We start from the raw sequence: 72,089 nt of genomic DNA, 5'->3' as shown, positions 1-72,089 counted from the left end.
CCCCCTCGGCCAAAGTTGTAAAGTTCGTTTTTCGACATAGCATCTTTTACATCTCATTGTTGCAATGGGTCCACTTGTATCCCTATTTAAACAATTTGTTTTTTCCCTTTCCCTCCACAAATTATATGAACATCAAATGCAGTGAAAACAGGGATTATACTGTGGGGGAGGGACATACAAACCCACAAAATATCACCTTATAAGTACGTTAGGAACAATAGCAAGAAAGGAAAAAAACACATAATGCTCTCTTTTTAAATAAAAGTAGCATTCAGTAATAGTTTTAGACATTAATCATTATTGACAATAGATTGGAGTTGCCAAAGGTAATCATAAGGCTTTGTCATTTGCCAAAAAGAATACTGTTGTAGTTCTGAAAGGCCATTTCCTAGAATCCCCGTGGTCATTTCCCCTCCCTCATTAGTTCCTTCTCCCTCTCCAGATTCCCCCCTTCCCAGCCCTCCCTAAAAAGAACAACAAGATCCCTGCAAGGCTTCTGTGCCTATTCCTTTACCCCAGAGACTGCATCTGTGCGATTTATGTGCCTCTAAAATTTTACCAAGTGCTTTATAATCTATTCATTGAATATTTTATTACTCCATAAAATCTGCAAACATCTCTACTAAGAAAACTCCAGGCCTAGCTTTAGCAAGAGAAAATGGCCTTATAACATTGAAAAATGTTGGTGACCACAGCTAAGTCTGACTCTATATATTTTTGTAGACAAAATATAAAATGAATATCCCAATTCATTTTCATTTTAATTAGCCATTATGATAAATCATAGATTTCTTTAGCTTGTCATATTATTTTTTGTTCTTGTTGTGAGCTTTTATTATATATATATATATATATATATATACATATGTAATTTATCTATTCATTGATTCACTCATTCATTCATTTCAATTATGGTACCAGAAGGACACCAAAGCAGATAAAGAAGTATGGCACTACTGTGTTTTCATTGTCTTTGCAAGAAACAATATCACATGTGTGCTTTTTTTCTATTTAAATAAAATTTAGGTAGCTTTTAAAGGCATAGCCATAAAATGGAATATATGAAATAGTGATTAGCTGAAGCCTCTTTGTGAGGGAAAAATCAGTTTATATTGTACATGTCTTGGCTCTGAGTTAGGAGACAGTATTTTTAAATAAACTGAATTTTCATGACATAAAGTATATTCAATGGCTGTTCTGCTCCCAAAGATGTAGAAACCTAACAGACAGAAGCTTCATTTGACACTAAAACTAGCTATTCTGCACAATTTTTATTTAATACTGAGGTATTTTTCATACAAGCCTAAGAAATTGTATAATGTAAACATGTGGTTCCATCTCTTTAGAGACTACCTTTACACTCCAAGATTTGACTGTTATTAAATATGCTGCCCCCTCACACATTTGTGGATATCTTGCTACAACACTGTTGACTAATTAGGCTTTTCTCAAAGGACTTTTATTTCCAATTGTGTAATTATCTTTATTGCTTTTCTCTGGAAAAGTCTACATCTCAGCCAATATACAGAATGTGAATTAAAAAGATCCTAATGATGCTGTTATTTATTATGTTTTTATTTGTTAAGTTATTTGTTATGCTGTTGCTGTTAAGTTGTGGTCTATTTTGAAGTCCTCACATCTTTGTTTCAGAGAATGTATTCAAGTCATTTATTGAGACATTGCTTGTGAGTGTTTAGTTTTGTTTGTTTCTTTCAGTTCACTTTTACAAGAAAGTGAAAATTGGTGCATAAAAGAGAACTCAGAATGTTTAACTTTCATAAACATGAAATCCAATAAACATTAACTGAAGCATTATGAAAAGACACAAAAAGAGCAATTCCATTTTCCTGAAGGAATTTACAAAGATTTCAGGCAGTGTTAATTAATTTCATCTCAAAACAAATATTGCCATTCAAGGGTGGCTAACTCCTACAATTCGAGCTACTCAGGAGGCTGAGATCTGAGTATCTGAGATCTGAGATCTGAGTTTAAAACCAGCCCAGGCAGTAAAGTCCAAGAGATTCTTAGATTATCTCCAACTAAACAACACAAACACAGAAGTGGAGCTGTGGTAAGTTGCAAAACACCAGCCTTGAGTGAAAACGCTGAAGGCTAGTGCTCAGGCCCTGAATACAATCTTCATATGGGCATGCACATACACACACACACACACATACACACACACACACACACACACACACAATTTAAAGTTCATTGTAAGAAGTATTAAATAAAAAACCAACCTATTTGAAAGGAATATTAGTGAACTTTAAAAGGCGTTTCATCTTTGTGTGAATGCAATTCTCCAAAAATAAAAGTGCTGGGCTGGGAAGATGGCCCAGTGGTAGAGTGCTTGCCTTGCATGCATGCCCTGGGTTCGATTCCTCATCACCACACAACCAGAAAAACAGAAGTGGCACTGTGGTTCAAGTGGTAGAGTACTAGCCTTGAGCTGAAGAGCTGAGGGACAGTACCCAGGCCCAGAGTTCAGGCCTCATTATCTAAATAAATAAATAAATAGATAGATAAATAAATAAATAAAAGTCTTGGTAGGTGCTAGTTGCTTACTTCTGTAATCTTAACTATGCGGGAGCCTGAGGACTTGGGATTTTGTGGTTCAAAGCCAGTCTGAACAGGAAAGTTTAGTCAGGAAATGGTCAGAAGTAGAGTTGTGGACCAAGCAGAAGAGCATCAGTTTTAAGTGAAAAATCTAAGGAATAGACTTGAGATTCAAGCCCAGTGCTGGCATTAAAAAAGTCCTAAATTTTGGTGTTTATGGTGTGCATATGTTTATGTATGTGTATATATATAATATATATATATATATATCAACAACAAGAAGTAATGATTCTATACTGGCAATCAAAGTTAAGTTACATTTTTTTCTTTAGAAACTTTAAGTGGCAGTTTTTTAATCAGTATGATAAGAACAATTATTCTAGAGTAAATTGTTGTCATAATCTTTTATACTCTTAAATAAATAATCAAAAAATTGGTTGTCTAAATAAAAATTGGACAGCAACACTTAATAATTCACCATTCTGCATAAGTCACACTGCTAACTACTTCATTTTGATGTCTTCAAAATTACTAAAAATATATTTCCTCATGCATATCAAGAAAGAAAACCTGAAAATTTTAGATGTTTTTTAATTGAGTGAATTAGATTCATTCAATGCTAGATGAATTATATGGTTTTTATATAAATAAATGTTTCAGTATGTAAAGACAGACAAGTGCCTATATTTAAAAATTGAATAAGCTAGTGCTGGCTCACACCTTTAATCTTTGGTACTCCAGAGCCTGAGATCTGAAGATCAAGGTTCCAAGCCAGCATAGGTAGATAAACCTGAGAAACTTTTATATCCAATTAACCCACAAAAAGTCAGAAGCAGAAGTGTTTCTCGAGTGGTATTCCACCAGCCTTGAGCACAAAAAAGAACAAAGAAAAAGAAAAGGAGAGGAAGACAGGAAAGGGAAAGCAGGAAGAAATACTTGTCAGTATAAATATAGTAGCCTGTAAAAAGCTTGGCTTCCTACTTTGTGTACCCCTTTATGTTCATTACATTGGTTTCCTATAATTCTCTTTTAGAAGTCAACATAACAGTGAACTTCACTTGAATGAGAGCAGAGTCTAGAAAGAAAGTGTGGATCTAATACTATCACAAATGAGTCATTTTCATTATGATATAATGATTCAGTGTTTTCTCCTAAACATGATTGTCTAAATTCAGAAGGAGCGTATCCCCTAATATTCAATGCCTAAATTGTTTTTTTAAAAGAAATTATATTGCTTCCAGTCCCCATTCTTCTAATGGTGATATGTTTTATTCCTACATTTCATGTCATTAAAAATTATGCATGCCTGAACCACCAACATATCCCAATTGAGTCATATCAATGTAAATAAAAATGCAAGGAGACAAAGTCGATAATATTACCAAAAAATTGGTGTTTAGGGTATAATAGGAGGATTCATACTGCACAGATGTTCGTCAGAAATGAGCTTTGTACCTCTATCTAATAGGAGTATTACCTGCTTTATTGCTGTGCCAATGTACAGCAGGGAGGGACAGAGATGGTGACCTTGAGTATATCACAGAGCAAGCCACATTAGAGAAAAGAAATAGGAAATCACTCTCCAAATGCAGGGATGTGCCAAGACCTGTTTAACAGTAATATTGTTTATAAACTGAAATGTGCATGACAATACCAGTGTATAGATCTTTGGTGAAATTTGTGACTGCACAGTTTTGTTCAAGATAAAAAAAGGGACATCTTTAGAAAACTAGGCTTTCACAGTAAATCAACTGCTATGTTATCTGCATCAAGAAGATGTAAAAACCAGTTACTCTTTGCAATGTGATGATTGATGTTGTACATTTCACCTAGGTGACTCCGAAGGAATCTGACTTCCAACAGTGAACCAACAACTTGTTTTATCCTAAAAACATGTGTGGGTGTATGCATGGTTGTATATAATTATATATTTCTTTACTTTGTTTTTTCCTATTGTTAATGCTTGGAAAATAAGAGCAACATAGGAGTGGTGGGGTGGTTTAAGTAGTAGAGTAACAAAGAGGCCAAGCAATAGCACAGGGCCCTGAGTTCAAGCCTGGTACTGGCAGAAAGAAAGAAAGAAAAAAAGAAGGAAGGAAGGAAGGAAGGAAGGAAGGAAGGAAGGAAGGAAGGAAGGAAGGAAGGAAGGAAGGAAGGAAGGAAGGAAGGAAGGAAGACAACACAGAAGAAAGAGAGAGAGAGAGAGAAAGAAAGAAAGAAAGAAAGAAAGAAAGAAAGAAAGAAGAAAAGAAAGAGGAAAGAAGAAGGGAGGGAAGAAACATGGAGGGAGAGAGAAAGAAAGGAGGGAGAGGAGAAGGAGGGTGGGAAAGAAGGAAGAAAGAAAGGAAGGAAGTTGAGAGAGAAAGGAAAGAAATAGAGAAGAAATTCACCTTCTCCTCTTCTATAGAGTCTTCCTATTATCTCCGAGAGCCCTCTAGATCACATCTGACCGCATTTTCCACCCAGCCCATTTTTTATTTCTGTTATTTTTTTAGATAGAGTCTCTTGTTGCCTGGGACTACCCACAGACTAGAATCATAACTATGACTGTACAGCTTACATTAAAGGAATGAAATGAAACGTTCATTTTACTGCTTAAGCAGTGTCTCACTAAATTTTTGCTGGGGCTGACCTTGAACCATGACCTGATGTTTGTTTCCTGAATAAATGAGATTACAGTCATATGTCATTATGCCTGGAATATATTTTTCAAATTAAAAATTCTGCACATGGCTAGGAGTAATTCATTTTCACAGAAATATACTTACAGAATATTTTTCTGACTTTCCTATAACTTTCTATTGGCTTATTTTAACTTTGTCTCCAACATAGCATTCTATTTAATCATATTTCCTAGGACCCTTCTATCAATTCTCTACAGGACAGGGGAGGGCTTGGGCTACTCTATGTGTAGACATTGAACTCACATTTAAGTTTTAACCCCTTCTATAAGTGCATCCTACTGCTTAAAGCCTGCTATAGTCTATTTCTGTACAATTTCCACAGTATGGTAGAGATAGTTTTATTTATAGAGGAAAATGCTGAGACTAGATGCATGCCTGTAACATCAGCCCTTAGGAGACTGAGATAGGAGGATTGTGAATTCAAAAACAACCTGGGCCACATAGTGAAATTGTCTCATACAAAGAAAGAAAATTGCTTATTTAGCGTCTTTTGATCAAAATTAAGGACAAAGATAAAATTATTTCATACAAGGAAATGGCAGGGGCATATAACAGGAAAGGTCATGTCTTTTCACAAATTACTTTAAAACACCTCTTTACTCAGAACTGAGCTTTCAAAGTATGTGATGAATAAACTGTTGTCCACACTTTGAGGAAAACATTGATTTTGCTCTTCCCAAGAAGAGGAGTGCTGAGTGAAAGAGAAGGATGTGTGATTGGACTCACCTCCTGGAATGAGTGTGAATGAAGAAGCTAGAAGGTTTTTAAATTGCACGACTTGAGATGTCATGGTAAACTACTTTTTGTGAAAACATGGTAAGTTTCCTCTAGTTATGGTTGATCACCAATATAGGAAATAACCAGGACTTTAAAAATATTCTGTTGTACCCTTAGGGTCTTTAAGATAACTTTTGAATGGAACTAAAAATCATATGAGTTCCAGCTTTTTACTCTGGAAATAAAAGATTATTGACATGCTTTTAAGTAGTAGAAATGAAAATGTTGGTTATGCCTATTACTGTTAAATTCCAGGAAATGTTTCTCTTTAAGAAACAATCAGTGTCACACTTCTCTGGAGACTAGATTCCTGTGTAAAGTTCTGGCTGAAAGAAGAAAAGAGGGAGGATTTTGAATGACATATACAAGGACATATTTGAGGTAATTTTGATTGGCTTTTGCCTTTCATTCATTGTGATGGTCAAAACTTATTTGAAATAAATTTTCTTCTTTTTGGCATGTTTACTACCCATGAGATGGTCCTGTTATTAGGCACTCTTATACTAATGAGGAAATAGTTGTAGGTACTAAAAGTGGAACACAAACTAAGGATGCCCATTCAAAACCATTTATCCATCTTTGATCATTCCTATCACAGAAACAAAATCCCCCAATGTCTCTATCTTTACATCCAAGATATGTAAAGCTAACAATTTATCTGGAAAACCTGATGGTTAATAGTTCAAACTGTGATGTCTTGGAGAGCATATAGAGATGAAAAAAAAAGAAGTAAGAATACATAATATACTGGCAGGCAGTGGAGGCTTGTGCCTGTAATCCTAGCTACTCAGGATGCTTGGATCTAAGTACTCATGTTTGAAGCTACCTGGGGCAGGAAAGTCCATGTAAATTTCATCTTCCATTAACCACCCAAAAGTTGGAAATTGAGTTGTGGCTCAAGTAGTAAAATGACAGCCTTGATCTAAAACATTAAGGGACAGTGCCCAGGCCCTGAGCTCAAACCTTAATAGCACCCCCCACCCCGGAACAGAATATAAAATATAAAGCACTGGATAATGTGTATGCGTGTGTGTATGTGTGTATGTTGTATAGTGTATCCCAAGCAATGCAAATAGAAGTGTGAGTACTTTATGTTTTAGGCCAAGGTGAACCAAGAATAGATTTGTTCTATTACTTGAAACAACACCAATGTTCGGGCAACAATGATTTCCAACTTCAAGCTACAAAACTTAGCTTGTTGAACAAACTATCTTATGGCTTTTAGTGGTACCATATTACTTCCTTTCAAACACATTTGCAAGATGAATCCAATTAGAGCCCAGTGAAATCTGGAACACAGACTCTCCAGAGCTGTGTAACTCACAGGAACTGGAAGCAAGACACAACACACAGAGACTAGCAGGAGACTAAAAGGACTCTGAAGAAACAGAGATGATCCCGAGTGTTTATCAGGGTCCTGACAGTTACAGCCACAAAAGCAATCTGCTCAAGGCTAGAGGAAAAAAATTATTACCACATTTCAAGGAAAGGTAATTCTCTTTTATCAAAATGAATACAATTTTGCAATAGTTATAACTAAACAAAATATCTACAGCTTGAATGTAAAACTAAATGTAAAACTATCAGTATAAACACATTCAATGAAAAAAGACCAACGTGTTCTTAAACAGATACTTTGTGAAAGAGTTAGATCTCAAAATCTTTTGTCATTGAAGAAATAGAAATTACAGCTAACAGGAGAAAATTCTGAAGCCTATTTGAATGGTTAATATCAGAATGGCTGATAATCACTTCCTGTGATTAAATCATATAGCCGCCCCTTGCCTTCCAATGTAGTTACATGCCAATAAACCCCATTGTCATTTGGAAATACCTTAATTTGAATGAGCCTTTAATACTTGCAACCTACAGATTGTCACAGTTAAGTACCACAGCAAACTGTGTGTAGAACACAAGTTATTCATTAGAAAGTGGCTCCTGGCAAGTACTCAGTACCTGGAGAGAAAATCATATTGAATATCACTGGCCATGAGAAGAGGAGACTCCCAAATGTGAAATACAGAGTCTACTGTATTTGGGACATCTTGCACATCACTTTTGCAAGGATATAAAGCCTAACACTGTAAATCAAACCATCATAATCCAGAGATTGTAGGCATTTCACTCTGGAGCATAAGTTAGTTCATCTCACTTGAATAAAAATGAGGCTGATTATCATCATTTTGTCTATTTTTTATGATTGATCCATTTTCATTCTATCTCTATAACCTCTTCTTATTATACCTCATTGTTATCTCTAGGTTCCAGGAACATTGCTTGCTTTCCAATCTTCAAATCCCCTTTGTTCCTTATAACCTTTGTATGGGTTCATACTGCTACCATTGATAACCACTGTCTTTGCCTTCCTGGTATCCCTTCTTTTAATTCTTGTCACCACCCATCCTAATCTAGTCTGAATGTGAACTACTCAAAAAAGCATGTAGTGTAATATGCCATTTACCTAGACACATTCTAGTATATCAGTCCTTATATTTACAGTAATCATAGTAATCATCACTGATATTTTGCTGTTCCTCCCTCCCTGTCTTCCTTCCTTCCCATTTTCTTCCTTCCTTCCTTCCTTCCTTGCTTTCTTCTCCATTCTTCTCCCCATCTCTGCTTCTCCCCTCCTTCCCTCCCTCCCTCCCTCCCTCCCTCCCTCCCTCCCTCCCTCCCTCCCCCCCTCCCTTCTTCCCTTCCTTCCTTTCTTCCTCCCTTCCTTCCTTCTCTCCTTCCTTCCTTCCTCTCTGTCTCTCTCTCTGTCTTTGTCTCTTACTCTACAATGTTTTTGTCTTTAATACATGGTATAGAATTCAGAATATTTGAGACAAAACTCAAGTTGTTCTGATGGAAGCAGAGAATTCCATTATATATATATATATATATATATATATACATATATATATACACATATACATATACATATACATATATATCATCCAAAAAATATAAGTCTCATGTTTTCCCTCATTTGCTGTAATTAGTATATGCCTAGGATAATTTTATCAGATGAGCAAAAAACTCAAAAGCTATGTACATATAACGATATAAGATGATGCTAAGAAAAATGAACTCCAAGATGTGAACATAAGAGGTCTTTCTTTGTTGTTGTTTTTAATGTGCTATGCAGTTTTTGTCTACTTTTTGTATATTCTTCCCCCTATGGTATATCCTCTTTCGTAACTGTACTTGATTTTGGTAGCCTGCATCTTGTATATACATTTATCTAATTTGGGGAGGGGGAGAAGAGTAACAAAACACTGAAACAAGGACACGGGATGATCCATTGCAACAATGATACTCATAAGACACTAAGTCAGAAATGAACTTGACAACTGCAGTAGGGAGGGGTAAAGGAGGTAGGGGAGGGAAGGGATAGTAGGAGAAAATTGAAGGAGAGGATAACAATGCCCAACAAGAAATGTACTCATGACTTTACGCATGTAACTGTAACCCCTCTGTACAGCATCTTTACAATAAAATAAAAATTTAAAAAACCCTCAATTTGTAACAGCTGTTGCAGTTTGGTTTCATTAATTGCCTTATTTATTTATCCTTTTATCTATATCCCTTTAGTCTTCAGTTTAATTGTTTATATGAATGAGACAGAGTCTAGTTCCTGTACTTGGGTTTAGGCCTACCTCTAATCTCTAGGGTATGATTAAATATAGTGGAAATAAATGTGCCAGGTGGCATGATACTGGATGAATTTTTGATTGATTGTCTTAAAATAATCTAGCTTTGCCACAATTTTATGCCTAGGATAAATGATCAATGAATGAAGCCTCTGGAGCAGACACGTATTATCCCAGTTACCCGAGCTGAGGCCATTATAGATCAACAAGGAGTTGGTTACCTCACAAAGAAGAAACCCCAGCCAAGAGCAAAGGAGCATGATGCATAAATTACATAATTTAGGTAAATAAATTACTTTAGGTCCATAAATTATTTTGATCAGCCCTATGAGGTCCTGTAAGTCAATCCATAGAGAGACAAACTGAATAAAATACTGTTTGAAGCCCATAAGGTTTGAGTGATATGCTAGATATAATTAATGCAAGGGAAGATAATTCATATGCCACATACATAATATCTCACTGCCACAGAATCTGAGTAAGTGTTGGATAACATGTGTTTGCTTACTTAAATCTAGGCTGAACTTCTTTGTTCAACTAAAATTCTGCATGATTAACCATCTGATAAGTAACTAATCTGAGAGGAACATTTTCACCAAGATGATCCTTTCTGTCTCCATTTTCCTTTTTCTTGTTGGAAACTCCATTGCCCTTGTATAAGGTTCCAAACTCCTCATTCCAACACTGACTGCTTTTTATTTACCTTTCCATTTAATGTCATTATGATTTAGTGACCATAGGAAAACTCTCCAACCAGTACCTCTTGTTTACTCTAATTGATACTATGCAAGTACAGATCCTCTAGATGTATAACACAAATATGAGTAAAAACTTACATTGAATATATTTTATAATGCTCAAAAAATTCTCATCCATTATTTCATTTAGTCATTTCCACCACTTATTTTTTTTCAGTGCTAGGGATTAAAATCAGGGCTTCATATATAGGAGTAAACACTACTATACACGAGCTACTCTGTAAGTTCTAACCCCTACTTATGGGACATTTTACATAGACCTTCTCTTTTCATTCAAATGGTGATGAAGCATGCTGTAAAACGATATATTTTGAAGTTCTAACTCAGATTCATTTCAGATACACGATACTACATCTCCCCAAATTCAATGGCCTGCTAGCTATCTATTCTCAATCATGTCTCCTGTCACCTACAAAATAGTCTCAGATAATTAAAGCATTGTTTATTGTATCAAGCTCATGTTTCAACCAAACTTTTCATACTTGTTTTTGAATTTTTCTGGTGTGAGCATATGCAAATATACCTTCTATTTTAATAAGGTATACTTTACTAATTGCCTATATGCCCAGTATTAGTCTCTTTTCCCGGGCTATTTCATTTTAGCAGTCTGGGAATGCATTCTGGAATTAACCGTAAAGTGTAATGCCTTTCCTCAGCTGGATGTGTTTAGCTGCAATCTTCTATCTTCCCTTATAGAGAACTGCCTTCCTATTTAAATAAATAAAATCAGACATTAAGGTATTATCTCAATATTCTACATCATAGTTAGCATTTTCGTATTCTTCCTACTTGTCATCACTTTTCCTTTCAGCGAAGTGAAATCTCTCCACTGCTTGTGCCTATGAAGTGAGAAGTCTGGGGAGAAACTATGCAATCACAGATAATGTCAATTCAGTCAGACTTTCTCCTGAGCTAGATGTATATCTATTACAAGGGAGACAATCACTGTCTCATTCTCGTTGAAAGAGGGTCAGTGTAATCTTTGTGACATCAGATCACTTGCTTGTCCTTTCAATCCTCCCAAAAAATCATGTCAAACAAGCCCATGCTGAGCACTTGCCAGGTATTAAAGCCCAGATTAGCTATAATAATGGGAAGTACACATGTCTGCATGCGTTTCTATTGTTATGGCCGTTCTGTATATAATTCTTTTAATCAACCAGTGTGTTGATTGAAGAAAAAAACAATGATTGACATCTGGAAACTGCAGCAGCCTGCTCACTGACAGTTCCTTCTGCATTAGATGACCTCTAGCGCACAGTCACATTGGCTCAGATAGGCTCACTCTGTGTCTCTTACAAGAGGTCTACATTGCTGTCACCTAGAAAATCTTATCACCAAGTCTGCAAATCTTGTTCATTCAAAATCCCAGAAAGCATCAGTTAGAGAAGCTCAGGTCGTGTCCTCCACAGCAGCTGGCTTTCACAGGCCTATGTAAGAAGAGATAGAATAGACTGAAGGACAGATGTGTGGAGGCGGCTGGGGAATTTTAAATGAGAGTTATCATAACAGCAGGTGATTGCTTTTTTTCCCTACCCTGAGGCTAACCTCCACTGCTGCTTAGTCCTGTCTGTCCTAAATTACATTACAGGAAATCTAATAGGGTGGAAAATCAGCCAAGTTGATCTCCCTCAGTAGATTTTTTGTTGTTGTTGTTGTTACTTTTAACAATTGCTTTCATGTAAGAAACTCCTGAGTAACTTCACATCAGAAAAATTTAGATATTTATCCATCTATTACATTTATTCATAATGGCCCATGCTATTATCTCAGATCCATCACACTACTTGTGGTGAGTAATATTTTATGCTTTCTGGAAAAGAAACTTGGGAAAGAATATTTTAAGTTAATCTGCATTTCACGAAGTGAAAAAATTGTGTTGCTTTCCCTGAAGTCATCAGTCTTATCTGCATCTACTAATTTTTTTCTAAGAATAGCAAAGAAATGAGGCCATTTCTGTTTTCTTTTTTTACAAAGATATAAATTCACTCATGTCACTGCAGAAAGCTTTTCAAGTAAATGTCTACTTCTCAGACCTTGACCGCTGAAAAGAGAGATTCTCTTGTTGTATCCAAAAAGACATTGATAGTTTAAAGAAAAAATGTATATTTATCTGATAAGGAATAGCTTGAAAATAGAATCAGGGTCAGTATTTTCATTAGCTCCTTTGGCTATTTTGTATTTGAAAAATAATTGATTCACTTAAAACTTGCATAACTCTTATGATAGTTTTTCAATACAAAAATAATTTTGTATCCATATATATATATATACATATATACATATATATATATATATATATATTTGGCTAGTTCAGAGACCTACTCCGTACATGTAGATTGGATCAATGAGTCTATTTACATGACCACTGTTGAAAAATAATGTGTGCTCAGAAATGGTGGGACATAGGCTAAACCAATTCAGCAGTAAAACCAACTTGACACTATGCTGGAAATGAACTATACAACTTGGAGGGGAAGGAAGTCAAGAGGGAAAAAACTGGGAGAGAATGAGGGAAGAGGTGACACTGTTCACATAGAAATGTACTCATTATCTGACTACTGTAACCCCTCTGTATATCACCTTTATAATAAAATTAATTTTTAAAGAAAAATAATCTCCCAAAACTATCCTTTTGCCCTGATAAGCTTTATTTTTATACTTTTATATAATTTCTTAAATAATCCAATTTTTTCAGACTATATTCAATAATCTATTTATTAGATGAAAAGTTTGAGGTCTGCATACTTGTGTTCCAAAGTGATTTTTATTTAAACTACAACATTTAGATGTATTTAAACACCAACTGTATATTGTCATGTCAACACTGATAAATGTTGTCCTCTGTAATTAGAAAATCTCAGTTTGGTGTTTGTCCTCAATTGAAAATAAGTTCCTATCCTCCCACACAATTGGAAAATAAAGATGAGCTTAAACTTTTTAAATGTAAAGTGTAGTTCTGAAGTTTTTTGTTTTCATTTCTTTCTAGAGACATTTTCTGTGTTGTAATATTGCCCTGAGTCTGGGAGAAGATATAGATAGATAGACAGACAGATAGATAGATAGATAGATAGATAGATAGATAGATAGATAGATAGATAGATAGATAGATAGATAGATAGATAGATAGATAGATGTATATATATATTTCATAGAGACAAAGGGAAACCTGTCTCTGTGTTTTCTGCAGTAAATGATCAAAGATGTAATTAGTAAGGAACCTGTCTAAAATTTAGTCACCCTAAGTTGACTAAATACAGTGGTTTGAATGTCCATGTTCCACCCAAAACTCGTATGTTGGAACTTAACACCCAGTGTGGTAGTGTTAAAAAGACACCAGCTATGATTTGGGAAAAGCTGAAGTCCCAGAGAACAAAGGTTTAAGGAAGAGCTCTTGGGAAGATCCTTGTACTGTGGGAGGGTGAGGTAAGGAGCTATCTTGTGTGAAGCAGAGAACAAGCTGTTCCAAACTGTGGAACCTGAAGACAATTCTACCTTGGACTTCCTGACATCTAAAGGTATAAGCAATACATACTTGTTTCTAAACTATTTTCTTATACCAAGAAAGTGTTAAAGTGTTTTTGGCCATTTGCTATTCTCCAGTCGACACAGCAGGAAATAGCACTTGTATATGATGATCCATTCATCATCATCTTTGGATAGATTCTCTCTAATTTTGATAGTTAAAAGACAATTGGAGGAGGTCAGGGGGCTAGTGATATGTCTATGAAGTGTGTACTAGGAGAAATAAGCAAGCATCTTACATACACAGCTATATTAGATATACTAAAATGCATAAAACAGGTCGGTCTAAGAAGATTAAAAATTTTTAAGAGTGCAATAATATTTCCACTAACCATTTCAGTTAACTTATGGTTTGCATTGTTTGTGTTGTCTCATTTTTGTGAGTAAAATTTAAAGTTCCTTACTTTTTAATAATTAATGTCAGCATTTACGCAGGAGAAGAAATATTTCTGTCTCTCTCTTCCACTCTTTCTTCATTTTTAAGAAATTGCCGTGACCCAGAAATATGCATTCAAAAATTGCTTGTTGAATTGAACTGACAGAATATAAAATTAGTTTGGATAATATATGTATATTTTATTATGGAAAAGGGAGATAGTCTCATAAAATAGCCCCAAGGACTTGTCATGTATTAAAAAATTAAAATACAAGCCTAAAGGCTCCTTTTATGATATGGAACTGAAAATGAGAATGAGCCCAATATAGCAACAATCAACTCGTATTTGGTTAAAATATAGAAGCTATGGTATTGCTGTCTCTAAAGATGAATCATTTTTTTCATACTCAATCAAATTGCCCCCATGCTACATGCCATTTATAAGTTATTTTCAATTAAAAAGTATAAGTATAAAGCCCAAGTGTCAATAAATGGTAGTCTAAAATTACAGCAAAGGAAGTAAGTGTAAATAAGATGATCAGACATGGGGAACAAGAACTCTAAGAGACTGCCTTAGTGCTCCCCAAAACTCATCATGCAAATTTAATATAAACTCCCGAGATGACTGCGAAATAAATCATTCATTTTTGCCATTTCTGTCATGACATTGTGAGCTAAATGTGGTTGCTAATGAAGAAAAAGAATGAAAAGAATTCAAATGAAAAAGTAAAGGAAGAACAGGATAGATGGGAGGAAGGAACAAGGGAAGGGAGGGAGAGGGAGAGAACTAGGGAAACCACAGAACATAAAGAACGAAAGAAAAGCAATTAAAATTAGAAGGGAATAATAATTAAATAACCATACAGGATTGCCAGGAATATAACTGAACTTGATCAGTGCAGATTATGACACTGTGGCACTATTTCATCATAGCAATTTCCTATGATCATTTGAGGAAGTACCAATGCAGTGTCCAAAGGAGTCAACCCATTTTTCAACTATATGACTACAGATGGCTTTTCACCAGTGCCTTTGGGGCTTACATCAGAACACGCTGTTACAAAGCCTGCGTTTGTAAACAGGTGATGCAAGATCCATGTCAGTCCTTCATAAATGCAAACTCTCTCCCTGACCTACTTTTTTTCACCACAGTCACAACCCCAACCAGTGTATACTGCTTAGCTCAAGCCCTTTGATGCCCTCTCTCCTCAGAGTCCTTAGTTATATAAAAGATAAAGTTTTGAGCTCTCATAGTGTATATGCTGTAAAAGCCTGCCCTGTCTTTATCAAATGCAGCTAGAGAACCATCAACTCTATAGATGATTAGGGTGACTATAGATGACATGGACACTAATTAATATACAATCTCCATAACAGAACATTTGCAAAATGAAGCTTTACATTCATATTTTATAATAAAAAGGAAATGAAGCCACGTTCCAGGGAAAACCTGTTGGGTCACTTATTACATCTGAAATACTGTACTAAGAACTAAAAGCCTATCATCTAATTTAATTCTTGCAAGTGTTCTTTATGAAGATGTTACTTTCATTTTCTGATGAAAACATAGTACTCTAAACAAATTTAAAATCTGCACAAATCAATACTACTTTTTTGATAGGGAACTCCTTTGTACAACTACTTAAAGATAAAAATAAACTCAAAGAAAATTTGCCCAAATATTCCAAGATCAGATACTCACCAAATTCACCCAGAATTAGCAACTGGACTTGGACTTTGATTCTTAACTTAATTCCTCATAGTTTAATATCTCTATTAAATATCTATTTAATATCTCTATTGCTTCATCAAGATCAATAAATATAGGTAATTCCATCAAAACCTAGCCACTGAAAATGGTGACTCAAGCCTATTATTCTAACCACTTGAGAGACAGCGATCAGGGAATTGACGATAGAGGTCAGCTGTGTATAAAAGTTTGTAAGACCATCTCAACCAATCGCTGGGCGCAATAGCAAAGACTGTCATCTTAGCTAGGTATGAAACAGAATGTCTGGGCACAGTGACAAATGTCTTCAGCCATGTGGGGAAGAATAAGCAGGAAGATTGCATCTGGGTTTGGCCAGGGTGTACAAGACTTAATTTTTTAAAAAAAAGTCAACACAGAAGAGTCTGGAGACTCCTCAAGTAGTGGAGTGCCTGCTTAGCCAGCGTAAGGCTAACTAAAATAACTTTAGCAATACAGAGTTGGAAGAGAATTTGGGGGAACAAAGGTCCATATAAAAATTAATCATTACCCCAGATTCATTAAAGTCTAAATGTACTTTTTAATTACAATTGTGTAACTGAAATAGTTGGAGAAGCAAAATTCATGAAACGGAAAGAGAAAGCTTGTTTCTCTTGTATCTGCCTTTTGTTCCCGTGCTGGTGCATAAACTGAGAGCCTCAAACTCTTGCTTAGCTTTAGCTTTTTCCCTTATAACTGGTCCTTTACCATTTCAGTCATGTCTCCAGTTTTGACGTTTTGCTGGTTAATTGGAAATAAATGTCTCATGGACTTTCCTGCGTGGACTGGCTTTGAACCTCAGACCTTATCTCAGTCTCATAAGTAGCTATGATCAAATGAACCTGGAGATCCTCAGGTTAAAAAGTAATTAATGAATTATCTACTTAATTATTTAAAAGGTCCACCAAATGGAAATAACTTTTTTCATTTGATCATTCTAATTATTTGCCTCTAGCTCAGCCACCGTGCAAATTCATATGCAGCAATATAATTTTAGTGGATGAAATGATCAGGAATATACACTTAATATACATACCTAATGGAATTCTTCTCTTCCATCAGAAAGAATGATGTTGTATCATTCATAAGGAAATAGAAAGACTTGGGAAAAATTATATTAAGCAAAGTAAGCCAGACTCAAAGAAACAAGAGTTACATGGTTTCCCTCACTTGTGGTAACTAGACTGTGCCTATAAATCTACAAGTAAACCACATTTTGGGAGGGTTAGGAGGCACAGAAAAAGTGGTACAAAGAGTGAACAAATAAAGCAGTGATACTCAATAGAATGTATGTGAAAAATGAACTATAAAACTTGTAGGTAGGGACAAGAGGGAAAAACAGAGAGAGCAAGGGAAGGAGTTACATTATCCAAAAAGAAATGAACTCTTTACCTGAATGATATAAATATAACCTTGCTGTATATCACCTCCACAATAACAATAACATACATTTTTAAAAATTTAGTTAACCTAAAAAGGAAATGAATTAATAAATCAATGTGTAGGCATAAGAATATTCAGCAAGCTCTTTTATAAGCTGAAAAACTAGACTTTACCTATGGGAGAATGACTTTCGTTTATAATGTGTATTTGCTTCAAGGTCTTTTGATATGTTGTAATAGTGTTGAATTTAAGTCAAGTGTTGATGGTTTATTCAGGTAATCCTAGAGGCCCAGGAGACTGAAATATTGGGATCCTTGTTCTAAGCCCTCCTGGGCCAGAAATGTCCTTAATATTCTTATCTCCAACTGACCAGTCAAAAGCCAGAAATAGAGGTGTGACTCAAGGGGTAGAATGCTAGCCTTGAGCAAAATCTAAGGGAGAGACACCTGGCCCTGAGTACAAGTCCCAGTGCCAGCCAGCACAAAAATTAAAATGCGGGGTTTATGAGTAATATTATATGGTAACTTCATTTACACAGGCAAGTCATTCTTGTACATTATTTGATAGATAGAATTATCTTGCAGTATTTTACACATATTTGAAACAGAATCCAAAAATATTTTTTCAGCTTTACTGGGCTTTATCACCAGTTGTATTTAAGTGCATACATATGATCATTTTATCACACATGTCCTTCAATATAAGGAAATCAGATGTCAAAGTTGATTGTCAAGTGAGAATTATAGCAAGCTCACAAAATCTGCACCTGTGCTGAATTGTGATCTAATTGTTTCTTGTTACAGCATTGGTCATTTTGTTTAGTCAATTACCAAACTCCACACTTTCTTGCGCATCACCTGTAGGTACAGTGATCTTTGACTCTGACTTACATTTACAGAGTATGTTCCTTTGATGTGCCTTTGCATAGAAAGAACACAATTTTTCAACTCAGGCAGAAATTAAATTCAGCAAGCACATCTGTGACTACACATTTTAAAAGCTTTATTAGACATTTGAAAACATACTTTCCTTTGGCTCAAAAAAACTAGAAGTGGAGAATTCATTATTTTAAACAAATGGAAGACTTGGTTATTAGGTAACAGAAAATTTATAGAAATAATATAATCTCAATCTGTTTTCAAGAATGCACCACAACCTGTGTTATGGAGTATTAAATTAGTCATGGTTTTGCTTCAGGGTTAATAGGAATAGCAAAATTAAAACAAGCTTCAACACAGCATAAGTAAGTCAGTATTTTCCCTTTTGTTTTAAAGAAACAGCATATCAACTTCAAAAGAATTCATAAATTAACTGGCCACCTGTGCCTCATGCCTGTAATCCTAGCTACTCAGGAGGCTGAGATCTGAGGATCACGGTTCAAAGCCAGCCCCTGAAGGAAAGTCTGTGAGACTTTTATCTCCAATAAACCACTAGAAAAACTGGAAGTGGCACTGTGGCTCAAGTAGTATATATATATATATATATATATATATATATATATATATATATATATATATATATATATTAAGTGAAGTAACCCAGGCCCAAAGAAACATAGGTCCCATGGTTTCCCTTATTTGCAATAACTAGTATATGTCTGAGACAAGCAGAAAAGGTCAGATAAGTTGATATTAGGTGAAATGAATCCCAAGATAAGGACACAAGTGTTTTTTTTACTTTCTGTGATTGTTTCTAACATATTTATAAGATGATTTCTTTATTGCTTTGTATGTCCCTCCCCCACGATATAACCCCTGCTATCATTGTATTTGATGTTGGTATAATTTGTGCAGGGAAAGGGAAAAAAACAAATAGTTTATATAGGGATACATGCGGACCCATTGCAACAATGAGATGTACAAGTCATTATGTCAAAAAACAAACTTTACAACTTTGGCGGTGGGAGGGCGAAGATGGGAAGGGATGCGAAGGGGAAACAAAGGAGGAGGCAACAATGCTTGATAAGAAATGTTCTCATTACCTTGCCCATGTAATTGTAACCCCTCTGTATGGTATTTTCACAATAAAAAAAGAATCCCCCCCCCACAAAAAAAGAATTCATAAATTTTATTCATTGAACTAGTTATAGCTAAAATGTGCACAAGTTATAAATTTGTCTACCTGGATTATTTTATGAATTAAGACATATGTAAGCTTCATTATATGTGTTTTCATAAGTGTGATTTCATAAGTGTGATTCAACACCTATTTAGGTCTGTGTTTTTGTGTTTGGGGGTATGAATTTAATCCTCTTTGTGTCTGTGTATGTGCTTGGATGCATTTGTCTGTGTGTGTATTTGTACATGTATTTCTGTTCATTTGTGTTTGTGCATGTGTAAGCTTGTGAATGTGCTTGTATGTGTGATTCTGTGCTTTACTTTTGTTGCTTTTTCTTTGCCATGCTTTTGTGACAATTCAAATCAGGGCTTGAAGTGACCTAAACCTTGATTCACAAACCCCCAGTCTTGTAGGTTTGTGTGTTTGTATGTGTTTCCAAATAGCATTTCCCAATGTTGTTCAGGTTGGAGTTGCCTAAGCTCTACCTAAATTTTTTACTGGAGAATCTAGGATCACAGGCAGTTATCTATAAGTCGTTGTTGTTGTTGTTTGTTTGTTTTAATTCAGTGTCTTGGGTGACTTTTTTGTTTGCCTGAGTTACTTTCAACCCATGATCCTCTTGTCTCCAACTCACAAGTACCTGTGGATGAAGGAATGCACATTGCAGGGTCCATATTTTTATATGTGTATGTGTGCATCACAAATAAATAGGATACAAGCATTCCAGCAAATACAACATCCACTCCGTTCTTTCTCATTTCAGAAATTGCAGATGATAAAACCCCTAATTAGCTTTTTTTTCTTTTTCTTTTTGGTAGTGGGCCTTAAAATCTGGACCTGGTCTCTCTCCCTCAGTTTTTCAGCTCAAGGTGAGTGCTTTACCACTTCAGCTACAGTGTCATTTCGGGTTTTCTGGTGGTTAATTGGAGATAAGAATCTCATGGACTCCTGCCCTGGCTGGCTTTGAACTGCAATCCTCAGATCTCAGCCTCCTAAGTAGCTAGGATTACAGGTGTGAACCATCAGCACCCGGCTTGTTGTATATATGTTGATGACACAATTAACACGTAATTTCTCATCAGAAGCAATGGAGGTAAACACAAAACAAAACAACAGCAAAGAACATTGAAATGACATAGATAAACTACTGAAGGAGAAAAACATATCTTTCTCCTTACATGAGTGATTAGTGCATCTTCCATTATTTATGAATTATTGTTGAAGGAAGTTTTTTTATTGTGAAAATACCATACAGAGAGGTTACAATTACATGAGCAAGGTAATGAATGTATTTCTTATTAAGCATGGGGGCCCCCTTCTTTGTTTCCCCTTCCCATCCCTTCTCATCTATCCCACCCACCCCCCTCACCAAAGTTGTAAAGTTCGATTTTCGACATAACAACGTGTACATCTCATTGTTGCCATGAGTCCACCTTTATCCCTATTTAAATGATTTGTTTTTGCCCTTCCCCTCCACAAATTATACCAACATCAAATACAGTGAAAGCAGGAATTATACTGTGGGGGAGGGACATACAAAGCAACAAAGAAATTATCTTATAAATATGTTAAAAACAATCGCAAAAAAAGAAAAAAAACATTTGAATCCTTATCTTGGGGTTTATCTCACTTAACATCAACTTATTTGATCTTTTCTGCTTGTCTCAGATATATACTACTTATTGCAGATAAGGGAAACCAAGGAACCAACCCAGATGCCCCTCAGTAGATGAATGGATCAAGAAAATGTGGTATATATACACAATAGAATTCTATGCCTCCATCAGAAAGAATGACATTGCCCCATTTGTTAGGAAATAGAAAGACTTGGAAAATTATATTAAGCAAAATTTTCTTAAAAGAGACTTAGAAACACAACAAATCAAAGAAAGGTTGGACAAATGGGATTGCATGAAATTGCAGAGCTTCTGCATGGCAAAGGACATAGCTAGCAAGAGCAATAGAAAGCCCACAGATTGGGAGAAGATCTTCACTAGCCATACAGCAGACAAGGGTCTCATATCTAAAATATACCTGGAACTCAAAAAATTAAATCTCCCAACAATAAATCATCAAAGAAACAACTGCCCAATGAATAAGTGGGCTAAATACTTACAGAGAAACTTCTCTGAAGAGGACAGAAGGATGGCCAATAGACACATGAAGAAATGCTCAACCTCTCTAGCCATAAAAGAAATCCAAATCAAAACAACATTGAGATACCACCTCATCCCAGTTAGAATGGCTATAATCAAGAACTCTAATAACAACAGATGGTGGACGAAAGGGAACTCTACTGCATTGTTGGTGGGAGTGTAAACTTGTTCAACCACTTTGGAAAGCAGTATAGAGGTTCCTCAAAAGACTCCACATAGAGCTCCCCTATGACCCAGCCATCCCACTTTTTGGCATTTATCCAAATGATTCCAAACAAGATCATCTTAAAGCTACAGCACAACTATGTTTATTGCAGCATTATTTACCATAGCTAAGGTATGAAGGAAGTTTTTACTTCACACACATAATTGGCACAATTTTTTGACTTTTAGGTACCAGTGAAAAACATGAGCACTATTTACTTCTAAATACATAATACCTGAGTACTTGTGTAATCTGAGAATCTCTCAACAAGCAAGCATTATGGAATGGAACGACAGCAAATCACTTAGTTGGGAGTGATTTTGGATTTTCTTCTCTTATGCTGCATTGCTATTTGTCTTTGGATAACTAATTGGTATTCAAAACCAAAGTTAACACTTCAATTTCCTTTATAAAATATGTCTTAAGTTCATTTCAGTTTTCAGTATTCCACTTACACTGTTTCTATTTCTTGGTATCATAACTTCCCATCTTACTGGACAGTGAGCTTCACCTTCTTGTGTTCTATGACCTGAAAGCACCTGACTCACACCAGTGTCACAATGGATTGTTTGTGTCCTATTCTCACACAGGTGCTTTGTTCCATTACATCAACACCACACAGTCTGAATTCCTGAAGAAGTTTCATTGATCAAGTGGCAGTATTTGTAACATACAAGTGGTCTATGCATAGAGCATCTAGTATAAAACAATACTAATAAGAGAAGGTCATAAATGGAAGAAATTATTTCTTTCATAAAAGTTTACTACTAGTGACAAAACCCAAGGATGAATATTGAGGAGACAGGTGTAATAATGTGACATGAAATGTTCAGACTCTCTTTGAAATATTTCTAGGATTTATATGAAGAATTTAAACTCATTGAACATTTTTATGCTGCCCACTTAAGCAACCAGGTATAATCTCCTTTGATTTTTCACAGTCAAAATGAGTAAGAGAATATCAAAGTTAAGTGACTTAGAACTTTTAAAATATTTTGCAGGAGTACCTAGCTGGGGTCAGCTCTTCATTAGAACAGAATCTGCAGATGTTCACAGTGAGCCCTGAGGCTTGTTTCTTCAGAACACTGGTGTTGCCTGCAAACTCACCTCTACTCGCCAGTATTTGTACCAACCAATATATTATTCAAATAATATACTACTTAGCAACTTGAAAAGATAAAGTCAAACATACTATACCATTTAACTATGTCATCCACCTGAAATATTAATTAATGACTAACATAAATAGATCAGAAACAAAATTCAAAAAGTAAGAATTAAAAAATGTCCCTATGGGTGGGCTGGGAAGGTGGCTAAGTGGTAGAGCGCTTGCATGCATGAGGCCCTGGGGTCGATTCCTCAGCACCACATAAACAGGAAAAAAAGCCAGAATTGGCACTGTGGCTCAAGTGGTAGAGCACTTGCCTTGAGCTGAAGAGGGGCAGTGCCCAGGCCCAGAGTTCAGGCCCCACAACCGGACCCTCCCCCCAAAAAATGACACTATGCACTGAATAGCAATCTGATAAAATTTCTGAATAATGATATCATTTTCCATATTTATAATACTTTATTGATATGAATCATAGCCAGGAAAATCAGCAAATATTTCAGAAATGGTTCTGTGACAGAAATTAAGTATGTAATGAAAATAAATATAGTTTTTCTGCTATAAAATAAGGAGAAGCTGGATAATTTTGAAGGAAATAGAATATAAATTAACATATTTTATCAATAAAGATTTTGATGATTTTCAGTAACCAAATGATTTTACATTTGAAATATCTTTCTAAATAACCCTTGAGTTTTCAAGTACTGGAAGTAAATTTTATAATCCAAAGTGCTAAATGTTTACTTCATCATGCTAAATTTGATTCAAAATTTAGAAATTTTTATGATTTTTACTTGTTATTTAAATAATTTTTAGTTGTTATATGCTAAGATAGGATTATCATTTCTATGACCATCACTGATAATCTGATTATGCCAGATTCTTTACTAGTTGCCTAAATGTCTCTTAATTAATTACTTTGGAAAATAAACCCTTTACTTTATAAACACAACATCATATAATCTTATTTTATAAACAATTTGAATTGGCAGAATTTTGAATGTTTCACATCCCCTAAAACCTTCATGATTATGTATGAACAATATCCTTTGGAAATTCAAAAAATAATATATTGTTTGAAATAATAATTTATTTAAAATGTATTCAAATAATACATTACTCAAATTACCAAATGTGCTCTTTTTAAAAAAGTTATTGTGACTATACCATACACAAGGGTTACAATTACATGGGCAAGATAGTAAGTACATTTCTTATCAAGCATTGTTGCCTTCTCCTTTGTTTCCCCATACCATCCCTTCCCCTCTCTACCCCACCACCCCCACACCCTCCCTGATACCACCCCCCATCTTCCCCCCTACCCCGCCAAAGTTGTAAAGTTCGTTTTTCCACATAACGACTTGTACATCTCATTGGTGCAATGGATCCATCTGTATCCCTATTTAAACAGTTTGTTTTTTCCTTCCCCTCCACAAATTATATCAACATCAAATACAGTGAAAGCAGGGGTTATACCCTGGGGGAGGTACATACAAAGCAACAAAGAAATCATCTTATAAATATGTTGGAAACAATCACGAGAAAGAAAAAAAACATTTGAATACTTATCTTGGGGTTCATTTCACCTAACATCAACTTGTCTGACAGTTTCTATTTGTCTCAGACATATATTAGTTATTGCAAATAAGGAAACCATGGGACTTATATTTCTTTGGGCCTGCCTTAATTCACTTAATATAATTTTTCCAAGTCTTTCCATTTCCTAACAAATCCTCTTTTAAGACTAAGTATTTTTGATATCTCTCAAACATAGGCTCCTAAAGATGGATATCCAAATACAGATCTGCATTTCTATTTGTCTTCTCTTTTATGTTTAACATAATATTTGCCCTCTGGATAAGATACAAGGTCTCCGTTCCTATTATTGTCTCCATCCAAATAATTTTTCTTTATTGCACCTTTGTTAAGTACTAGTAAATAACCTGAATATTATCTCAGCTCTGTTTATATTTAGTTGTTTTTATTTTGTATTTGTCAGTGTGGGGTTTGAACTTGGGGCCTTGGGCACTGTCCATGAGCTCTTTTGCTCAAGGCTACTGCTCTACCATTTTGAGCCACAGTGCCACTTCCAGTTTTCTAGTGGTTAATTGGAGATATGAGTCTCATGGACTTTCCTGCCCCATGCTGGTTTTGAATAGTGATCCTCAGATTTCAGCCTCCTGAATTGCTAGGATTACAAGAGTGATCCACTATACCCCACACATGCTTAGATTTTTGCTGACTTGCAAAGACTCACTCAAATTCCCTTTTCATGTACTCTCAAGGCACAAAGCAACTACCTGGGTCTGTCATTACATATTTTATTATTTATAAATAGTTTCACTTCCGTTCCATGAAAGCATGTCACTATAGTTGATACTCCATATCTATACAAATAAATGGCCCTGGCTAGGAAAAGATAATGAAGTTGATATCTTTTCTCCAGTTGTAAGTTCTTTTAAACTTTTAAGGTTAGCCACGGAGATAATTACACCTTTCTTTGTCCTCTGTCAATATGCTAACACAGGTAATGCTCTGCCTCCTTAAACACTGCTGAATTCTCTAGAGGATAATTTATTCCTGCTCAGCCAGCCAAAATACAGATTCTATGACCTTCTCTCTCCCCTCATGGTTTGGACATTTTATTTAGTCATTTATGGTTATTTAAGGGTCAGATTATATTATTCTCTTTATTTGCCCCCTAAAATAGTACCAAAGATACTTTAGGATTACATGTCCAAAACAAAAATAAGAACATTTCCAAAATCATAAGAAATATGAATGGAAAGCACATTATGAGAATCTCCTTTCCACTATTTTTATTATAAAACCATTGCTAACATGGAACAAAATGGCCTCCGGAATTAGATATCTGCTTAGCAAAAAATAGACTTTTATTTAAGCACAACGAGGCACCTGATTTTTTAAGAAATACAGCAAAGGTTAATACACTATTATACAGTAGTATATTTTATGTTCTTTTCATGTGGTTATTGAAAATATTTATTATGCAACATAAAAATAATATATAAAGCAGTAGGAAATCCTAGTAAAATCTATTAAAAATGTGTTTATACATCTTGGCCCTATCAGATAGTCAGAATATTCAAGTTGTATTAACAACTTGAATAGGAAGTAGCAAACATGAAATGAATCTGTGGAAAGGGAAAATATGATTGAGGAAACTGATAAAGAAAAGAGGACTCTGATCAAGAATACTGGACATATGTCCATGTTAAATGATAACCCCTTGTACAACCATTTGAAGTTTACAAAGTAAAAGTAAATTTTATGATGCATGATGATTCTCAGTCACACTTACATGTAATTCTTGTTGTAATAAATTATAATAGATCAGCATAATGTGGCAATAAACCTGAGCTAAAGTTGTATGTCCACTTATCACTCTATAGTAATAATAGCTAATAATTTTCTTTTTATGGGGGATATACTTTAGGAAATGTTACATGTGAAAATAAGTACAGCTGATAAATGTTTCCTAGAAACTAGCAAGACCTTAAAGAGAGCTTTCCAGTCACCTTGTCCACCTCTATCATGTTACAAATGCAAAAGGAGCTGTTTAGAGTTTAAGAGGTCACAGTCCTCACTCAGGGGTCTCTACTGCAGCTGAGAGGATGGATGGACACTTGGTACAGCAATTAGAGCAGCACCGCCTGGCCTCTGCTCTGGTTTTTATGAATCCAGTAGCGGAGAGAATGAAAACTAGTCAGGGCTCACTTCTCATGTTATCTCAGTTTTGTATTTATCTCTACCGAAATGGAAAAAATAAAAATCAGAGGACTTTAAAATCCTCCATTTCGGAAGTGGCGCTGTAGCTCAAGTGGTAGAGCGCTCGCCTTGAGCTGAAGAGCTGAGGGACAGCGCCCAGGCCCAGAGTTCAAGCCCCACGACCGACAAAAAAAAAAAAAAATCCTCCATTTCTCTGTACTTGCTTATAAGGTTTCAGTTATGTGATGAATTTAAAAAAAAAAAACAACCTGTAACTATTATTCACAAGTTGGCAGAAATGCTAGTCCAATAGAAAAGTTTATGATTTCTTTAATAATTAACAAATGTGAGTAATTTCTAACAGTCAAGGTGTGTGATATATTTTAATAAAGGTAGACAAAACTCATACTAAGTGTGAGGACACCCAGAAAAAAATAGTATCACTATCACTTTTGTGATTTGATCAGATCTTATTATGTAAATTTTCAGAGAGGGAATGAAGCTTCCATCATTAAATAATCTATCAAAATATTAAGTGTGCCCACTGCCAGAAAGCTGCATAAAATAGGAAAACTCAGAATGTCCTGAATAAGGTATGATTTGTATTGTGTTTAAGAACATCATCAAACTACACAAGAGATTCCACAATATCTCTTGGAGCTGAATGAAATGTGTCAGAAACATCAACTTGGCCCTCAATAACCCCAAGCTCTGGATATTCACACCTGTGCTATCCTTGCCCTTTGCAGGTGAGATAAGCATTCTTATTGCTTCTTTTATAACCCAACAGAAGTAATAACATGCCACCAAAGGGACAAAGTTGCGATGGTGTCGTGGCTCAGTCCTAAATTTTCCTTCCATAGTCACTCTCTTCTTACTTACCTTTATAAAAGCAAGCAGCTAAGGTGAGAGATAGTCTGTGAAGGTGTTAACATAGCTCAGTGTGGTTGAGAGAGGCTCTTGCTAGTGATCCATGAAGCCTTGAAGGACTAGCTCCAATAACTGGCAACCTGCTAATTCAGTAGAAGTTTCTCCCCCAACTCAGCTACAGAGTGTAGTGAGAAGCAACAATGAAGCTGAATCCACATTCTGGTGTTGAAATAATAGAATAATTGTGTGAAGAAGATGATTGGGGGTGAATTATGTACAAATAAAAACTACTATGAGGTCGATTTGACTTTATACAAATTGAACAGTCATGGGTAGTTACATTACAGATTGTATTTCTACTCTATTTTCCAGGTATACTATTTAGAATAATTTTGCTTGCATCTTCAAAGGTTATCAAAAACAAGATAGTTTTTCCAAGTCTTTCCATTTCCTAACAAATGGGGCAGTGTCATTCTTTCTGATGGAGGCATAGTATTCCATTGTGTGTGTGTGTGTGTGTGTGTGTGTGTGTGTGTGTGTGTGTGTGTGTGTGTGTGTGTGTGTCACATTCTCATGAGGGGCATCTGGGGGCTGATTCCATAACGTGGTTATGGTAAATAATGCTTTAGTGAACATGATTGTGCTGGTAACTTTAGTATGGCCTGTTTTGTGGTCTATTGGATAAATGCCCAGGAAAAATTGCTGGGTCATAGAGGAGCTCTATGTTTAGTCTTTTGAGGAACTTCCATACTGATTTCCAGAGTGGTTAAAGAAGTTTATACCCCCACTAATAGTGTAGTAGCATTTCCTTTGGCCACATCTCTGCCAGCATTTGCTATTGTTAGTTTTCTTGATAATAGCCATCCTAACTAGGGTAAGGTAGAATCTCAAGATTGCTTTGATTTGCATTTTCTGTGTCAGTCTTGGGCTTGAACTCTGGACCTAAGCACTGTCCCTCAGCTCTTCAGCTCAATGCTAGCACTCTACTACTTGAGCCACAGTACCACTTCCGGTTTTCTGGTAGTTTATTGGATATAAGAGTCAGACTTTCCTGCCTGGGCTGGCTTTGAACTGAAATCCTCAGATCTCAGCCTCCTGAGTAGCTATGATTACAGGTGTGAGTCACCAGCGAGCGGCTCTGATTTGCATTTTTTAATGAGCAGAGATGTTCAAGATTTCTTCATGTGTCTATTGGCCAGTTTTATCTCTTCTTCTGAGAAGTCTCTCTTTAAGTCTTTAGCTCAATTATTAACTATGCTAAGCAAAGTAAACCAAACTGAAAAGAAGCCAAGGTTTCACGGTTTCCTTCATTTTTGATTATTAGAATATGCCTGTAAATCTAAAGTAAACACAGTGGATGATAAAAGAAAAAAATACACAGGAATATGATAAATTATACAGGTCTGTAGGAAGTCACACAGTGAGACTGAGAGGATATTTTTAGAGAGGATCACAAAGCCTCAATACCTATGGTGGTATGATCAGATAAACTATTTATCAAAATGAACTCCAAAAAATGGAAACAAGAGGTTTTTTTTTATTGTTGCTGCTTTTCTTTCTTTTCCTTTTGCCTTGTTTGTTAGTTTATCTGTCTTCGGGAAGTTAAAAGGAGGACACAGAAAGGGTGGAACAAAGGGTGAACAAATGCAGCATTGATACTCAATGGACACTGTACTACAAATGAACAATCCAACTTGTGGGTTGGTATAAGAAGGAAAAACTGGAAGACAGCAAAGGAAAGGATGACATTGTTTAAAAAGAAATGTACTCATTACCTGACCTATGTATGTAACCCCTCTGTACATACTTTACTATAGCTATAACTATAACCATATGTATATAGAGAGACAGAGACAGACAGAGAGACAGAGAGAGAGCAAGAGGGGGCAGAATATTGCTCATGTGTGAGTGTGTGTGAGTGTGTGTGTGTGTGTGTGTTCTCATTAAAACTCACACATGTTGGAAGGTTGATCTGAAAGAACTTAAGTCTTTCAGCATTTCAAAATGTTTTTCACTAACAGTGACTTATTTCATGACCTAATGTCAATATATTATCAGCTAAAAAGGTTAGCCATTCTCTTTCACATTAAAATGCATCTTTTTAAAAAAGGAGAAAAATTCGCATATTCTTACAAAAGTATAAATGTTCACAAGATAAGAAACCATCAATTACAGAAATCCTGAAAACCAAATGTGTAGTCTAATGGGAATTTTGAAAGCTATATTCCTTCAAAATAAGAAAATATAAAAAAAATTGCTTGTTCTAGGAACAAGTGACCATTTTCAGGGTCCTATGTTGAGCAAAAATTGATGCCCCAATTTTCAGCATTTCATTGAAATTGTGATCTCTGAAATCATCCCAATAGAGAGAAACACCTATGCAGTTTTGCAATGAGGTGTTATAGTGAGGTGTTACGGGATCACAGGCAGGAACTGCGGCCACATTGGCAGGAGAGTTGTGTTCAGTAATCAGCCAAGGATAATACATAAGAAACTATTATATATACATATATATATACATATAATTTTATTTTCTGTACAAGTCCTAGAGCTTCAACTTAGGATTTGGATGCTGTCCTGAGAAATTTTGCTCAAGGCTATGGGAAATAGAGCAAAACCTGGTGAGTATTGTTGTAGTAGGCTGGTTATTTTTAATAATAATTAACTCCATATTACCTAGGACTGGTAGATACAGGATGCTGGAACATGGGTTACTGCATGCAAATGTACTACAGACTGGCTGGGTTGAACGCATTATGTAAAAGAGTGGGTTGCACTCAGGAGCCAGAAGAAGGGAATGGCTCTCTGGTAGGAAAGGATAAGCAGAAACTGGCACAAGGACATTGTATAAGTAGGTAGCTCCAATACCAGCATTCCATTTCTAGTTACATGAAGGACATGTCTACATATTAGAAATTGGGACTTTGAAGCCATTATAAGGAAGGAATTCTTATTAAATTTGGAAGAAGAAAAAGTTTAATAGTTTCAGGAAGCCTGGCACAAGTGTGTTCTTCCATTACTCTGAAGGCAGAATGGGTGTCAGCGTATGGTTATCTAGCTAAGATTTCCAAACAAAGCATTGCTTGGCATCTTTTCATTTCATTGTAAAAATATGAAAAAATATACATTGGGAGATCTTTTAAATAAAACAAAAAATGGAGCAAAGTTTTGACCAATTTAGAAATTGCCAGCCTCTGAACAGAATCAAAGATACAAAAGCTAAGAAATCATTGCCAGGTATTAATAGAAACAAAAAGTAGAACAGTGGTAAGTCCTGGTCTAAAGGAACTATTGAGAAAACATGACTACACACTTTGTGAAAACCTTACAAAGATCCAAAGGTGAGAGTTCCATTAGAGAGATAAAAGTGTGACTCTTGGAATGTGTCAAAGCAACAATAGTAAAGATCCCTAGGAAATATGTCCTGTTGTCCCTTAACTCTCCCATCCAGAGTCCAAAAGAAAAGGGGCTTTTCTCAAAGAGCTCTCTACACGTGGCTCTTATCTTGTAGAATGAACTCCTGGCAGAAAATTCCACAAAGTAGTTCAGGAGAAGGGGAAAATACTGTAAATGTGGATTACAAAAGCCAGAAAAGCACAGAGAGAGAGAGAGAGAGAGAGAGAGAGAGAGAGAGAGAGAGAGAGAGAGAGAGAGAGAGAGAGAGAGAGAGAGAGAGAGAGAGAGAGAGAGAGAGAGAGAGAGAGAGAGAGAGAGAGAGAGAGAGAGAGAGAGAGAGAGAGAGAATACAAAATGAAATGAGGCTACAAGACTCATAAAATTGTACAGTGAAAAAGGCTTACCAAACTGCTCAGTTCTGAACACATGGTATCCTTCATGAAAAGGAAAGAATACTGAGAGGACAGAACCAAGAGACAAGGAGATTTATTCCAAGGCCCCCAAAACCTAATCAAGAAGCAACTAAACCTGGCTCAGCTGGACTTCATAGTTGCTTCAGACACACGACTCCATTTTAGCCCCAAAGTCCTCCATTTCTCAACAAGTACACATGGTTCTGCTTTAGAATTTGACCACCCGCCCCCATCCCCAACAGCACATCCAGGGCAAAAGGAAAAGGATATTTCCTGCTCTATAATAAGGATAATTTTTTAAGTTAAAATTTATTTTATTTAGTGTCAACACTAGGGCTTGAAATTAGGGCCTGGGTGCTGTTCCATATCTTTTTGACTCAAGGCTGGTGCTCTATCATGTAAGCCACACTTTCTGGTCAAGATTTTTGCTGGTTAACTGAAGATAAGAGTTTTTACATTTATTTTCCCCCTACCATCCCTTTCCTCCACAAAGGAGGGGGTAACAATGCTTGATAGGAAATGGACTCATTACATTGCTCATGTAACTGTAACCCCTCTGTACAATATCTTTAAATAATATATATATGTATATTAAGAAAAATAAAAAAGTTTTACAGTTTTCCTACTGGGACTGATTTTGAACCTTAATGTTCAGATCTCAGCCTCCAGAACAGCTAGGATTACAAGTGGGAGTCACTGACACCATGTTGTATTCTTATCTCTCAAATTGTACTTATGCATTTGTTGTTTTATTTCACTTTATTTAAGTTATTGAGGTGCTAAGGATGAAACTCAGGGCAACTAAGGACATGTTTCAGGCATAAACATCACTTGTGGAGACGAGCAGTATTCTGTGATAGAATAGCTGTTGTATTTCATGTACACCAGGCAGAAATATTACTTCAATACTTGGCTGTTATCTAATAAACCTTTTGTGGAAAAGGAGACTACATTTTTTTCTAGTTTTCTAAAGTGTTGTAAGTAGAGAAAAATCTTGCAGGACTCTGAAGGGGCTATGATAGCCAAGACATAAGAGAACTTCCATGAATTATTGAGGAAAGATTGTTATGTTTGCACTAACAACATATGTGACAACCCTTGACAGATATGAAAGGTGGAATGTATATTTCTCAATCATATGAAAAAGCTGGAGGGGGCGGAGCTAACAACAATGCACACACATGACCACAGACAGCATTTTATCAAGGGTTTGCTTGTAAAGAAGTTGAGCTGCTTAAAACCTCTTTCAGGACTCAATGAACTTTACAACTTTTCGGGGGGAGGATTTGGTGGGGAGGTGGGGGAGGCTGGGAAGGGATGGGAAGGGGAAACAAAGGAGGAGTCTACAATGCTTGATAAGAAATGTACTCATTATCTTGCCCATGTAATTGTAACCCCTCTGTACAGTATTTTCACAATAAAAAATAAATAAATATTAAAAAAAAAACTCTTTCAGGACTCATTGCCAATCATCCCAGATAAACAATCCAAATAAAAATAAAGGCATCTTCTCTTTTCCCCAATGTACTTTATTGTTGTTTTAGAGGTGATACACAGTGGGATTACCCTTGCATACATCTGGAAATACGCACATTTCCTTTGGCCCAGTGCCGTCTGTTCCCTCATTGTCTCCCATTCTCTCTCCCATTTCCACCCACAAGTTGCATAGTTCACATTCATCAATGCCCAGTGCAGCCAGTGTACCCCATTGCTGCACTTTTTTGACACTTTTTTTCCTCTGATTCTCTGCCTTGCCCCCACCCTCCCACAGATGTGAATGTGAATACACTGTACATAAGGTAAAGAATAGAGTCAACAAAAAACATCAAGAAAAATGTCCTTTGTTCCATATCTTTGGAGTTTATTTCAGTATGTATATGATTTTATATGCATATGAGGAGGCACTTAGTATTGCAACCTTAACACAAGCCTAATCATACTTCTTTCTAGCTCTCTTGTGATAAATATCTCCCGTATAAAAGATTGTTTATGCTACTTTATTTCCATGTGGGGACTGTTTTTTAACCCCTACACCAAGCCACTTGCCCATATTGCAGTGTCTTCTTCTGGACTCAGGGTTCTGACCAATGATACTGGTGTTGATTAGACTCACCCATACAAAAGGCATTTATGAATTAACATTGATTGTGTATGTACCTCAGATAGACATTCACTTGATATTGATCAGAATTCATAAGTACTTCAGACAATTAAGGAGAAAATAGCTGTAGACTTAATGAGGAATCAGCTACTAGAAAGCCAAGGAAGTAATAGTTAGAAAGATTGTACTTTAGAAAATGAAGATGAATAGGTAGAAATCTCACAAGGTATCATTATTTCATTAGAGGCTGTCATCTCCTGTGATATTTTATTCTATGAATATTGAATTATCAATTATTTAATGAACTCCATTTGATAAATCTTACCACAGAAAATTTCATCTAAGAGTAGAACCCTTCCCCCATTTCATGAATATAAAGCACACAATTACTCTAATAACTATCACTGGGACAAAGTTATATACTAAAATAATAATGAACAAGCCATAATACTACAAAATGTTTTGTCCATCTCCATAGAGATTTCTGCTTCTTTAAAATACTTTTTCATACTGTCATTTTATGCATTTGTTCCCTTTTTGTCTTATTCATTGGAGGTTACATGCGACGTATTTGGCCACTTTATATTGTCAGGGAGGTCACTAACCTTCTTCCCATATGCCTGAGCAGAGATTACAAGAAAGCATTGCATAGGTCAAAAGGAAAATCTACAACCAATAAGACACAGGAAAAAGCTACTGAACCCTGAGGTCTCAAGTCATTAGCTACATAACACATTTATAGATAACCTAGTGAAAGAGCTGCCAAGTGTTTCTAAAAAGGGGAGGGGAAATAATTTTAAAACTAGGAATATCACAAGGAGTAAAAGAGGAATGCTATTTTAAGACACTGATCACATTCCCAGCCTGTGCTATTTTTCAGTATGTGATCAGATTAAATAACAATTCAGTTTCCTGAGGGAGAAACCTAAATGACTTGCCACTGCTCCTGTTCTTCTTGCTTATATCACCTATATCTTCACATGTGTTACAATTGCAATATAATAGCTACGGTGAGCAGAAATGAATAGTAATTAATGCTTAGTGGTCCTAACGGAATATGTGCATGAGAATCATTTTGTCATTGGATCACATTGATTTCTCCATTGGATAGGTATTAATTAAGAAATGGAAGAATTGTGAAGCAAAACAAGATCTTTTAGACACTACAACTTACTACCTTCATTTTCCAGAGACAGGGCGGGGAGAGGAGAAGGGAACATTAGCGTGTAGAGAATTTAAGGGATTTGTATTGCTTGGCAGTTAACATCTAATTAAGAGACAAAAAAAGAAAAGGAAAGAAAAGAGCTGTAAAGATGCGTTCTCACAGACAAGGTTGTCGACAATATTATCATCTTAACTGAAATATAATATTTTATTGAATCACCCAGCTGAGGTGTAACTATTCCAGTTACCTGAGAATCTTTTCTTCCTTTGGGAATCTTCACACATTATCAGTTTTTGGTTGCTAAGAAATACTCCCTCCCCTTGACTGCTTATGACCCCAGTTTTTCCTTCTACAGTTACTGATGAGATACTTGTGGAGTGAACAGAAAGCATTTGCTGGTTTGCCATCTTTCTACTACATTGTTGAAGGCACATTCCCCCCCCCCCAGGGGGAATGTTGCACAATGCCTTCTCTAAAATTGCCTACTGTGGTTACTTCCAGAGATGGCACTGCCTCCTGGTATCTTTGTAATCATGATGGGTGTACGTGCTGGCTTTCTGCCTCCAAGCCCTCTCACCATGCCAATGGCATTACCCAAATTTCTTCTCCGTTTCTAAGACAACAGTGCCACAAACTACAGTGAATTAAAAGACAGAAATAGTCATTTTCTGGGGGTTATAATGACACTTAAACCTGAGTAACCCCTTGTGTCTTTTACCATGTGAGGATGAAGAAGGTTGTACACATGAAGAAGATTGTACATTTTTATATCAAATAAAATTGACATTAGTTTTTTAACGATAGAAATAGCTCCAGGGCTCTTAGAAACATCTATTTTTTACTAAAATATGTGGTTCACAAATTATAAGAAATGAGATGTAGCTATGTGAAAGGTTTTAATAATTGAGGAAAGCAAACATAAAAGTCTGAAAAATATATAGAAGGGATTATGTTAATATTACTGGTGTATTTTACAGTATTCTGAATTTTTCTAGAAACGTACAGATTCCTGGAGCTCCATTTCCAGAGATCATAACTCATACTTGGAGGCTGGGCTCCAAATTTTGTATTTTGCCTGATGCTCCGGTGGTCCTGACCATGCTATATTAATTCTACCTATAACAAACAAGAAGGAGATCAGAAACATAATTATAAAGAACATAATCCTTACAAATCACATTTCTTGGGGTTTACAGTTTTATTTGATTATGAGCTTAATGGCCCTTTGTCTTACTGCATCCAAGTAGTTTGTGATTTTTAGCATTTTCAGTTTACAAAGGCAACCAGGAGAGGTAGGTGATACTTGTAATCTTAGCTGCTTAAGAGGCTGAGATGTAAAGATTGCAGTTTGAAACCTGCTGGGACAGAAAAGTTTATGAGACTTTTATCTCACTATCCAACAATATCGAGGAATGGAAGTATGAATCAAATGATAAAGGGCTAGTGGGTGCAAGGTCCTAAGTTCAAACTCCATACATGCACTAAAAACAAACATAAATCTGTGGTAAAATATCATTCAAAAGGACACTGGTTATTGCGTGGGAAACTGGGAGGACTTTAGAGGCAATTGTAAATTAAAGAGTAGCTATAATCCCAAATAACAGCATCAAAACAATGTAAGAGATATAAGGGCCAGAGAATAAAAATTCATGCCTATCTTTATATTTCTCTAGCTCGTTTCTCCTCCAAAGGTTGATGCCATTGCTAGCATTCAATAGGCACAGGATAGGCAATGGAACCCAGAAAATAAATTTCAAGGCTTAATGGCTTAAATACTTATTCTTCCTCTTGCTACAGATCATGGGCCAGATAAAAGGTCACGATTCTAAAAGAATGCCATTCTTACTCCTGGGCTAAAAGTGAGGAGGCAGACACTTCATGGAAAATCAGAGGTAATGAGAACCAAAACTTGTCCTTAATTAAATTTTTCTGTCCATGTGACTATTTTTTGGTAAAATTACAACATTACTTAGATAACATCTAATCAAACACACAGAGACACTGTATTTATGACTTATCTGCCTTTAAAAAGAACAATTGCTTAAGCCTCTTAATCGAGTTGTCTGATTCCAAGTTTCTCCTCTCCAGAATTCATTGGGGAGCCCATGGACTGAGTAATCTCCCTAAGCGAAATGAACCCCAAGAGAAGGACTCAAATATTTTTTCTTTCTTGCTATTGTTTCTAACATATTTATAAGATGTTTTTGTTGCTTTGTATGTCCCTCCCCCATGGTATAACCCCTGCTTTCACTGTATTTGATGTTGGCATAATTTGTGGAGGGGAAGGGAAAAAATTGTTTAAATATGGATACAGGTGGACCCATTGCAACAATGAGATGTACAAGCTGTTATGTCAAAAAACGAACTTTACAACTTTGGCACGGGGTGGGAGGGGATGGTATGGGAAGGGATGGGAAGGGGAAACAAAGGAGGAGGCAACAATGTTTGATTAGAAATGCACTCATTACCTTGCTCATGTAATTGTAACCCCTCTGTACATTATTTTCACAATAAAAAATTAACTTTGACTGTTTTGTTCTTCTCTTTTAAATTTCCCTGCTACTCTTCAATAAAATAGAAAATTCTTTGAGTAATATTTAAAGTACTCCAACGTGTACCTTCTCAGCTATCTCTTTTTATTTTTCATTTATTTTTTATTTTTTATAAATTTTTATTGTAAAAATACTGTATAGACGGGTTACCGTGACATGAGTAAGGTAAAGAGTCCATTTCCCATCGAGAATTATTACCTCCTCCTTTGTTTTTCCCCTACCATCTCTTCCTTCCCCACCTCCCCAACTTCTCCCCCTCTCCAAGTTGTGAAGTTTGTTTTCAACATAGTTTCTTGTTATCTCCATCTTTATGCTTCATAATTAACTTGCATGAAACCATGAACACTATTGACCTCTATTCAGAAACCTTTGTTCTTTAACTGACTCTGTTTCTATACTTGTATACTTTGGAAATGGAAACTCAGACTTGAGAAGCACTTATCAACATGACATTATTTCTTAGATAAATTTCTTCCATTCTAATTCGTTTCCTCATATTTACTAATTATTCTTGAAGTTCCATCATAATCTGTACCTCCTCCAGTAAGCCTTTCATGATGTTAACAATTTTAGGTCATTTTTAAAGTTTATTTTACTTTATTTTATTATAAAGGTGATGTACAGAGGGGTTACAGTTGCATAACTAAGGCAATGGGTACAATTTTGTCAAACATTGCTACCCCCTCCCTTGTTTTTCTCCCACTTTCCCTCCCTCATATCTCCCCTCCTAAAATTGTAAAGTTCATTTTCAACATAATGTCTTGTGAGTCTTGCATTGGTTCACACTTTGTTCTTTGTTTCACCATTTTGTTATTCCCCTTCCATTCTCCAAATCAGATAAATGGACATACAAGACACAAGGTACTAAAATAGAAAACAGTGACAACAGGGTTTAAACCAAAGGAAAAGAAAAATGAAAGGGAAAAGAATAATGAAAGGGAAAAGAAATAACTTCACATAGTACATTAAAAAAATCAACTATTGTTTCCATATCTTGGAGAACATTTTGATTAGCATCATTTTTATGGTCTTATGTACTATTGAGCTATTGTTATCCTCTGCTATGACTATCCTAGACATCTACTAATTATTACAAATGAAGGCAACCATGGAGCATATATTTCTTTGGATCTGGTTTCCTTCACCAAATCTTTCAATTTCCTTACAAATGGGGTGATGTCATACTCTCCAATGGAAGCATTGATTTTCTTTATATATATATATATATATATATACATATATATATATGTATGTATATATGTATATATGGCACATTTTCTTGAACTTTTCATCTACTGAGAGGCATCTGGTTTGGTTCCATGTCATCTGAACTTGATCAAAATATTTAAAATTTCAGATACTAGAGTATTTACCTAAACATCAGGTGAAAATCACAGACTTATCTAAGCCAGGTATTAAATTATAGGTTATCTTTGGCTAAGTCTATAATCTATCATGTTTATGAAGTAAATGTTATGTGGAATTGTTAAGTAAATGTATACAGAAACACCTGAACATCAAACCAAACTACATTTTCATTTACAAAACTATATTTTGTGCTTGCAAAATAATTATTTTATTGTTTTGCAATTCCTTGAGGCAGTGCTACAGGGTAACCATCAATATTTTCCAATAAATTTAAATATATAAGGACAATGAATCCCAAGGTAAAGACTCAAATTTTTTTTTCTTTCTTGCTATTGTTTCTAGCATATTTATAAGATGATTTCTTTGTGCTTTGTATGTCCCTCCCCACAGTATAACCCCTGTTTTCACTGTATTTGATGTTGATATAATTTGTGGAGAGGAAGGGAAAAAACAAATTGTTTAAATAGGGATACAGGTGAACCCATTACAACAATGAGATATACAAGACGTTATGTCAAAAAATGAACTTTACAACTTTGGCAGGGGAGGGGGGAAGGGCAAAGAGGGGACAGGTTGGGAAGGGGAAACAAAGGAGGAGGCAGGCAACAATGCTTGATAAGAAATGTACTCATTACCTTGCTCATGTAATTATAACCCCTCTATATTGTATTTTTACAATAAAAAATAACAATGTTAATAAAAAGTAACTAAATTTGAAAATACATATATAAAGACAATAAATACAATTCTGAATAATATATATATGCAGATGATAGATCTGTGATTTCTTTTTTTTATTAAGAATAATTAGCCCTTTATAAAATTTTATTTTGAATCCTACATTCATCAGGTAAGAATGTGGAAACAAAGAATGTAGAAGACAAGTTGTGTAATTTTTGCACTTTATCTGAACTATGTTTAAAATAGTTATTAATGGCGGCACAAGAAAAAGAAAAGACAGAATGGTCAGCTACCAGATGGGAAATTCGAGTCAGTGTCACATTTATTCCTAACAGTCAGGATATCACATAAAACAAAAATGGCCACAGAGGATTTTATTTTACTGCCCAATAGAAACTCCTGTGTGTTTTATGGATTCTGTTTCCCTTGGTGTATTTTAGGCCGACTTTACCACTTAACACTTAATGGCTTTCAGCAGCTTATCCAAAGCACTTGTCACTCCCCCTCTTCTGGCATTTATTATTGAGGTGATCACTGGCAATAGGGGTCAGATTAATGTACAATTCTCATGTGTGTGATATAACAAATAAGATAGACTCACAGTTTGAGGGTCATGCTGCTCTCAAGTTGATGGTATGATTTATGTTGTCTCCCTAAAGTGTGATATCTGTGTTTACCGAATGAACACTGTTCAGGTTTCACTGAATAGACTAGATTTCCTGTCAAGGAGATTTGGGTGAGCATCTAAAATTTATGTAGAAATAGTATTTTCCATTGCATTTTCCTAAATCAAAGATATTTAACAATGATTGATTTGCATATAGATTAATTTATTGATTACACAAGTTGGGAAATAGTTACCTGAACTACACTTCAGTAACATCATTTACCCCAGGTGAGCAATATGGATAACCAGGATAAAAACACCTTTAAGATAATCAGAAGTTGAAAAGTGCTTACAGATGCGATAAAACAGGGAGAAATATACTAGTAGAGAATGGAAAAGCCAGACAGCTGGTAGCTCATGCCTATAATCCTAGCTACTCAAGAGGCTGAGCCCTGAGGGTCTAGATTAGAAGTCAGCCCAAGCAGAAAAAGTCTTATGAATCTTATCTCTAATTAGACAGACAGTGAGAAGCTGGAAGCAGAGGTGTGGTGGAACTCAAAATCTTTAATGAAAAAATGTTCAAGCCCCAGTAATAGGCACAGAGGAGAAAGCGAGAGAGAAACAGAGACAGACAGAAAAGGGAGAGACAGACACAGACACAGACACAGAAGTGAAAAACTAAGATATTGAGAGATTCCCATCCCACACATTCTTTCTTTCTCCTGTTTGAAACTATCTCTTTATTCACTGGACACAATTTTTACATAAGAAACAACCACCTGTTTTAACTAGGCTTTTCTGAATTGCATTAACTGGTATGAATGAAAGAAAAAAATGCAATACTGGCAAATATAAAGTGCAATAACTTTCTGTGTTTCCAACCATATTGGATCAATGAGCTGTGAGCAAGAATAGACCCCACAGGAAAAAGAGGGATAAGAAATAGATGGTAAAGTATTAGCAGCATCTGACTTGAATTGTGTTTTCTCAGGTTTGTTGTGCTCTTCCCTTGACATAATTCAAGCATAACCTGAGGACTACACTGCTCATTGCAATTCCTCTTGATTCGAGCTGGTGAAATGGCAATTATAACACAAAAGTGGTGGAGCTGGAAAAAGGTGTCTGGGACTGGAACTGAAACACTAGCACTGGACTTCAGCACTGATGATCAGAAATCATACTGCCAAAGGCTATCTACAAATTCAATGCAATACCCATCAATATTCCAACCTCATTCTTTAATGAAATAAAAGAAGCAATCCAAAAGTTAATATGGAACAATAAAAGACCCAAATAGCCAAAACAATCCTTAGCAAAAAGAACAGTGCTGGAGGAATATCAATACCAAACTTCAAACTCTGTTACAAAGCTATGGTACTCACAACAGGTTGGTACTGGCACAAGAACAGACCTGAGGACCAATAGAATAGAACCGAACACCCAGAAACAAACCCACAGACCTATAGCCATCTAATCTTTGGCAAGGGAGCCAAAAAAATAGAATGGAAGAAAGACAGCCTTGTCAGTAAATGGTGCTGGAAAAAATGGTTAAATACCTGTAGAAAAGCACCTGAATCAACTCCAAATAGATCAAAGACCTCAAAGTAAAAGTAGACACCCTGAAAACATTACAGGAAGGAATAGAAAAAACTCTAGTGCTCCTTGGCTCAGGCTGAAATTTTCCTAATAAAGACCCAGAAACACAACAAATCAAAGAAAGTTTGAACAAATAGGATTGCATGAAGCTGCAGAGCTTCTGCATGGCAAAGGACATAGCTAGTAAGATCAATAGAAAGGTCATGGATTGGGAGAAGATCTTCACTCGCTATACAACAGACAAGGGCCTCATATCTAAAATATAATTAGAACTCAAAAAATTAAATCCTCCAAAAAATCCTCAAATAAACAACTACCCCATTAATAAGTGGGCTAAAGTCTCAAAGAGAGACTTCTCTGAAGAAGAAATAAGAATGGCCAATAGACACATGAAGAAATGCTCAACTTCTCTGGCCATAAAAGAAATGCAATCAAAACAACATTGAGATGCCACCTCACCTCATTCAGAATGGCTATAATCAAAAACAAAGGAGGAGGTAATAATGTTTGATAGGAAATGACCTTGTTCATATAACTCTAATCCCTCTGTATAGTATTTTTACAATAAAAAACTATTAAAAAAGAAATCTAATAACAACAGATGCTGGAGGGGATGTGGCCAAAAGGGAACCCTACTGCTCTGTTGGTGGGAATGTAAACTTGTTCAAACATTCTGTAAAGCAGTATGGAGGTTCCTCAAAAGACTCCACATAGAGCTCCCCTATGATTCAGGAATCACACTTCTGGACATTTACCCAAATGATCACAAACAAGGCCATACTAAAGCTACCAGCACAGCTATGTTTAAAACAGCATTATTCGCCATAGTTAAGATATGGAACCAACCCAGATGCTCCTCAGTAGATAAACAGCTCAAGAAAATGTAGTGTGTGTGTATCTGCGTGTGTGTGTGTGTGTGTGTGTGTGTGTGTGTGTGTGTGTGTGTGTGTGTGTGTGTGTGTGTGTGTGTGTGTAGTGGGATTCTATGCTTCCATACTTCGATCAGAAAAAATGACACCACACCATTTATTAGGAAATGGAAAGACGTGGAAAAAATCATATTAAGTGAAGTAAGCCAGACCTAAAGAAATATAGGTCCCAAAGTTTCCCTCATTTGCAATAATTAGTTTACGTCTAGGATAATTTTATAAGATGAACAGAAAAGCTCAAAAGCTATGTGCATATCACCCTATAAGATGATGTTAAGCAAAATGAATCCCAAGATATGGACATAAGAGGTCTTTCTTTTTGTTGTTGTTTTTAATGTACGATATGGGTTTTTTGTTTCCTTTGTATGTTCTTCACCCTATGGTATATCCCCTGTGGTCACTGCATTTGATTTTGGTACCCTGCATCTTCTCTATATGTTTATCTAATTTGGGGAGAGGAAGAGAAATAACAAAATGCTGTAACAAGGACACAGGATGACCCATTGCAACAATGATAGATACAAGACAGTATATTGGAAATGAATTTTACAACTTTTGGGGGGAGAGGAGTAAGGGAGTTGGGGGAGGGAAGGGATAGTGGGAGAACAACAAAGGAACAGAATAACTGCTTGACAAGAAATGTACACACTGGGCTGGGAAGTTGGCTCAGTGGTAGAAGCGCTTGCCTTGCATGCCTGAGGCCCTGGATTCTATTCCTCAGCACCACATAAGCAAAAAAGAAAAAAGCCTGAAAGTGGTGCTGTGGCTCAATTGGTAGAGCTCTAGCCTTGAGCTGAAGAGCTGAGGGACAGCGCCCAGGCCTAGAGTTCAGGCCCCACGACCGGACCAAAAAAAAAAAAGAAAAAGAAATGTACACATTACCTTACTCATGTAACTATAACCCTTCTGTACAGCACCTTTACAATAAAATAAAATTTTAAAAAAATGAAAAAAGAGAAATCAACTAGACCTAGGCATCAGCAAGATAGTTAACTAGAAATATCTCACATGCTTCTCCCCAAAAAATGAACCCCAACGTAGAAAAATTAGCCTCTAATCCTTGAGAGTGTTGGAAGATGTCATCATGCATGAAGCACATGGCACATTCCCTGTGCTACCCAGAGATACAAGATGGCTTCATGAATAAGGGCACATTTACTCTATGATGTTGTGACTTAAATTCAACATGAACACAAAAGACTTCCCATGGTGGGGAATAGGTAAGCAGGGGGATCCTAACTCGCCTGCTAAATCCAAAGGTAATATTTGCTATTGGAGAAGACTACAGCCTATCCCTAAGCTAAGATTGGAGGGTTGATGAAGAATTCATGCCACTGCCTTACCAAAGAGAAAGGGTTTAGCCATGCTGTGCCCCTCCCACCTGAAGCTCTGCTCTTGGGTGACCTTTGAAAGCACTGTCACAGTTCCATCAAGTAGCCAGACAACCAACAGAAACCTGAGCCAATGAGGGGAACTTCTTCTCATGCTCCTACAGCCCAGAAAATTACAGGCTACCTCGTCTCACTTGTCTTTAGCTGCCAAAAACATCAGCTAACCAGTCTGTTCTGTTCTTCAACTGTTACAGTTCTGAAAAGACAGTGAAGATGTCAGACACTGATCTGTGCCAGGCAGCTGCTCCTGGGCACAGTGTGCTACATTCCTTTGAGTTTACCAGAGTGGTTTTCCACAATATGAGCATCAGACACAAGAAAGCACCTTGCTTTTCCTAATCTGAGTACCACCTTCCCCAGGCCAAGCAGAAGGGCCCCTTCTTTAAGAGAACTCATAGAAGCAGATGAGAATCTAGACCTAAATATTTGCCTGAAGGTACCAACAAAACGATCAGGCCTAAGAGACCTGGGAAATTACAAAAGCCCATGAAGCCTAGGTGAAGAAAGGCATCCTATCATTAAATACTGCAGAAAAACCCACATGAGCAATACACTACCAAACATACGACCTGGAACCAAAGACAATGCAGTTTCCCAACTAACACTCTTAGTATCCACTTCTGAGAGAAAATCCCTTACCACAAAAGCCATCCTATACAATTGTAAAAAGGCTAGGCTAATGGTATCTATAATATGCAAATATCTGTCAAGGAATGGGTCGTGAAAAAAAAATATCAAGGTAGGAACTGTAGAACCATGAGAAAGAGACATAACATGTAACCTACTTTAGCCCTCTAAAAAGACTACACCAACTCCAGCAGTATATGTTTTTAAAATGATCTATTTATTTGTATTTATTTTGCCAATTCTGGGATTTGAACTCTGGGCCATCACAAGTTGCTTTTCAACTGGTGAAGGAGTCTCACAGACTTTTCTGCGAGAGTCAGCTTTGAAACATAAGCCTCCAGGGTCTCTATCACCTGAGTCACCCAGATTATAGGTCTAAGCCATCAATATCTATGAAATCTCAAATGATTGTTCAAGAAAATTCAGCCCAATGTAAGAAAATATGCACAGAGGTTTTAGTGAAACAGTTATTGCTCTGAATAAGAAATTCAACAAACTGATTTTTTTTAAATCATCATAATGACTAAATAGAAACAATATATCCGGACAAGTCAGTAAGTAAATTAAATTTTCAATTGAGAGGCTCAGTAATGGAATAGATCTAGCAGAACTAATGAAAAAAAATATATGGAGATTCCTCAAAAACAAACAAAACCAACCTAAAATCAAACATACTTTTTAACCCTATCACTCATTGTAATCACTCATTGGTAACTATCCAAAGGAGTATAAATGTATATGGCCAAGCAGTGGAGTCAGTGGTTGTGCTGAATAATTAATGAATATAAATGTATATATGAATACAGCATAATGAAACTCACCATATACTGCTTGAAAAAAGCTAGAAAAGGATAGGAAGGACAGCAACATCGTAATGGGAGGCACTGTATACACTGTGGAAACACCACCATGAAACCGTGTTATCTTACATGGGTATGCTAATTCTAAAACAAAGAGAGTCTGTCAAACTGGACAAATAATCTGGAAACATACTTCTCTAAATAAAATATATACCTGGCTGGCAAGTATATGAAAAAAATGCTCAATGTCCTTAGTTGCTGGGAAAACGCAAATCAACTGCATTGAGTGAGACATTACATTTGATTAGAAAGGCCACAAGGAAAAAAAAGGCAAAATTTTATAGCCATTTATTCTATACTTTATCATGAATGAGAAAAGTCAAAGTCTCAACAGAAAGAAGTAATATTTAATACAATAGGATAATTATACTTATTTGATCATTACATATGGTATACACAAAAGAAATTATCATATTTCATACCATTATCACATACAATTTTGACTATTAATTTTTTTAAAAGCAGCCCTCAGTGGTAAAAATCTCCCAGAGAATTGAATCATCTTCTGGAATCACTTAAGGAAAAGATAGATCAATGGTGATAAGGAAAGAAATTCCAAATGTTAAGAGCAAAGATAAACAATAATGCAGAAAAAACACTTAGCATGTTGCTAACTTAGCTTTAAAATTGCATGTAATTTTCTCTTATGCTCAAATCAAATAATAGCATAAATTATAAATTATAAGTTGCAAAAGGATTACCGTGGTGACATTTTGAAGCAAGCAACTTGAGCTCATACCTACATTTCTGAAAATGTACCAAATATACAGAAAATATATCTGCAAGTTAAATTAATCACATGTAAAGACTGAATTGCAAAACCCCAATATATTTACAATGATGGCTGAATGATCATGCAAAAACAATAGTTAAACTGTCAAGGCTTCTGCATGCAAATAAAATGTTTCCCATGAGTGAGGCATGTGTTTTCCTTTTATAGATAAAAGAAAGAAGGGAGAGATCAAGAAAATAAGGCAAATGAAGAAACCAAGCCCAGAGTATTCAATTGTCAAAGACCATGTGGCTTATGAACCATGTGACTCTAAAATTATTATTGTTCTGATCAAGAAGACAGACTTTATTAAACTGTTGGTTTCTTAGATATGTTTCCATAAACAAACTAGAGGGTTATAATTCATGGACTGGGGTGTGGCTCAAGTGGTAGAATTAGTGCCTAGCAAAAATGACTCCCTGATGTCCAATTCTAGTACTAAAAAAGGAGAAAAAAAAGAAAAGAAAGAAGATAGACAGAAACACACAGAGAGATATACAGAGAGAGCACATATTTCTCATAATATTTTATATTCACTTCTGACTGTTTTAGAGAAAATAATCTAATGACATTTGACTGCTTAATTTTTTTTTTATTTTTTTTTTTGGGTCCGGTTGTGGGGCCTGAACTCTGGGCCTGGGCGCTGTCCCTCAGCTCTTCAGCTCAAGGCTAGAGCTCTACCACTTAAGTCACAGCTCCACTTCCGGCTTTTTTCATTTTGCTTATGTGGTGCTGAGGAATCGAACCCAGGGCCTCAGGCATGCAAGGCAAGCGCTCTACCACTGAGCCATCTTCCCAGCCCATGACTGCTTAATTTTTTTATGAGATGGTTTTAAGGAAAAGAGCTGCCCATATTTTCAAGAATAGGACTGAGATTATGCCATAGAAGTATGGTATGCCTTAGCTCAGAAAACTAGGTTGAACACTTAGTGCCTATGCTAATCATTGTAAATGCATAGTGTATATGCATATAATCTTTGTATATGATATACAGAGATTATATCCATATGTATCTATATAAAGAATAGATATTTACATAGATATTTCTAATACATATCTATATTTACAGTATATATAGATACTTATAATAGATATGTCTATATATCTATGTAGATTATAAAGCTATATGTCTATATAGACATACATAATCTATATAGACATATAGAATATATAAAATATATATTTCTGTATACAGAATATGTAGAGAGAATATATGGAGAATATATAGAGTATACATACATAATTATATAGCTACATAATATACATATAGAATATATGTATATAATAGACCTATACAATATGTAACTAGGTATATATTCCTATGAAAGGTAACATATATAATATATATACATATATGCTATAAAGTGTATATGTATAGATATATTTTAGATGTATACATTTTACATATACATATGTATTAGATACAAATAGACACACATACACATGCACACACATATATAAAATCATGATAGCTGAGACACAGTCTAACAGTGTAGGAAGAAGTAATTATACCATCTATCACAAAAGGAATCAGGCCCCAAAGCAGAAGAGTTATATTATGGAATTTCAGGTAAATAAATCTCATGTAAACCTACATCTACTCATGTAATAAGAATTCTTTATTAAGAGCTTCACTGTTTTGTTCAGAAAAACAGGAAGATAACATAACAATTTGAAAATGTATATAAACTTATTCTATTTTGGTATTCTCATTACAAGAGGATATATGTTAGTATGTCAATTCTTTAATAAAATATTGCAAGTCTGGGGCATATTACTACAATATTTTATATCTAAAAGTTCAGTATATTGACATTATAAAGGAGATTTTCCCATTTAATTTTATATTCTTTACCTAGCATCTACATGAATCCAAATGTTCATCAACATCAGAATCCAGGCAGGTTGTGATATTTCCATTGGATAAATGTCTGATTCCTTGTAATTAAACTGTGAACAATCACTCAACAATAAGAGTGATTAAAGAGTTATCATTTCACCTAACATCAACTTATCTGAATTTTTCTGCTTGTCTCAGACATATACTAGTTACTGCAAATAAGGGAAACCATGGGACCTATGTTTCTTTGGGCCTGGCATGTTAGGTGAAATGAACCACAAGATAAGTATTTTAACGTTTTTTCTTTCTTGCTATTGTTTCTAACATATTTATAAGATTATTTCTTTGTTGCTTTGTATGTTCCTCCCCCACAGTGTAACCCCTGATTCACTGTATTTGATGTTGGTATAATTTGTGGAAGGGAAGGGAAAAAACCGTTTAAATAGGGATACAGGTGGACCCACTGCAACAATGAAATGTACAAGTCCTTTTGTCGAAAAACGAGCTTTACAACTTTGGCTAGGGGTGGGGGGGGGAGGATGGAGGATTGGGGGGTGGGGGTGGGGGGGAGATGGGAAGGGATGAGAAAGGGAAACAAAGGAGGAGGCAACAATGCTTGATAAGGAATGTACTTATTACCTTGCCCATATAATTGTAACCCCTCTGTACGGTATTTTCACAATTAAAAAAAAGGAAAAAGAACAAAAAAAGAGTTATCATGTTGATTTGTCTCATATTTTTATTGACAGATATTTTTATCCTGAAAGCCTAAGGGCTTAAAAATTACAATTACGTCCCTTCTTTTCACACAGCATGTTTGCTATGTCAGGAGTATAAAACAATGATGCTGGTGATCAATAAATCTTCCTGTCTAGGATATAAGTAGGCGTCAATGCCATAGGCAACAATGCCAAGGCTGCTGCAAAATCTCATGTATCCAGTGGTTCCAAAGGTGATGGATCTCAGGCCACTTCGAAGATTAGGGTTACACCGGTTAAGCAGTATGGAATCACCTGGAAACCACAAATTCTAGAAGCTGGGCAATTGGGAGATATTTCCAGACTTCATATGGAGTAATTCAAGATCTTCAGTGAGCATGGGATTGTATATTACTTTAAAACTAAGAAACCAGCCTGTTTTGCTGTTTTACTGGTGCCAAAAGATGCATTATTAACTCATCAGGAAGATAAAGGACTTTATTGATGATGGCAGAACAAGCAGATGACATAAACTTCATGTAGCAAGGGTGAAATGGAAATAGAAAGGGTACAGTATCACAAAGCTCCAAGTCCTCACGCACACACACACACCTACATATACAAACATACATACGCATGTAAGAAGACACACACACGATATTCATATTGCTCCCTTGAGTTCAGATCTTAGTTTCGAATGATTTTGACTAATATAAAGTAAGTACTAATATCAAATAATGCATTTTCTAAAAATAGTAATAGCAGATTGTATAAAGTAACTGCAATTGAACCTAGAATATTCCCATGTTGTTAAACATGAATGAGAATTGGGATCATAATTTATTAATTTACATTCCAAGGAGTAATTAGATCTTTACATATATTTTCAACAATCTGCTGACCTTAATCCAGTTTGCCTGCTATTGTCATTATTGTTAAATAAAATTTTGACTGCTCAAAGGAAGAGGTGAAAATGAATGCTAGGAAAACAGGAAATCAAGTCTTCTTGTATCAGAGATTGTATGGTTTTACTATGGCATGTTTACAGAACTTTATTTTCTGACTATTTGGGAAGGATTATGTTGGGAAAAATTAATTTCCTGAAACCTGAGATTAAGGAAAGTAATAGGAGTTTATAGAAAATTGAATTTTTTTATTAAAAGTAGTGAGATAGAAAATTAGTATTGACAGGTAATGCTATCATTTACTTTCATATTCAAGTGTGTAAAAGAAAATATTTATGATCAACCAAGGACAGATATGCTAAAACAGACTAATTTCAAACTAATGGTGATCTTTATTGGGTGGAGTATTTGGGGGAAATAGTGACCATGATGACTTTTATTTATTTATTTTTTGTGTGTGCCAGTCCTGGGGCTTGAACTCAGGGCCTGGGTGCTACCCTTTAGCTTTTTCATTCAAGGCTGGTGCTCTACCACCTGAGTCACACTTCCATTTCCAGCTTTTTTTGGTGGTTTAGTAGAGATAAGTGTCTCACAAACTTTTCTGCTTAGTCTGGCTTTGAACTGCGATCATCAGATCTCAGTTTCCTGAGTAGCTGGGATTACAGGCTTGAGCCACTGACGCCCAGTGTGACTGATTGTTACCTGAAGTGTTCTGTTCCTGCCTCTCCAACAACATCATTTCTCCTTAAAACAACTCAGATTTTTCACTTCCTCCTGTCCATTTAAATGATCTCCAAAGTCACTCTAAACACTAATCAAAATTGATAACTTATGTTTTTAATGATTGACCCCATAAAAATTTAAGACAGCAGCACAGGTGCCAAGTGTTTTCCTGGGGGTACAAATGTCCATTTCTGTCATCTTCATTAGTATTAATTAATTATACAAACAGACTTCATTTTGATCAATGAAAGATCAATATACTTTGATCAAATTAACACTCAGTGTTACTCTTTCCTAATCCTCTTCTCTCATCTAAGAGTACAGTATTAGTGGGTTCCATGTACAAGTATAATATGCTTCTATAATACACTCCTTGTCTTGGGTATCTGAAGCCCTGGGTTGGTATAAGAATGCACTGTGACAGGAGAATAAGAGAAGCAAAAGTTTTTAGATGCCAGTGTAAGAGAGACAGGCTGGGCACCCAGGCAGAGGCCAACACTGCTATTGCTGTTGCTAGTGCAAAATCATCCAGGGCAGGAAATCCTTGTGTGACCATTAACTCCAATCAACCACCAAAAAAGCAAAAGTTGAGCTGTGGTTAAGGTATTCAAGCATCAGCCTTGAGTGGAAATGCTGAAGAATAGTGCCTCATGTTTAAGCCCTAGTGCTGGAAAAGTCCAGTCATTAAAATAAATATTTTTTTTATTAAAGAATACTTTTGAAATTAAATATAATGCAGAAACATCAGATGAAATAAAGAATTTTTCAGAAAAGCCAGGAACTCACTCTGAACTTGTATAACTGTCTCACAGGGCCCTGATCTCAACCATTGCCCAGTCCCTGTTCAGCATTCCTCATTTACTGGCTTTGTGTAACTGTGCAATTCTTCATGTCTGGGTTAGCTCATTTTGAAATGAAGATTAATAATACTGTTTTCTTGAACTCCATGGGACAGCAGAAGTAAATAAATAACAATCACAAAGTCTTTCTAAGAACACCCAGGACATAGAGAATACTAGATAAATGTTAGTTATTAGAATTATCAACTCAAGCATGGCATTTATTACTTCTTTAATGCAACAATGTTCTGAATAACACACCAGTGGTAAACCACATACATGACTGAGTATTGGAAGTATAGTTGCTGCAGTCACAGAATTCAGCCAAATAACCTTTAAATATTTATAAAAATTAATCAAAGTATGACTCCTCTGTAACTCTTTAAATAATGATGCTTGTGTATAGATAACATTGAAAAATTCAAGTTATAATGATGATCTATGATCCTCTGTTAGTTGTGCCTTGAGATCTTCCTATTGAAACACTGAAAATATTAATGTGCTGACTTGATCAAATATGACTTTATGACTTTATTACTCTATATAATTTACATTCCTTAATCATTTCTAATATTTTATCTTTAGCAAATGATTTAACATGGAATTTAGTAACATATTTGGCATGTAGACCAAATTTTATTTTCTTTTGTTTTGATAATATAAATCCATCTAGCTCTTTTTGTATATTTACCCTCTTTTGTTTCCCAGTTTACTTTTCTCTCTTGATTACATATACATTTTGTTTTAGATCTAGGAACTGTTTTCCTACAACACACTCAGATACCACCTTGTTTCTTTTTTGTGTCATTGAACTCCAGGATCAAGACTGAGATAATGGTAAACCAGGCCACATACCCATTTGTAGGTCTCTTTTACCTGTGTATACCCTTCTCACTTCCTGCTCCCAATTCTTCCTATTTAACCTGAAGCCAATATCTGTTCTCCAGAAGATGGCTGATGATGTACTGAAGTGCTGTTTTCCTGACAATGCCATGTAATTAATCTCCTTTCTCTTCCCTTCACCATGTCCCTTCACCATGGAGATGGGTAATCAGACTTAAATCTCTTGGATTTGGGCTGAAGGTCTAAAAACCTGGTTTCACTTATTCTTTATCCTGACCCAAAATATTTTAATATATTCCATCTCAAGAGACAGCTTTCCGTGTTTGTCTATTAAGGACAGAATCTCATCTGTAATTTCCCTTAAGCTTATTTTCATAATATCTTCCCATCATGCTTCACCTCTATTTCTGTCCTTTACCTTGTTCTAGATTAGGTGTGGAGTACATTTTCTGCCCCGAAATGGTTTGTACCATCAGTAAGACTGTATCATTTGATTACTGGAATAGCACTTTTTATTTCCTATAAGACCTTTTCTTTTAATTCACAATTTAGCTAATTAATGTTAGGTTGGTAGTTTTCGGTCTACCATGACTATTTGGGGGAAATTATGCTTGTTTTTTTGTCAGTAATGGGGTTTGAATTCAGGGTCTGGCTACTGGTTACTGCCTGTTTGTTTTTTGCTCAAGCCTAACAGTATAAACCACAGCTCCACTTCTGGTTATCTGGGGGTTAATTGGAGATAAGATTCTCAAAGACTTTCCTGCCTGGACTGGCTTTGAACATGATCCTCAGATCTCAGCCTCATGAGTAGCTAGGATTACAGGTGTAAGCCACCTGCACCTGGCTTTTGACATGGTTCCCTTATTTCTAGATTTTGGTTTAAACAATTTTGCAACTCTTCCTTTTACCTGTATACTTAGGAGGAGACTAGAAAAATGAAAAAGTTACTTAATGCTTGTGTAGAATTAATCTTTTGGGACACTAATCTTTCAACTATTTTTTATTTCTGAATTATTGAATAAACTTTTTTTCTTGCTCAACAACTAGTTTTCAGTTGCTGCTGGGTTGTTTTCAAGCAGTAGATATATTGACTTGGATTTGGTAAAATGAGAGTGACCAAGAGAGAAGAATGGTTAGATAGTGGAAGATTCACACAAACTACACTTCTAATTGTGTGGCAACTTATTTAAATAGGTGACATGGTACACAACATTATGATAATGATGTTGTATATGGGTGTAGGTCTGTTTCTCCAGCTGGTAAAAAATTAAGAGACAATGGAGGAGTAGCTAGGTATAGTAAAGAAGCAGTAATTTTATTGGAAGCCATAGCACAACAGAAACTCATCACAGAGAGCAACTCCAGAAGTGGAAGTCTGATGAAGTCCCTCAAGGAAGTGACCTTTATGCTTTTAGTAATTGTCCTCTTACCCCAGGACATGATTGGTCAGTTTGGGCTTATTCCACTTGATTCTCTCATTTGACACTGAGCATAAGCACAAAAGTAGGTCTGATTGGTCATGTCTAATAATGCTTGAAGCATTACATCACTACTTCCAAAGGATTTTTGAGTGAGACTCAGGGTATTTTGAGAAGAAATGCCATTTTGAGCAGGCATTCCAGGCACTATAGAAACAAAAAACATCATGATAGTCCACAGGTGGACTGCCTTGTGCCATATCTGCCATTTTCTATTCCTGTTGGCCTTCCAGTTCACTTTCCTTTCACCTCAATAATACCAAAGACTGTTGACAGATAACTAATTTTATAATAATGAAAATGTTCAAAATGTTGGTAGAATGGCCAAAATATGACACAAAGATATGAAATGAGTGCATGGTATTGGAAATAACCAGTACAAGTAGATTTGGTCAATATAGAATGGCCAAAAGGAAATAAATATAAAACACAATAGACTGAAGTATGCATGTAATCTATAAACACAGGCTGGAAAACTAACAATCTAGCTCAATTAGTCTCCAATATAGTCCTCATTACTATAAATACTATTTTCAGTGGTTTGTTTCAAGAATTTTGTTAACAGAAATTCATGAGTGAAAAGGAAATATCCATTTGTAAGGATTATTCTGTGTCTGAATAAAACAAAGAATAAGAACTAATTTAGGAAACATTGGAGAATGCATCATACCTGTGCTTATGTTTTGGTTTTTTGTTTTTTGTTTTTTCCCAGCTTTCCTCTTCTACCAAGGTTTTTACTTCAATCTTCTTTCATTGTTTAGAAAAATAGCTTAAGCCCAAATTTGAAGCTTTGTTCCTTTGAAATGTAAATTTCTATCCTGTTTTATCTAACATCTGATATCTGTTGCCTCAAAAGGTAAATTTGAGAACTATCACTCATCAGAAGATAAAAGAAATAATTGAAAATTGGGAAAATGAAAAAAAAAATCCTAAAAGTCTTTTCTCCCTATATGATTTAAAAACTAAAGCAACCTAAGCAAGTGATCACGTTACTTGATCTGCCAGAAACACAATTTGTAGGAGTTTATACCAAGTAGGTAGGTTCGTGTTTCTATAACTGGAGTTTACTAGTCAATGCTGAAAAGCATTGACTCCATACTTGATCTCATGAATTAAATAAAAGCAAGAGAAAAAGCTTGGCAACGTGCCTCCATTTTGTGCTTGAATTTATTCTGAGCCATTCACATCACAGCCACCTTGGAATCCAGTAAGGATGGGACTGATAAATAACACGTTTAGAAGGAGACATAAAAGAAACTTTTACCAAGCAAAGAGACAGCAGTTCCTCTTTATGACAGCCAATGAGGACTCCCACTGGGGATGGCTGCTGTATGCCTTGTGAGATCCTGTCTATCTACTTCCAGGGCAAGGAGGAAAAGGAGTAGAAAGAAGAGGAAGAGGAGGTGGACGAGGAGGAGGAAAAGTCTGCAGACTCCTCTATCTAAAAGAGAGAAAGAGAAAAGTGATGGGAAATGGGTAGCTCAATGCCGACCACATGACTTCTCCCTTTATATTCCTTTGAGCAAGTCTCAACTGCCCTTGTATCTCCTTGGATCACTAACTCTATACTCCAAGGGGTCAGGCCTTGTGCCCTACACAGGTCTGCTTCCGGGATTTCAAGAGACTTGCTTCCATCAGGGCTTATCTTCTTTTCTCCAGGTCTTCAGGAAAAGGAATAAGTGTCTCCTTCAGTCATTGTCTCTTCTTGTCTGCTGGTCTTTCCCTTTGTGCCATTCCTTCAATGAGTGATTCCCACATTCATTTCTAATCTACTCAGCAATATAGAAAGGTAGGTACCAATATTATTAACTGTATAAATACTTTTAAAAGTTGAGAATGAATAGAAATTCACCACTCAACAACAGATGCTGGCAGGGATGTAGCCAAAAGGGAGCCCTACTGCATTGTCGGTGGAAGTGTAAACTTGTTCAACCACTTTGGAAAGTAGTATGGAGGTTCCTCAAAAGACTCCACATAGAGCTCCCCTATGACCCAGCAATCCCACTTTTGGGCATTTACCCGAATGATCACGAACAAGACCATACTAAAACTACCAGCACATCTATGTTTATTGCAGCATTATTTACGATAGCTAAGATATGGAACCAACCCAGATGCCCCTCAGTAGATGAATGGATCAAGAAAATGTGGTATATATACACAATGGAATTCTATACCTCCATCAGAAAGAATGACATTGCCCCATTTGTTAGGAAATGGAAAGACTTGAAAAAAAATATATTAAGTGAAGTAAGCCAGGCCCAAAGAAACATAGGTCCCATGGTTTCCCTTATTTGCAATATCTAATATATGTCTGAGTCAAGCAGAAAAGGTCAGATAAGGTGATGTCAGGGAAATGAACCCTAATATATGTATTCAAATGTTTCTTTTCTTTCATGTGAGTGTTTCTAACACATTTATAAGATTATTTCTTTGTTGCTTTGTATGTCCCTCCCCCACAGTATAACTCCTACTTTCACTGTATTTGATGTTGGTATAATTTGTGGAGGGGAAGAGAAAAAACAAATTGTTTAAAAAGGGATACAGCACAAACCATAGATCTCAGTTACCTAAAAAGGGATTGGTGTATGTACATGGAGGATCTAGACAGTCATGTCCACCTGAACTGCTTGTGGCAGTAATACTTTGCACTTTGCGAATATGTTTTCTGCAATGCACATGTTAAATAAAGGTTATTTAAAACAAAAACAAAAAAAGGGATACAGGTGGACCCATTGTAACAATGAGATGTACAAGACGTTATATTGAGAAACGAATTATGACTTTGGCGGGAGAGGGGGGTAGATGGGAGGGCAGGGATGATAAGGGGAAACAAAGAAAGAGGCAAAAATGCTTGATACAAAAATGTACTCATTACCTTGCTTATGTAATTGTAACCCCTCTGTATGGTATTTTCACAATAAAAAAAACATAAAAAAGAAATTTATAGAGCTAGATTAAATTTGAAGGATTGCATGAGTAAAGCAATCTAAATAAGACAAATATTTTATAATTAGTAAAACTGAAAATATATCAAAATACAATGGTGGATTTTATAAAATATATTGTTGTGAAATCAGTTGGAGTTCCAAATGTATACATGTTTAAATATATCTGTGTAGACACATTATGTATACATTTATTTTCATATGTAAACATTTATGGAATATAGAGTATGTATAGAGACATAAATCAGCTTGTTGCTTTTTTCATGGTGCACATTGTATGAGAAAAAAATCTATTGTTTTATAAGCAAAAGGGGAAAACTCCTATAAACACAAAACAATTCCAGATGTCATATTTATGTGAGCAATAAAAAGAATTTTATAAAAAATGTAAGTATTATGTTGATGGACTATCTGTTAATATTTCATAGGAAAAAGAAAACATTTAAATTATACATACCTTTTATCTTTCCAGAACAAAGAAACTGAGATTCCTAAATAATGAAACAAAATAAAATAAAACATCCAGAGACACTCAGATTTAGATGCATGAGTGTCAGCTTTCATCCAGCTCTAAGACTTTCTATTAAATCATATTGATAAATCAGACTTTCTCTTGACATTAAAAGTTTCACAAAAGGCTCTTGATAATTGCTAGGATACTTCTTGATGGAATTGTTCATGTACAAGAACTAGTAAACACATCACATTTAGATTTAAACTTAGTGTCATAAATAAAACTTAAGTTTTGAGTTTAAATGGAATTTTTGCCAGGGAGCTTATTAAGGAATATATTTGAAGACAATAATATAATCCTCTCTACTCAGGAGCCTGAGATCTGAGAAGCAGGTTGAAAGCCAGAGCAAGCAGACAAACCTAATCAACTAGCCAAAGAAAAGATGGAAATGGAGATATAGTTCAAATGGTAGAGTACCATCCCTAGGTGAATGATCTAAGCAAGAGTGAATGCTGTGTTTTCAAGTGCTGGCCTTCATACCAAAATGATGATGATGATGAGATGTAATGGGAGTATGAACTTTTGATGACAAGCGACAGGATCTCAGGTTTTGTATGATAATTAATGTTCTTCACAATATTCTCCCCAAAAATATGGCACCTCAATATCTGAGGAAAATAAAAGAGGTATAAAATATTTCTGATCTTCCCTACCCTTCTTTCTCAAAGCACGATATATAGCAATTATCCATACTTCCACTAGGGTAGCTCATAAAATCCTCATGTGAGAGATTCTTCCCATACTCAAAGCCAAGAATTATCTTTGTCTCTGAATACAGCACCGAGAAAAAACTGAGCAAACACCCAGAATGATTTCCTGCATTTTGTTCCTTCTACTGAGGAAAATTCTTTTCCCCTGCCTAATGATTCAGGTCATGAAAGTGGACCCTCGCAGTCAGTGAGCAGCAGATGTTTCAGCCAGATGGCCCTTAATCCATAACTGGTTCATTTTCATACTTAGGTGGTCTTGTTTATTTTAATGTGCTCAATATAATCTGTCCCTATTTTGTTACACATGTAGTTAGTAGGTAATTAAACACTTTCTTTATACTATTCATTTAGTTATATTTTTCATTTATACTATTCATTTCCATTATCATTAATGGAAAAAATAGATAAATGCATTTCTGATCCCTTTGGGAAATTCACACAAATATTTAAAGCCTTCCAACCTTAGGGTCTAAGTTGACCTTACAAAATCCAATGTGTTAAAAAAAATAGGAAAAAGAAAGAATGAGAAGAAAGAAAAAAAGAAAGAAAGGAAAGAAGAGAGAAAATATCGTTCAGTCTCTCAGAAAAATAAACATTAATTTGGTATATCCTCTGGTCCAGAAAGAAAAGAAAATTGACATTTTAAGATTATGATATCAAAAGAGATATTGCAGTGGTATCAATAATGGTTAAACATTCTAAGGTTACTCTCCTGTAAGACACATACAACTATTATTCTAAGAGAACCACAGACCATTATTTCAGCAAACATAACATCATTTACAGAGAAGAAATCACAGCAAGCCACAAAGACATAATGGTTGGAGATGGGCCTTTGTTTTAAATAAAGCAGCAGACAGAACCCAAGGCTAAGAGTTCAGGCAGCCCTGCTGGCTGCACCTATGAACTCTTTGAAATAACTGTCAGTAACACATTGGTAAGATCATCCATCATGAAGGTGTGAAGTAATGCCATAGCCACTACACCTCTGAATGCATGAAACAGTATCCTGTTAGTTGATCCATCCAAAAGCAATCTTTATGAATTTTTATAAGAATCTGGTCTTCAAAGCTATTATCTTATTATCACTTCAATGGAATATAAATTCAAATACTTCCCAAGGGATAGCATGCTTTGTTGTTTCATTTTTAAAAAATCGATTTGGCCCAAAGTCTCAGCTTTTGTCCCACAAAACATAAATACTAACATGATAGGGTCAGAATAGTGGCCTCTATAGTAAGTTTCCAGACAAAGCTGAATAACTATCTCCAACACACTATGATTATGTCCATTTCCTTATTGTGGACATTAATCTAATTACTTTTTCTCAAAAAAATGGGGATAGGAGCGAGTAGAAACATGATGGTTTTTCAGTTTGTGAGTCTTTGAACTGTCTCACATAAACCAACTTCTATATCCCATGGCAAGAGAAGACAAAGGTAGAATTTCTCATTTATATCTCCAAATCAGTTATTGTTGGCATATTCACAAATAATTATTTACCTTTGCGGGTTGGGGGGATGTGCAGTTCTGCAACATGAATGCAGAGTCAGGGCACTGTTGTTGAGCTTCTGGTGCTCATGGCTACTTGAGTCACAGATCCATTTCTGACTTTTTTGGTAGTTTATTAGAAATTAGTTTCACTGACTTTCCAGCACAGGCTGGCTTTGAGCCACAATCAGATCTTTCTCCTGAGTAGCTAGGATTATAGGCATGACCAACTGGAGCCAGGCTATAAATTTTTTTATTCTAAAACAAATTAATCCATTAAAAACTTGATCTCCTGATATTTTCTTCCTTTTTACTTACTCAGAATAATAATACCAAATTTCTTGTTAATATTTTCCTGGCATATCTCTCCTGATTTTTTACTTTGTTCTCTTACTCAAGTGAACTGATATATGCTTCCCAAATAGGCATCAATGTGAATATTAATTGAATATTAATTTGGAGCTAAGTTATTCACAAGGATGACTAGTTAAGCAAGTATGGAAGGGGAGAAAGTTTGAGAAAGACAAAACAAATAGAATAAGGTCTCTCATAAAACAGGTAGTCAAGTATTGCTAGTCTAAATTAGGAAGAGCGATAGAGATGTCTGGGGCTACATTATAGCAAGCTTTGTTTTATCTGCATGGTCTTCGACATTGAATACAATAAGAAGCTATTAAACAGGTTTTTTAATCTCTGGAGTTATAGGACTGATTGACATTTAAAAATTCACTTTGCCTTTTAAGAAGAGAATTACTTTCATTGGAGATACAGTCACAATAATATATAGACAGGTTGATTTTTTGCCACAAATTTAGCAGTAGAAGGGGTGAGAACCAATAAGAATCTAGAAACACCTTGGAAATAGAACTACCAGGATTTTCTGATGGCTTGGATATGACATTTGAGAGAAGAAAGTAATCACAAATCACTTCCAGATTTTGCTTTGGGTAACTGAGTGGAAAAAGACTCCAGCTGACTGGGGAAAACTGTATTGAAGTAAACTGCCCCGGTAGCTAGCCAAGGGGGAAGATCGGGATTTACAGTTTGGATAGGCTGAATTCAAGATAACTACTAGACTTGTCTATAAAGATGGAGAAGAATTACTTGTTTGCATATCAGAAGTTCTGAAAAAGAAATTTGGCTTGGATATACTAATTTGAAATAAGTAGAATAAGGATTCCGTTTGGAGCCGTGCACCTGAATGAAATAATCAGAAAGGTGGATATAAATTGAGGAGAGGAAAACTAAGAATATCAACAGTAGCAGATGACAAAGTGAAAAGAATTCAATATAAAAGAGAATGAATAGTCAAGGAAATAGACAAAATCCAAGAGAACATGAGTTACTAGACATCAAGTGGAGAAATATTACAGGCAATTTCAAAACTAATGATGGTTGAACTTACCATTTATCAGCTTTATGATGACTTTGAAGTAACAGTCCATTCAAAGGAAACCCTCCTTCACACTTTCAATTTTGATCTTTTTTGCCACTTACCAATGCTTCCTTGTAAGTCTGGGTAGTGAAAGAAAGCTGCAGGCTCTATCCAGCCACAGGGTCCCAAAGGTAAGCAACTATTAATTTACAGGGCTTTTTGTTTCTATGCTATGTTGCTTGATGGATTAGGTGTATTGAATACATTTTTCACTTAGGTTATTTCAGAATGTTGATTTAGATGTGTTTATTGGTATAGAACTCTCTTGTAAGTATGAGAGACATGTTACAGAAGAATAATAAATATGTGAAATGCTACAGATTAGCTAAATGAGACCAAATCACCACACAGAAGCCATTAGTTGCATGAGCATGAACATTGTCAACAGCTATAGAAGTTAATTATTTTTGTTAATGGCTTTTTTAAAAAATATAGAATGGAAGCCAAAAATTTGAATGCAGAAATAATAGAGAATACTTTACAAAGGTATTCCTACAAAGGAGGGAAGGAAAAAAATGACAGCTATTAAGTCTCTTAGGAATTGTGTCTAGAATTTCACTCTCTGTCTGGTAAGGCAAGAGAGAAAACACAGAAAGCATAAATATGAAGCTAGGTAAAGTTGTCTCATCAATCCTCAATCCTAGTTACTCAGGAGTCAGAGACCACAAGACTTCCAGTTCAAAGCCACCCTGGACATCTAAACTAACACCTGGATGTGATGGTTACCTTCCTGTTATCCCAGGTACAGAAGGAAGTACAAATACGATGATCATGGTCCAGGCCATGTTGGGTAAAAAGTGTGACTTAGTAAGCATAAAGCTTTGTGTTCAAAAGTCAGTCCTATAAAACAAAATGTTCCTTTGTTTCTCCTACACTTGCTCTATTCTCCTCGCTTAGCTCTTGACAACTTTACAGATCTTAGCAGTGACTAAACCTTGTCAGTTACTTAACATTCCTTAATATGCAAGTCAAATACTTAACTCCAAAGTCCTTCTGATACTACTTTTACATTCTATGAATTGAATTTTTCCCTATAGCTCTCACTTTTGTCTTCTCTTTCAATAACCCAATCAGCACTAAGTTAATTGGTTCATTGCAACATAAATTGGGTCATTCATACCTAACTGACTGTTTCTCACCTTCAAGATAGATATAGGAAACCTGCTTTATTTGGATTTTCCCACTCCCTGGATACTTTTATATAAGATTTTGAACACACATGATCAAAACAAATTCACTTAAAAAATTGTAAAGTCAAGCAATTCACATTCTTCCTCAGTCAGTCCTGCAATATGTTTGGTTGTGGCTAAATCTTTGTTTGAGCTACTGAATGCTCTTCTTCCTTCACAAAGCAAGTGATAGCCCCCAAAAAGGCAAAAATTAATATGTTTTATTTCATTCATAAGGGGAAATTTAGAAATCTCATAAGGCAATATGTATTTAATGAAAGCTTGATGGAGTTAAGGAAGAAAAGGCTCAAGCTTGTGCAGTATTCAAGAGAAGGATCACAAAAAAAGATCTATTTTGGGTGAGCAGTATAAATGCACACAACAATACATTTTGCAACAATGATTTAGCCTACTTTATGCTGCTTCCGGTTATCGATGTTCATAACTTTGGTACTGTGATATAGGTACATAGAGTAATTTTAGAGTACTGAGTAGTCTTGGTTTACTTTTGCCTCCTTGGAAACAACTGGAAAACTAGAATTTTTCTATCATGCTGAAAACCATATGTTAAGGCCATTCAGTCAGACCTGAATAGAATTCATTCATTAAGACATGGATAAATGGATACTAGGATGAAAGTCTATCTTCCTGCCTTTTATAATGTCTACCATACACATCACAAAAGTACAATTGTGGTTAACTTTCATGAAATGGGAAAAAAATCAGAGTATAACACTTTTCTGTTTGTCTTGCTTTTGTTTTATTTCACTTTGTTTTAGTTCTTTGAAATAAATTATTATTACTCAATCCAGGCTAGTCTGGACTTTCTTTATTTTATTTTATTTTTTTAAAATACCGTACAGAGGGGTTACAATTACATGGGCAAGGTAATGAGTACATTTCTTATCAAGCATTGTTGCCTCCTCTTTTGTTTCCCCTTCCTATCCCTTCTCATCCCCCACACCCCTGGCCAAAGTTGTAAAGTTCCTTTTTCGACGTAACTACTTGTACATCTCCTTGTTGCAATGGGTCCACCTGTATCCCTATTTAAACGGTTTATTCTCCTGAATACTGGGATTACAGACATGTACCACCAATCCCACCATACTTAATTTTCCCTTATTCATTGGACAAAAAAGAATGCCCTGGATTGCTTTTATTTTCTTTATTTCCCATTTCTGCAAACATATATCCTGAATGATTATTTTTGTATTTATTTTATTCAATGTATGTTTTAAAGTATGGAATAGAAAATTACTTAAGCAAGAAATGCATTGTCATTTTTTCCTTTGTCTTGGATATTGCAGGTGAGGAGAACAGATTTCAAGCTCCACACATCTTAATCATGTCATGAGTGAAGAGATTCACACAAGCTACATCATATCCAAGATCACCTCAGTTTCATGTTCTACTGAACCATTTACTGCCACACAAAACTCTATCACCAACACATATTTTATCATCTCCTTGTTTTACTGGGTTGTAAACTTTTGTCAGATCTGACATTGAAAATGAATGTTATTGTTATTTTTCATTAAAGAAAAGACAATGATGAAGGAAGAAACAGGTGTTGCGTCACAATTAATGCCTCAGAAGTTACAAGTCTACCTACAAGGAAAGGGAACTTGTGTGTAAATATCGGACATGTCTGACAATAGCTGTCTGTTTGTGCACAAGACTAAGGCTGCTGAAATATGGACAAGATTTTATTGCCCATATAAGGTAGATACTGGCAAATTGGAAACGTAAACAGCATTTATTAATTTGTTTAGTATTTTCTTTGTTCTGGTACTGGAGTTTGAACTCAGAGCTTAGGTGTTGTTCCTTAGTTTTGGGGTTTTTTTTGTTTGTTTTTTGTTTTTGTTTTTGTTGTTTTACCTCAAGGCTAGTTCTCTAAAACTTGAGTCAAAGCTCACTTCTGGGTTTTCACTAGTTAATTGGACAAAGAGTTTCTTAGAGTTTCCTGTCTGGGCTAGCTCTGAACCAATCCTCAGATCTCAAGCTCTTGAGTAGGCATAGGATTAGAGATAAGAACCACTACTGCCCAGCCTAGGCCTATTTTTTACATAATATAAATGAGTTTTTTTCTAAAAATACATTTCTATAATCACACATAGATATGAAAAATGTGACTACTTTCCCCTTAATTAATAAGAATCATTTGTTAAAACATAATTATAAAATCTTATCTATGGATTTCAAATTAAGGTCACTGAGAGCAGAAACATACACTTAGTCACAAAGTAATATGAAATATTATCTCGTACTTTATGCTGCTATTCATCATAGCCAATTATAAGTCACTTTAAAAAATAACTCAAACCCTTTCTTGTGTATTTAAGAATGAATCACTGCACCTCAGGCTCAAGACTGTAATCCTAACTATTCAGATGGCTGTGATATAATATCATGGATCAAGCCAGGCAAACCAGGAAAGACCATGAAGCTGTCATCTCCAATTAACTACCAAAAAGCTGGAAGTATGGAGCTCTGGTTCAAATAGTAGAGCACTAGTCTTTAGCCCAAAGCTTAGGGACAGTGCCCAGGATATGAGTTCAAGCCCCAATATAGGCACACACACACACACACACACACACACACACACACACACACACACACACACACACACACACCACCACCACCACCACCACCACTACCACCACCAACAACAACAACACCAACACCACCAACACCACCACCAACAAAACACTGTGATTAATCTTCCAGATGGTTAGAAAGTTTGATAGCATAAAATATTTTGTTAAGTAAAACTCATTTATAAATAGAATCCTCCCTCTGTATAACCAATATAAGCTAACAATAAAGAATACTTGTTTATGAAATGGTGCAGATTCAATTATTTTTACTAATGAAAATGAGACAGTTGATGTAAAAGGCATAAAAAATACATAAAATGTTTAACCCTAGGAATCTTACAGCTCTGCTCATGGAAATTGTTTTGCTTTGTTCTTGGGTAGGCTATTTCTAAACTTTTGGTTTTTCTTGAGAGATAATCCATTGCAAACAAGATTGAATACTTAAGTGAAAACAAAACAATATTTTCAAATTTGAAGTTCTGAAAATATTCAAAATTTTCATGCAGACTTTAAAGATTTTGCTGAGATCCAATAGCTCATGTCTCTGATTATAGCGACTCAAGAAGCTAAGATCTATTGGGTCACAGTTTTAAGCAAGCCCAGCCAGAAAAACCTCCCTGCTTATCACCTTTTCAATAAAAACATAAACAAAAAAGAAAAACCTGTGAGAGTCCATCTCCAATTAACCAGCCCAAAACTTATTTAGACATATAAATAAAGAGGTAGAGCACTAACAAATATGAGCAAGCCTAACAAATATGAGTGCCTAAGTTTCAACCTTCTTATTTTGGTTCAAAATCATAAACGCATGAATGGATATGATATAATCCATTTCTGTGGAATGATTTTTGGTTTAAATGTCTTACTGGATAAGCTGGATAAGATCTGGTTAGTGTTTTATCTTCTTTGTATTCTTTGTATTAAGCATAATTTAGTATAGTATACGTTAACAAATTTTTATTATAGAGATGGATGTGTGGAAATTAAGACAGGGATTAGGCATAAATCTTCAGTTATTAAAAAGTTTTATTGAAAACCAGGTATACTTGGCCCACGCTTATAATACTAGCTACTCATGAATCTGATCTGAAGATCTTGGTTCAAAACCAACAAGAAAAGAAGAGAAAAGTATGAGAGGCCCTCATCTCCAATTCACCAGAAAAAAAAAAAGTAAAAACAGGACTGGAAATGTGGCTCAAAATGCTACAGAGTCAAATATGAATGAAAAAGTTGTTTGAGAGCAAGTAGATCCTGAGTGCAAATCCAAGCATCAGCTATATCATATTATATTACATATATACATTATATTATATCATATACTATATAGCTTAATATATTATATAAAATAGGATATTGTAATATAGTATAATATATTATATAATATAGAATATTTTAATAATTATTTAAAAATGTATTATATAATACAATATAATATACAATATTATTAAAAATGTTTTGTTTCAGAGTAAAGCTACAGTAGTATTGCAATCCAGGAGATCATAATGCTCTTTGGTATGTACGAAGAGCCAAGAGAAGTGGGGAACTTTTATCGAGAAGGAGGATATTATGCAAACTGTTTCGAAAGAAAGCAGATTTGGCTTTTTCAGGGCTCTGCAGCAGATGACCAGCTTCTGGAGACTCAGCTAATCTTAATCTCATGGCAGGGTTTCGATGTTTACTGCTGGGTAAAAGTAATCTTTAAAATACTCATCTCAGGAGCAGCTGTTCCCAGAACAATAGTTTGCAACCTGAACATTTCCTCTCCGGTATCTCAGCTCTATTTCAGTTTCATATGCCAAGAATGCTTTCATTTGCATGCTCAGTTTTCGCAGATAGATAGATTCCTGACTAGATGGTGAGATAAAAATAAGCTCTCCAGCAGAATTTGAGAGATTTGCAGAATAAATATTCTAGTTCCAAACCTGCATCTCAAATCTGTTTTCCCTAAGGTTTCATCTTTAATGGTGGCCAATATTTAGAACTCTTTGTTACTGAAATATTATTTCATCTTTTGAAAAACTATAGTGAATCTCACTTCAGAACCAGAATTTTGTCTTATCTGTGTTCTTCCATGCTGGCTTTTAAAGTCTTTTATTCTCAGGTGAATTTCTGTGGGTTATTGTCTTCACTTTGGCCCTCCACATACATGACTTCTGATTCTCTCTAGATATTACATTTATGTTAGCATGTTCTCAGGTTGTTTTCCTATCATCAACTCTACCTTTTAAATGAACACCAAACACAAAAGTATGTATTGTTGATAAATGAATGGGTTTTAAACAATAACTATGAAGCAATTTTGTTTTCTGATTAAAATATATGGACAGCAGATTAATTACCTCAAATAGACACATAATTGGAAGGCAAACCAATCATCAGTGGTTCAAGGGACTGGGAAGGTGGCTTAGTGGTAGAGCGCTTGCCTTGCATGCCTGAGGCCCTGGGTTCGATTCCTCAGCACCACATAAGCAAAAAGAAAAAAGCCGGAAGTGGCGCTGTGGCTCAAGTGGTAGAGCACTAGCCTTGAGCTGAAGAGCTGAGAGACAGTGCCCAGGCCCAGAGATCAGGCCCCACGACAGGACTACCACCACCCTCCCAAAAAAAAACCAAAAAAACCCCACTAAAGTATAAGTGGTGCAAAGGAATTCTCTGGTAATATTGAAATGATGAGTTATTTGACTTTGAGATAAAAGAGTTATTAATTAGCAGTCCTTTTTATAGAAACTGAAGCTACAAGTAGCTACTTCTTTGGCATTGTGTGGTTTATATGGGGGAGTGAGAGGTTAGGGCCTCAGGTTTTCTTTTTTTTTCTGCTTCCTTCTTCCAATCAAATAGACTTTTTTGGTACAATGTCAAGTGATCTACCTCCCAAGTAGATTAGATTACACATGTGAGCCATTATTTCTTGGCAACTGATATTTTTTTCTACAGTAAATCTCTCTTTCTAAATGATAGAGTAATAATACTATCCTACTATTAGATACTTTTGAGGTAGCTACTTTTCCTTGGATACTAATTAAATTTCTGTGTTCATTGAGTTATTTCATCTGCTTAACAAACAGGAGGTTTTCTTAATCATGGACTGCAAGAATGTTGCAGGGGAGGGGCATTGCTAGTTCTAAGCTTGAACTCAAGGCCTCACAGTTTTGCTTGGCTTTTTTCCTCAAGGCTGGAGTTCTACCACTTGAGTCATGGTCCTACTTCAGGCTTTTTTTTCTGGTTAATTACAAGTAAGAGCATCAAAGTTTTCCATCTGTGATCTTCAGATCTCATCCTCCTGAGTAGCTAAGATTATAAGCATGAACCATGGGCACTGGATATATTTCAGAAACTTTAATGAAAGCTTTGCCATGTAAGTAAGATCAATTACCAACTTATACTCTAAAGCAACTACTTCCTAAACAAAAGGAGAGATAAATGTTCTAATATGATAGTCTTGGCTTGGTCTTGTGAAATCCAGAAATTTTCCCAGTCTCAGGGAGGAAAATTCTGTTTTAGAAAGCTGAATTACAAATGAAGTCTCAGAATAAAACATTCAGGGAGGGGTGGGGTTCCAGGAAGATGACGGAGGAGAAGCTGGAGGCTAAACAAGCTCTCACATAGAAAGCAGTTTTAGTGTTCCAGTGAACAGTCCGAAGCCAGAGAATCACACCAAGTGTGCCATCACAGGACAGAGAGTTAGACAAGAGAGGGAAAGCCAAGGCAAGAAGACACATCTGAGCGCTTGCCAGCAGCTGCCGTGGCAGCAGTGGGAGCCGTGGCCGTAGCCGCCATACCTGCAACACAGAGTCTGGGAAGAAGGAGCCAGATGCGGCGGGCGAGCAGATTCTACTCAACACCAGCAAGAACTGACAAGTAGCAGACATCTTCATCCTGCAGTTCACAGACCAGAGACGACCCAGGAACCAAGACTCTGATGTCCTCACTCCTTCTCAGGGAGCAGAGGAGGGAAGGCCACCCCTCCCCCACCACTACTGGAGATCTCCATCTTTGATACTGACAAAGGCCCAGCTGAGAAGCTAGCTCCAACTCAGGCCTTGGAAGTAAACTAGAGTCATCTAGCAGGTCACAAGAACCTAAACTGACCTGCCAGACTCAGCTCCACCCAGGGAAAAGTCACCCAGCTCAGGCTGCCAGCCCCAGGAGTGGCTTTCTTCACTGGGTAACCAGAGCCAGAGGCTACTCCTCCCTTTAGCAGCCTCCTCAATCAACTGAGGCTCCAGGCTGGGCTCTCTGAGTCTCTCACAATCTAGCCCCTCAGGAAAAAGCTACCGTTTGCTGAAAGACCTCAACTCTACCCAGAACCTAGCCTCATCACAGCATCTCCAAATTTGAGGAAAAAGCCATCACCCCCTTTTGTGATACTCAAAGCAGATCTCCCTACCATTGAAATAGCCTGGGAGGAGGATCAAAAAATCCTGGGTAAAGCAGAGCATTTTTCTGTCTGCTCAAACAAACTGACTTAAGAAACCAACCAAGCCACAGAAAATCAAACACCACAAGCAGACCAGAGACTCCAACAAGAGGATGGTTAAGGACACAAGGGAAATACAGGATCTTCACAACCATCCCCCCCCAAAAAATCAAATAACTTTTTTTGTACCTTTTATAAAAAAAATTTTCTAAAACTTTTTAAAAATTTTAATTTTTACCTTTTATTAAAAAATTGTTTTCTAGTAACTTTTTTTCTATCTCTTATAATTTTGATTTTAGGGGTATATGTGTGTGTGCATTTTTCTTTCTTTTTTTTTAATTTTTATTTTTTTTGTTTTTTGTTTAGCTCTGCTGAAATTTTGATCTTTTCTTTCTTTCTTATTCTTTTCACCTCTTCTTCTCTTTCATTCTTCTTTGTGTGACTTAATTGCTGTTCTGCACATCCTCAGATATACCCGTAGTCGATTAGACGTTATCCCCCATTTTGTACACACTTAATCCAGAAATTTATTACTCAATTAAAAACCTCTTAGACTTAAATTCCTTAATAGCAGTACTACCTCTTTATACCTATATAATATTTTAAGTATTTTTAAGTTTTTCATGTTGCCTTTATATCCCTCCCCTTCTCTTATTCTATTCACATTCTTCTCTGAATATTTCATTTTCATTTTGCATAATTTTTAAGCGTTGCACTTTTTAATTTTTGCTTTTCTACTTTTTCTTTTCTCTTTCTTCTTTTTTCTCTCTCTCTACTTTCATCCTATCCAACCTATTTCCCACTTTGAGATTAGGACTTAGTTAATGCTCCCTGTGCCTTCCCACATCCGTCTATTCCTATTTTTACCCACATCTCTCCCTAAACCTAATAATTTCTGGTTTGCCAAATTCTTCTTTGCGGTCCAGAGCCCATTAATATATAGTTGTTTGATGTTGAATAGATATATCTGTTGAACTAGATTGTATCTGCAGACTTTTGACTATGCAACTACAGACTTTGGTTGATGCTTGCCTTAAGGTAGCGTTCTAGCACAGAACTGGTGTTACTTTCATCCCAAATGGGCAGAGTAAGCCGGAAAAACACAAGAAAAATAGTAAGTCCGGGTATCTCAACTCCCACTCATGATAATCAGGGGACAAAAAAGATAATGAATAATCCAGAGGAGAGTTCCCAAATAGTTCTACAAACACTGCTGGTAAACATGGTAAATGTAAATATTGAAAACCTACAAAGGTCTTTTTATGAACATGATAGGGAGAAAGAGGAGGCAAACCAAAGGTTAATACAGGAATATCATAAGCGTGAGGAAGCTACTCAAAAAACGGATACAAGAATTGCATGAGCAGCTTGAGAACACTCAAAGAGGAAGGCAGGAATGGCGTGAGCAGGCTGAGACCACTCAAAGAGAACTACAGGAATGGCATAGACATGAGGAAGTTAAGCAAAGAGTAATACAGGAATTGAGAGAGCAGAATGAGACTACACAAAGATCACTAAAGGCATTCATGGAATCCATTAACAAAGAGCTGAAGGAAGTCAGGGAGACCACAAAGGGAATGCTGAATGGAACCCAACAGAAGGAATGGGAGTCCAAGGAAACCATAACCAAACAACTAAGTGATTTGAGAATAAACATTGAACACCAAATTAAGGAAGTAAAGAAGTTCATACAAGATCTAAAACAAAGCTTCAACAAAGAATTTGAAGCCGTCAAAGCTGACCAATTAGAAGGAAAAGAAATAAAAAATAAAATAGAAAGTCTTGACAGCAGGTTAGACCATGCAGAAGATCGAATCTCAGGGATTGAAGACAGCCTAGATATTATAGAGAAAGAACATACAACCATCCAAGACAAGTCCAAGAAATATGATAGATCTATCCAACACCTGGAAGACACCATCAGAAGGCCTAATCTAAAGATAATGGGTGTAAAGGAGCACCTAGAAACAGAAGTTAATGGTCTAGGAAATTTGTTTAACAGGATCCTAGCAGAGAACTTCCCAAACATGCAAAAAGATAGGCCTATTCAGATACAAGAAACTTTTAGAACCCCAAATAGACCAGACCAGAATAGGACATCCCACCATCACATTATAATCCACACAGGATCAATTCTGACCAAGGAAAAGATCCTTAAACCTGTCAAGGAGAAAAGATCAATCACCTGTAAAAGGAAACCAATAAGAATCACGTCAGATTTCTCAGCAGAGACAATCAAAGCAAGAAGAGCCTGGAATAATGTTTGCCATGCCTTAAAATCAAACAACTATCAACCAAGAATACTGTACCCAGCTAAACTCCCCTTCATAACTGAAGGCCAAATAAAAACCTTCCATAGCAAAGAAAATTTGAAACAATATATCTCCACCAAACCAGCTCTACAACACGACCACAATAAAGGCCAAGAAACTGCACCCAAACTGAGAATCCAAGAGCCATAGGAAGAACTCAGTAGCTGCAGCCCCCAAGAAGGTGGATAAAATAGCAGAAATTCCCAAATACCTCTCAGTCCTATCTCTCAACATTAACGGACTTAACTCTCCAATTAAGCGACATAGACTGTCTAGTTGGAGTAAAAAGCAAGATCCTTCTATCTGTTGCCTTCAGGAGTCACATCTAGCCCATAAAAACAAACACATTTTCAATGTTAAAGGCTGGAACAAAATCTACCAAGCAAACGGCCCCCATAAACAGGCGGGAGTTGCAATCTTAATATCAGATAAAATAGACTTCAAATTAAAATTGTGAGAAGAGATAAAGAAGGTCACTACATACTAATTAAGGGATCTATCCTTCAGGAGGATATTACAATTCTAAATATCTATTCGCAAAACAACAGAGCAGCCAAATTTATCCAAGAAACAGTATTTTCCCTCAAATCCCACATAGATCCAAAGACATTAATTGTTGGGGATTTTAACACAACACTTTCCCCACTAGATAAATCAACTCAGCAAAAACTCAACAGAGAAACCACAGATCTAAAGAACTGCATAGATCAACTAGATTTAACCGACATCTACTGAATATTTCATCCAGCAGCATCAGAATACACATTTTTCTCAGCAGCACATGGAACATTTTTTAAAATAGACCACATTTTAGGCCACAAAGTGAACTTGTCCAAATTCAGAAACATTGAAGTTATACCTTGCATTCTCTCAGACCACAGGGGAATAAAATTAAAACTCAACAACAAAAGACACCAAAGAAAGTCCTGTAACACTTGGAGGCTGAAAAACACACTGATGAATCATGTGTGGGTCATGGAAGAGATTAGAAATGAAATTGAAATGTTCATGCTATTCAACAAAAATGAGCACACAAATTACCAGCTCCTCTGGGACACAGCAAAGGCAGTACTCAAGTTTATAGCTATGAGGTCCTACATCAACAAATTGGAGAGATCTGAAACCAAAAATTTAATGAGACATCT

The sequence above is a fragment of the Dipodomys merriami genome, unplaced genomic scaffold (assembly GCF_024711535.1).
Source record: "Dipodomys merriami isolate MVZ:Mamm:240054 unplaced genomic scaffold, mDipMer1.0.p SCAF_7, whole genome shotgun sequence".
Lineage (NCBI taxonomy): Eukaryota > Metazoa > Chordata > Mammalia > Rodentia > Heteromyidae > Dipodomys > Dipodomys merriami.
This window is presented reverse-complemented; position numbering follows the sequence as displayed.